The sequence below is a fragment of the Triticum aestivum genome, chromosome 4A (genome assembly GCF_018294505.1).
Source record: "Triticum aestivum cultivar Chinese Spring chromosome 4A, IWGSC CS RefSeq v2.1, whole genome shotgun sequence".
Classification (NCBI taxonomy): Eukaryota; Viridiplantae; Streptophyta; class Magnoliopsida; order Poales; family Poaceae; genus Triticum; species Triticum aestivum.
In genome coordinates, this window is record NC_057803.1 from 507094145 (window position 1) to 507166233 (window position 72089).

A 72089-nucleotide genomic window follows, 5' to 3' on the forward strand; every position below is an offset into this window, starting at 1 on the left:
GGCGGAGCTTCTGGAACTGGCGGAGGGGCGAGGGAGGGTTGGTGGCTGCGGCTATGGCGAACGGCGGCGACGGCTGCGCTCGGGGATCACAGGGAAGAGAGGGAAAGAGAGAGCCAGAGGAGGGGGAGCGGTCCAGAGGGAGAGGAAAGTGAGAGGGGGGGGGGGGTCGAGGAGGCGCGTGGCGTCTCCGGGGCGTCAAGGAGGAAGCAGGAGGTGGCCGAGGCCTCTCGGGCGCGCGCCACGCCTCGCCTCTGTTCGTCCTCCTGGCAGAGGAGGAAGATGACAAGGGGGAGGAGGTGGGCTGGGCCGGCCAGATGGGCTGGCCAGCTGGGCCAGGTAAGTGGCGCCAGGTAGGCTGCGGGTAAGTGGCCCAGGTAGGTTTCCTCTCTCTCCTGTTTTATTGTTCTGTTTGTTTTATTTTTATTTAATTCTTTTGCCACTGTTTTGAATTTAAAAAAATAATTCAAACAATGCCAAAGCTCCTCTGAATATTTTTATTTTGCTAGATGGACTTTTCCAAAAGCTCATAAAATATTTCAGGGATATTTGAAATTATATTCTAATTATATGAATATAATTCAAATTCAAATAGCTAATGAATTAAATTCAAAGTCCCAAAAATAAATCCTTAAAAATGTTCAATATTTTGGTTGGGACCAGAACCCTTACCAAAAATTATCAAACATTTAAGAAGAGCATTTTGGAGCAATGAATGAGATTTGAAGGGTTTTTGCCCTTCTTTTATTTAAGTTTTTGAGGCTTCCAAAATTCCTCAGTTCAGGTTTCAAAAATTTAAACATGATGCTCAGATGGAAGCAGGCATAGGACAGGCCAGAACTAGGGATGTGACACAAACCAACTGTGTGAAGTCATCAACATTGATGAGCCAGCGATATAACCTGCTCAACCTTCAATAGTTGATTGTTTTGTTAACGTGGCGCATGTAGTCTTAAGGGAGAGGGGGGGGGTATTAAATGAAGTTGACATCATTGTGTTTGTTACACAGTATAATGGCAGCTGATGCCAAACATATGTTGCGCCCTCGACACTCGATAGGCTACTCTAGTTGCTGGTTTAGCCGCAAGAAAAATGTGTCAAGGGTGTTGTGGATAAACATGCTCCTTTTAAGTAGCGTTCATTAGAGACTACTACTTCATATGGCTTGCTTGCCTTCTTTGTTGCTTTGTATCTGCGCCTATCAATGACAGGGATCCACAATGACATACAACGATGATTGTTGCCCATGTCCTTCTATGACGGGCAAGGAGGCAACATGTAAACAAATGAATAGTAGCCGATTCCCTTCAACAAATAACTCGACGATGCAAGCACTCTTCAGATCCAAAGGACAACACAATGTAATAATGCGTGCGGATTAAAAAGTTGTGGAAGCGACCGATCATACTCGCTGCAATGTAAACTGGTCTTGAAACATTTTGGCACCATAACATTGCTACCAAAGAAAGAAGAAGCGATTCGAATTGAGCAATTCAGACCAATATGTCTTTTGAATGCGAATTTCAATATCTTGACGAAAGTGGCTGATGCGGCTAGAGCTACGTCGGGTTTTCCCCAAAGAGGAAGGGATGATGCATCATAACGACGGTAGGTATTTCCCTCAGTGATTAGACCAAGGTTATCGAACCAGTAGGAGAACCACGCGACACCACGTAAACAACTCCTGCACACAAAAGAACAAATACTTGCAACCCAACGTAAGAGAGGGGTTGTCAATACCTCACGAGTAAAAAGATAGGTAAAATTGTAGTAGATTGGATAGATAGATCTCGCGGAAACGCGAGATAAAGTAAATAATAATAAATTGCAGCAAGGTATTTTTGTATTTTTGGTTTAATAGATCTGAAAATAAAAGCAGGTAAAAATAGACCGCAAAGGCAAATATAATAAATAAGAGACCTGGGGGCCATAGATTTCACTAGTGGCTTCTCTCGAGAAAATAGCATACAGTGGGTAAACAAATTACTGTTGGGCAATTGATAGAACTTCGAATAATCATGACGATATCCATGCAATGATCATTATATAGGCATCACGTCCAAGATTAGTAGACCGACTCCTGCCTGCATCTACTACTATTACTCCACTCATCGTCCGCTATCCAGCATGTATCTAGTGTATTAAGTTCATGGAGAAACAGAGTGATGCAATAAGAACGATGACATGATGTAGACAAGATCTATTTCTGTAGAAATATACCCCATCTTGTTATCCTTAATAGCAACGATACATACGTGTCGGTTCCCCTTCTGTCACTGGGATCAAGCACCGTAAGATCGAACCCATCACAAAGCACCTCTTCCCATTGAAAGATAAATAGATCAAGTTGGCCAAACAAAACCCAAATATCAGAGAATAAATATGAGGCTATAAGCAATCATGCATATAAGAGATCAAAAGACTCAATAACTTTCATGGATAAAAACATAGATTTGATCATAAACTCAAAGTTCAGCGGATCCCAACAAACACACCGCCAAAAGAGTTACATCAAATAGATCTCCAAGAGACCATTGTATTGAGAATCAAAAGAGAGAGAGAGAGGAAGCCATCTAGCTACTAACTACGGACCCATAGGTCTACAATGAACTACTCACACATCATCGGAGAGGCACCAATGAGGATGATGAACCCCTCCATGATGTTGTCTAGATTGGATCTGGTGGTTCTGGAACTTGTGGCGGCTAGAATTGATTTTCGTCGACTCCCTTAGGGTTTCTGGAATATTGGGGTATTTATAGAGCAAAGAGGCGGTGTGGGAGGCCACCGTGGTGGGCACAACCCACCTGGGCGCGCCTGGGCCCCCATGCGCGCCCTGGTGGGTTGTGCTCCCCTCGGAGCACCCCTCTGGTACTTCTTTGGCCCAACAGGTGTCTTCTGGTCTAGAAAAAATCCACAAAAAGTTTCGCTGCGTTTGGACTCCATTTGATATGGATTTCCTGCGGTGTAAAAAAACAAGCAAAAAAACAACAACTGGCATTGGGCACTATGTCAATAGGTTAGTCCCAAAAATGATATAAAGTTTCTATAAAATGATTGTAAAACATCCAAGAATGATAATATAACAGCATGGAACAAAAAAAATTATAGATACGTTGGAGACCTATCAGCATCCCCAATCTTAATTCATGCTCGTCCTCGATTAGGTAAATGATAAAAACAATTTTTTTGATGAGGAATGCTGCGTAACTTGTTCATCACATATTCTTTTCTTTGTAGCATGGACATTTGGACTTTTATATGGTTCAAAGCAATAGTCTAGTTTTGACATGAGGACTTTAATACTCAAGCATATCAACAAGCAACCATGTCTTTCAAAATATCAACACTAAAGCAAGTTATCCCTAGCCCATTATGCTCAATCATTGATCCATTCATGAAACACACTCGCATATTAGCTACACGCAATGCTCAAGTACGATCATAGTGCCCCCTAGTTGGTGCTTTATAAGAGAAGATGGAGACCCAAGTAAAAATAAAAATTGCATAAAGTAAATAGAAAGGCCCTTCGTGGAGGGAAGTAGGGATTTGTAGAGGTGCCAGAGCTCAAAGCGAAAAAGATAGAGATAAAAGATTTTGGCAGGCATGCTACTTGGGCTCCTAGTTGGATTCGCCCCCTTTCCTTTTACCGGAGGGGGGAAGGGGGAAAGAGAGAGAGGGGGGAGAAGGAAAGGGGGGCGCTGCCCCCTCCCCTAGTCCAATTCGGCCTACTTCCCTGTGGGGGGTGCGCCACCCCTTTGTGGGCTGGCGTGCCTCCCTCCTATGGCCCATATGGCCCATATCTTCCCCCGGGGGGTTCCGGTAACCTCCCGGTACTCCGATATGTACCCGATACACTCCGGAACACTTCCGGTGTCCGAATACTATCATCCAATATATTAATCTTTACCTCTCGACCATTTAGAGACTCCTAGTCATGTCCATGTTCTCATCCGGGACTCCGAACAACATTCGGTCACCAAATCACATAACTCATATAATACAAATCGTCATCGAATGTTGAGCGTGCGGACCCTACGGGTTCGAGAACTATGTAGACATGACCAAGACACCTCTCCGGTCAATAACCAATAGAGAAACCTAGATGCTCATATTGGCTCCCACATATTCTACGAAGATCTTTATCGGTCGAACCGCAATGAAAACATACGTTATTCCCTTTGTCATCGGTATGTTACTTGCCCGAGATTCGATCGTTGGTATCTCCATACCTAGTTCAATCTCATTACCGGCAAGTCTCTTTACTCGTTCCGTAATGCATCATCCCGCAACTAACTCATTAGTCACATTGCTTGCAAGGCTTATTATGATGTGCATTACCAAGAGGGCCTAGAGATACCTCTCCGATACTCGGAGTCACAAATCCTAATCTTGATCTATGCCAACCCAACAAAAACCTTCGGAGATACCTGTAGAGCATATTTATAATCACCTAGTTACGTTGTGACGTTTGATAGCACACAAGGCATTCCTCCGGTATTCGGGAGTTGCATAATCTCATAGTCAAAGGAATATGTATAAGTCAGGAAGAAAGTAATAGCAATAAAACTTAACGATCATTATGCTAAGCTAACGGATGGGTCTTGTCCATCACATCATTCTCCTAATGATGTGATCCCGTTCATCAAATGACAATTCATGTCTATGTTTAGGAAACTTAGCCATCTTTGATTAACGAGATAGTCTAGTAGAGGCTTACTAGGGACACAGTGTTTTGTCTATGTATCCACACACTACTAGAATCAACAGATTTGCCGTCAGCTAGCGGATGGCAAAGGAAGGATTTGCCATCAGCCACCAAAAAGCGGACGGCAAAGAGGCAGCGGACGACAATGGTGGGCTTTGCCATCAGCCATCTCTTTGCCATCTGCTAGCGGACGACAAAGAGGGTGGGTGGCGGACTACCGAGAACGACCTAACGACCACTTTATTTGCCGTCAGCCAGCAGACGGCAAAGAAAGTGGCCATTTTAACGGCCATTCCCCCTCGGCCCACCCCACAAGGTAGGCTCTTTGCCGTCTGCTAGCAGACGACAAAGAGCTATGACCTAAGTGAAATAGGGCCGGCGCCCACGCCCCAACCCTCTCTCCCTCCCCCTCTCTCTCTCCTGCCTCGCCGCCACGCCCCTCCACCCCGCCACCCCGCTCCGCCGCCCCGGCGGCGCCCCGCCCTCGATGCCCCGGCGCCCCACCCCCCGATCCAGTTCTGGATCGGGCACGCCCTGACGCGCCCCACCGCCATCCGCCGTCCCCGGCGCCCATCCCCGGCTCCGCCCCGCCCCGTCACCGCCTCCTCCTCGCCTCGCCCGTCGCCTCCTCGCCCCTCCTTTGCCCCTGCGCGTTGTCGCTCGATCCCTTGGCAGACTTGGCATTCTCAATGGCCGCCGCGAGCTCGGACTCTCGCGTCTTTGAGTCAAGCTCCAAACTCTCATGTTTTTTCACAAGAGCCTGGAACTCTTGCCGCACCTCGCCAACCTGTGCCTCATATTTCTCCCACTCGGTGCGCTCCGTGGCCGCCCTCTTCTCGGCCTCGGACAACGCTTGCTTAAGGGTCGCCACCTCCGTTGTGGCCCCTACAATAGCCACGTTAATCCTGTCATTTTCTTGCAATTGCACCTTTTATATATATATATAAATTTCAAAAGGTATTTCTTACCTTCTTTATCCTCGAGCTGCTTCTTGGCAAGGCCGAGCTCTTGCTCGGACCGCTCGAGGTTCTGCTTCAGCATGTCCACCTCCGCAGTCAGTGCGGCGGACGCCAGCAGTGAAGCCTGCATACGCATATTGCCTTACTTTTGTTAGACTCCTGCGAATTTTATTAGATCCTCTATTTGGGTTTTCTTTTCGAACGCCAAACAGAGCATCAGGGGCTACTGTCTATGCGGTAATATTTTTACATATTTTTACTTACCTCAAAGTCTGTTAGAAGGCTGACACAGGCTTCAGTCAGTCCGCTCTTGGCGGACTGAACCTTCTGGACCACCGCACTCATCACAGTACAGTGCTGGTCGTCGATGGAGGCGCCTTTAAGCACCTCCAGCAGATTGTCCGGCGCCTCCGGTTGGACGGGGGCCACCGACTCAGTGGGCTTGCTCCTCTTGGTAGGAGGTCGCCCGCCGGACTCTGGAACCTTTGAAGATTCCGGAGCGGTGTCCGGCCTAGGGCCGGACTTGGATCCCTTAGGGGTTCTATCCCCTTGGCGCTTGGAGTCTGGAAGGTCGCCTTGCGGCGCCTCCAGGACCACCTCCTCCTGGATTGGAACCTCCTGGGACGCCACCTCGATGTCATCCGTAGGGCGGGGGGAGGTAGCGGTCGGAAGAGAGTTTACATCCGACGAGTCCAGGGAACCGCTCGACGACACGTCGAGCCGATCTTTGGGTGGACTGCATAATCATATTCGACGTAAGGAAAAGCCGTGCAGTGAAGAAATACTAAGACTTACTCTGGTATCCGGATACTTACGATTTCGCCAGGGGCTTGGCCCTGTGCGGCCACTCCTCTTCGCCGTCGTCGGCGTTGGTGGAGTAGTCCAGAAGAAGGGTTTTCCCCTTCTTGGACCCTCCGGCCTCCCCAGTTGGGGCGGCCTTCCTTTTCCTTCCTTCCCCCGCTGGAGGGGGAGAGGTCTCTTCTTCCTCCTCCTCGTCTTCACGGGAGGATTGCGTCTCGGAGTCGTCGGACGACGAATCCGACACCACCACACGCCGGGCACTCTTTCGAGTCCCCGTGGCCTTCTTCGTGGACTTCTTCTCCGGCACCACATAGGGTGCCAGAACCAGTAGCTTCACCAAGCGAGCATCTGCTGGGTCTTCGGGCAAAGGAGCCGGACAGATGATCTGTCCGGACTTCGCCTGCGAATCATGTCAAAGGTAAGGGAGCTTAGATCCCGCATAGAGTCAAACTATGAAAAGCTAATACCCTGTAAAAGGTAAAAACGGCTTACCGCACTAGCGTGACGCTGCGTGCTGAATCCGCGATCCTCGGTAGCGGATGCGGGAGCCTCGGCGCCCTTGAATAGCACCTTCCAGGCATCTTCGTACGTTGTGTCGAAGAGCCTGCTTAGAGTTTGGTGCTGCGCCGGGTCGAACTCCCACAGGTTGAAGGCCCGTTGTTGACACAGGAGGATCCGGTGGATGTGCATAACCTGGACTACGTTAACAAGTTTAAGCTTCTTGTTCACCAGGGTTTGGATGCGTGTTTGCAGTCTAGTCACCTCTCCTTTGTTGCCCCACGACAGGCCCGTCTCTTTTCAGGACGTGAGCCGCGTAGGGGGTCCGGATCGGAACTCGGGGGTTTTGACCCATTCAGGGTCACGCGGCTCGGTGATGTAGAACCACCCCGATTGCCACCCCTTCAGGGTCTCGACGAAGGAGCCCTCGAGCCATAGGACGTTGGGCATTTTGCCCACCATGGCGCCTCCGCACTCCGCTTGGTTGCTGTGCACCACCTTTGGCTTGACATTGAAAGTCTTGAGCCATAGGCCGAAATGGGGGCGGATGCAGAGTGTAACGCCCCAAGACCGATGCTTCAGAAGACTTCCAGCTATTCCGAGTTTTGCCATGTGTTTCTTTTGTGCTTGCTCTTTTATTTTTGCATTGCATCATGTCATCATGACATCATGCCATTTATTTTTTTAAACTCAACTAAATAAATTGTATGGATCTTCGATCCATTTAAATCGAGGGAAGGGTGACTTCTCTTTATAACATACCCTCCCGATATTTAGGGAGCTATAATAAAATATTCCATTGTTTTGGAATCACCTTAACACACTTGCAAAATATCCCAATGCCTTTATTATCTTAATTCTTGGTCTCCAACTCTGCCCATAAATTATTTCATCATTTTCCGGAGCTCCACCAAAAATCCGAACATTTTTGGACCTTCCCAAACCCTCACTTCCGTTCAAACCCATTTGAATTAAATTCAAATGAGTTTGAATTTAAATCTTTCAATCATGCCTCTTTCTATTTTTCTTGGATCAGACTCATTTTTTGTGAGTCCGGGAAAATTGTCCACTTGCGCATAATCTTTCCCTAACCCTCTCTTTCTTTTCCTCTCTCTATTTCTTTTCTGATAGAGATTAGTGAGAGAGAGAGCCCAGCCCAGTTGCCCAGCTAGGCCTCTGGCCACTTCTTTCTCCACTGGGCCGGCCTCCCAAAGCCCACCTAACCCCTCTAACCCTAGGCCCCGACGCTCTCCATCGATCTCTCTCCCTCTCATTCCCTGCCCGCCGCCACGCGCACGCCCGCTGCCAGGAAGGGCTTCGCCCGATCCTCGCGATCCCCATCTCCCTCACGATCTTCCTCCCCTGAGCCCGATCCCCTCGCCGCGACCACGCCCCTGTCGAACCCAGCGCCAGGCTCCCATCTCCTTCCTCTCGCTCACCTCCTCCCTCATCTCCCTCGCAGCCTCTCTTCCTCCCCAGCGCGGCGGCCTCGCCCTTCTCCTCCTGCATCGGGCATCCCCGTCGCCTCTGTGCGCGAGCGCCGCCGCCCTCAACCCTCCTCGCCGAGGCCATGGCCGCCGCTGCGCCTTGCTCCCCGCCGCCTTGATGCCTCCTCTCCGCCGCGAGTCCTTCCCCTCATCGCCTCCTCTGCGCCCCGGTGAACCGCGCCCGTCCGCATCAGCCGGCCTCCACCGCCTCCTCGCCAGCGCTCGGCCTCCTCCCCGAGCTCATGCTCCCTTCGTCCATGGCCACGCATGCGCCTACCTCGCCGGACCCTGCGTTCCGCCCTCGCCGGAGAAACGGACCAGGCCGGGGCTCCTCTGCGCCCCACCTCTCCATCTCCTGCTCGCTCGCGTCCCGAGCTCCGCCACACCTCTGCTCCCGCTTCCCCTTCGTGCACCTGCCGACCACCGTTGCAATGTTGGGACATCTGCCCCAGAGTACCTCAAGTCCGTCTACGACTAGGCGGACTCGCCTAGTAACACAACCATCGCGTTTTGTTTCATCATCGCCAAGGCCGAGTGGACGCCAAGTACCAGGACGTCAAGTTCCTCGCCGGACCCGAACATCCACGAAAAGATGTACCACTACCGCCGCCGAAGACCGTCACGTGTACGACTACTTCCCACGACGACCGTTGCGAGAACGTCTACTTCCATCTACACCGCATCGAACTCGAACCGCCCCAAAACGCACGCTTCAAAGGTATAACCGCCGAGAACGACCACCGTGGAACGAATGCATGTGTGTTGTATGAGATGCCCGCATTTGCACCGTGTCCGAAATTGTCGCGTGCATGTTTCTCCTCGTTGCCATGCCACCATCTTGTGGGAACCCGGTATCCGGGATCACCCCACCTTCTATCGCATGTCACGCTCTCATCACTTTTCCTTTTTGCACCGGTATCTCCATGAGCTATCGGAACCGGAATGTTGTCGTGGCATCATTTTCGTTATCTTTGTCGTGGCACCCTTTTCATTCCGCCATGGTGATCAAATGCTTCATAACATGCTCATGTCAACATTTTCATAAAAACGCTTAAAATTGCATGAACTTGTTCATGTCATCTGCATCATGATAACAACAATTAAAAATATTTAAATTGTTGTTTGTATTAATTTGCTATATGCATATGGGGATTTACCGGATTTGTCATTTGCTATATCCGGCCCCATTTAAATTGTTTAGATAGACAATCCCTTTATGTTTCACCTCTTGCCATGCTTAAACGACATTTAATATTGTTGAGTACCTAACGAGAGAGAACTAAATAAGTCATGTGGTGTTTCGTCAATATGCAACGGAGTTGCATGTTGAGCTCCACTTAATTTGTAGGATTGTTTGTGCATTTTGCCATGCCATGCTTCATTAAACCGGACATGCATCATACTTGGTTGTGCATCATGTCATGTTTATTGTGGTGGTTGTTTACTATGTTGTTTGCTTCTTTCCGGTGTTGCTTCTTCGGGTTGTTTCCGGCAACGTCGCGTTTGTGAGGAACCGTTCGTCTACGTCCGTTTGTCTTCTTCATGGACTCGTTCTTCTTCCTTGCGGGATTTAAGGCAAGATGATCATACCCTCGAAATCACTACTATCTTTGCTATGCTAGTTTGCTCGCTCTTGCTATGCCAATGCTTTGATGCCTACCATTTGCTTGTCAGCCTCCCAATTGCCATGTCAAACCTCTAACTCACCATGTCCTAGCAAACCGTTGTTTGGCTATGTTACCGCTTGCTCAGCCCCTCTTATAGCGTTGCTAGTTGCAGGTGAAGTTGAAGATTTCTCCATGGTGGACAGGATTTTTGGTTGGAATATCACAATATATCTTATAAAATTAATGCATCTATATACTTGGTAAAGGGTGGAAGGCTTGGCCTTTTGCCTGGTGTTTTGTTCCACTCTTGCCGCCCTAGTTTCCGTCATACCGGTGTTATGTTCCCAGATTTTGCGTTCCTTACGCGGTTGGGTTATAATGGGAACCCCTTGACAGTTCGCTTTGAATAAAACTCCTCCAGCAAGGCCCAACATTGACTTTTACCATTTGCCTCACCACCACCTACTTTTCCCTTGGGAGTCGCTCTCTCGAGGGTCATCTTTATTATAGCCCCCCCGGGCCAGTGCTTGTCTAAGTGTTGGTCCGAACCAGAGCCACTTGCAGCGCCACCTCGGGGAAACTCGAGGTCTGGTTTTAGTTGTACGTAGTGTTCATCCGGTGTTGCCCTGAGAACGAGATATGTGCAGCTCCTATCGGGATTGTCGGCGCATCGGGCGGTCTTGCTGGTCTTGTTTTACCATTGTCGAAATGTCTTGTAAACCGAGATTCCGAGTCTGATCGGGTCTTCCTGGGAGAAGGCCTATTCCTTCGTTGATCGCGAGAGCTTGTCATGGGCTAAGTTGGGACACCCCTGCAGGGTTTAATCTTTCGAAAGCCGTGCCTGCGGTTATAGGCAGATGGGAATTTGTTAATGTCCGGTTGTAGATAACTTGACACCAGATCCGAAATAAAACGCATCAACTGCGTGTGTAACCGTGATGGTCTCTTTCCGGCGGAGTCCGGGAAGTGAACACGGTTGTTGGAGTTATGCTTGACGTAAGTAGTCCAGGATCACTTCTTGATCATACTTTTATTGACCGTGCTTTGCCTTCTCTTCTCGCTCTCAGTTGCGTATGTTAGCCACCATATATGCTAGTCGCTTGCTGCAGCTCCACCTCATACCTTTACCTTACCCATAAGCTTAAATAGTCTTGATCGCGAGGGTGTGAGATTGCTGAGTCCCTGTGGCTCACAGATACTTCCAAAACCAGCTTGTAGGTGCCGATGAGTCCGTGCAGATGATGCAACCAAGCTCAGGAGGAGCTCGATGACGACCTTGTGCTTTGTGTTGTTTCGTTCTAGTTGATCAGTAGTGGAGCCCAGTTGGGGTCGATCGGGGACCTTTGTCGCATTTGGGGTTCTTCTTTTATTTTGGTTCCGTAGTCGGACCATGAGTGTATTTGATTGATGTAATGTTTATTTATGTAATGGTGTGAAGTGGCGATTGTAAGCCAACTATGTATCTCTTTCCCTTATGTATTACATGGGTTGTGTGATGATTACCTCACTTGCGACATATGCCTTCAATGCGATTATGTCTCTAAGTCGTGCCTCGACACGTGGGAGCTATAGTCGCATCGAGGGTGTTACACAGAGGAAAGCCTCGCACACGACGATAAACGCCGAGATGTTGAGGACAAAGTTTGGGGCCAGATCGTGGAAATATAGGCCATAGTAGAACATGAGCCCCCGGACAAATGGGTGGAGAGGGAAGCCCAGTCCGCGGAGGAAATGAGGGAGGAACACCACCCTCTCATGGGGCCTAGGGGAGGGGACGAGCTGCCCCTCTTTGGGAAGCCGGTGCGCGATGTCGTCAGACAAGTATCTGGCCTTCCTCAGCTTTTTGATGTGTCCCTCCATAACGGAGGAGACCATCCACTTGCCTCCCGCTCCGGACATGGCTGGAGAAGGTTGAGGTGGGGAGTGCGGACTTGGGCGCTGGAGCTCGAGTGCACGGAAATGGATAGGCAAAGGAGGAAGAAGGCGTAGGTGAAAAGGTGGATCCTTATCTCCTTATATGGGCGGACGCAACTACGCGTCCCCACCCGCCTGGTAAAACTCGCTTATCTCCCCAGCGCCATAATCAATGGCCGGTTGGGTTACCCACGCCTGTATTGATGACAATCCCGGAATAAGGGGACACGATCTCTGCTTTGACAAGATGTGCCAAGGAAACCGCCTCACATAACACGCTGAGGTGGGATAATGAAATGATTCAAATAAAGGCTTGGCCATGGTGTGGTGTCATGCTACGGAATACGTCAGCAGATTAGATTTGTGTAAATATTATTCTCTTTATGGCAATAGGTGGAAACTTATTTTGCAGAGCCGGACACTACCTTTGTGTTCAAAATCTTCTATGAAGAACTTGGAGGAGGAACCCACTGTGCAATGCCGAAGACAATATGCGCGCCGGACTCGTCGTCATTGAAGCCTGGTCCAGGGGCTACTGAGGGAGTCCTGGATTAAGGGGTGTTCGGATAGCCGGACTATACCTTCGGCCGGACTCCTGGACTATGAAGATACAAAATTGAAGACTTCGTCTCGTGTCCGGAGGGGACTTTCCTTGGTGTGGAAGGCAAGCTTGGCGATACGGATATGTAGATCTCCTACCATTGTAACCGACTCTGCATAACCCTAGCCCTCTCCAGTGTCTATATAAACTGGAGGGTTTTAGTCCGTAGGACAACAACAAGAATAACAATCATACCATAGGCTAGCTTCTAGGGTTTAGCCTCCTTGATCTCGTGGTAGATCTACTCTTGTACTACCCATATCATCAATATTAATCAAGCAGGAGTAGGGTTTTACCTCCATCGAGAGGGCCCGAACCTGGGTAAAAACATCATGTCCCTTGTCTCCTGTTACCATCCGCCTAGACGCACAGTTCGGGACCCCCTACCCAAGATCTGCCGGTTTTGACACCGACACTGGCACTGGGCTCTAATAGCATGGAACAATAAAAAATTATGGATACGTTGGAGACGTATCAAGCATCCCCAAGCTTAATTCATGCTTGTCCTCGAGTAGGTAAATGATAAAAACAGAATTTTTGATGTGGAATGCTACCTAACATATTTATCAATGTAATCTTCTTTATTGTGGCAAGAATATTCAGATCCATAAGATTCAAAACAAAAGTTTAATATTGACATGAAAACAATAATACTTCAAGCATACTAACAAAGCAATCATGTCTTCTCAAAATAACATGGCCAAAGCAAAGCTATCCCTACAAAAATCATATAGTCTGGCCATGCTCTATCTTCATCACTCAAAATATTTAAATCATGCACAACCCCGATGACAAGCCAAGCAATTGTTTCATACTTTTGATGTTATCAAACCTTTTCAATCTTCATGCAATACATGAGCGTGAGCCATGGACATAGCACTATAGGTGGAATAGAATGGTGGTTGTGGAGAAGACAAAAAGGAGAAGATAGTCTCACATCAACTAGGGGTGTCAACGGGCTATGGAGATGCCCATCAATAGATATCAATGTGAGTGAGTACGGATTGCCATGCAGCGGATGCACTAGTGCTATAAGTGTATGAAAGCTCAAAAAGAAACTAAGTGGGTGTGCATCCAACTCGCTTGCTCACGAAGACCTAGGGCATTTTGAGGAAGCCCATCATTGGAATATACAAGCCAAGTTCTATAATGAAAGATTCCCACTAGTATATGAAAATGGCAACATAGGAGACTCTCTATCAGAAGATCATGGTGCTACTTTGAAGCACAAGTGTGGTAAAAGTATAGTAGCATTGCCCCTTCTCTCTTTTTCTCTCATTTTTTTTGTTTTTTTGGGCCTTCTCTTTTTTTATGGCCTATGTTTTCTACTTTTTTATTTTTCGCCCGGAGTCTCATCTCGACTTGTGGGGGAATCATACTCTCCATCATCCTTTCCTCACATGGGACAATGCTCTAATAATGATGACCATCCCACTTTTATTTACTTACAACTCAAGAATTACAACTCGATACTTATAACAAAATATAACTCTATATGAATGCCTCCGGCGGTGTACCGGGATGTGCAATGAATCAAGACTGACATGTATGAAATAATTATGAAGGTGGCTTAGCCACAAATACGATGTCAACTACATGATCATGCAAAGCAATATGACAATGATGGAGCGTGTCATAATAAATGAAACGGTGGAAAGTTGCATGGCAATATATCTCGAAATGGCTATGGAAATGCCATAATAGGTATGTATGGTGGCTATTTTGAGGAAGGTATATAGTGGGTGTATGGTATCGGCGAAAGTTGCACGGCACAAGAGAGGCTAGCAATGGTGGAAGGGTGAGAGTGCGTATAATCCATGGACTCAACATTAGTCATAAAGAACTCATATACTTATTGCAAAAATCTATTAGTTATCGAAACGAAGTACTACACGCATGCTCCTAGGGGGATAGATTGGTAGGAAAAGACCATCGCTCGTCCCCGACCGCCACTCATAAGGAAGATAATCAATAAATAAATCATGCTCCGACTTCATCACATAACGGTTCACCATACGTGCATGCTACGGGAATCAAAAACTTTAACACAAGTATCTCTCAAATTCACAACTACTCACTAGCATGACTGTAATATCACCATCTTCATATCTCAAACAATCACGAAGTATCAAACTTCTCATAGTATTCAATGCACTCTATATGGAAGTTTTTATTATACCCATCTTGGATGCCCATCATATTAGGACTAATTTTATAACCAAAGCAAATTACCATGCTGTTCTAAAAGACTCTCAAAATAATATAAGTGAAGCATGAGAGTTCATCTATTTCTTCAAAATAAAACCACCGCCGTGCTATAAAAGGATATAAGTAAAGCACTAGAGAAAATGACAAACTACTCCGAAAGATATAAGTGAAGATCAATGAGTAGTCGAATAATTATGCAACTATGTGAAGACTCTCTAACATCTAAGAATTTCAGATCTTAGTATTTTATTCAAACAGCAAGCAAAACAAAATAAAATAAAATGACGCTCCAAGCAAAACACATATCATGTGGTGAATAAAAATATAGCTCCAAGTAAAGTTACCGATGCACGAAGACGAAAGAGGGGATGCCATCCGGGGCATCCCCAAGCTTAGGCTCTTGATTGTCCTTGAATATTACCTTGGGTTGACTTGGGCATCCCCAAGATTAGGCTCTTGCCACTCCTTATTCCATTGTCCATCAAATCTTTACCCAAAACTTGAAAACTTCACAACACAAAACTTAACAGAAAACTCGTCAGCTCCATCAGTATAAAAAAATAAATCACCAGTTAGTTACAGTTGTGAACTCATTCTAAATTCATATTGGTGTAATATCTACTGTATTCCAACTTCTCTATGGTTCATACCCTCCGATACTACTCATAGATTCATCAAAATAAGGAAACAACACATAGAAAACAGAATCTGTCAAAAACAGAATAGTCTGTACTAATATGTATAAAACATATACTTCTGGAACTCCAAAAATTCTGTAATAAATTGCTGGACGTGAGTAATTTATCTATTGATCAGCTGCAAAAAGAATCAACCTAAAATCACTCTCCAGTAAAAATGGTAGCAAATCTCGTGAGCGCAAAAGTTTCTGTTTTTTACAGCAAGATCGCATAGACTTCACCCAAGTCTTCCCAAAGATTCTACTTGGCACAAAAACTAATTAAAACATAAAAAAACATATATAAAGAGTATATATGAATTATTTATTACTAAACAGGAGCAAAATCAAAGGACAAAAATAAAATTGGGTTGCCTCCCAACAAGCGCTAACGTTTAACGCCCCTAGCTGGGCATGATGATTTCAATGATGCTCACATAAAAGATAAGAATTGAAACATAAAGAGAGCATCATGAAGAATATGACTAGAACATTTAAGTCTAACCCACTTCCTATGCATAGGGATTTTGTGATCAAACAACTTATGGGAACAATAATCAACTAGCATAGGAAGGCAAAACAAGCATAACTTCAAAACTTTAAGCACATAGAGAGGAAACTTGATACTATTGCAATTCCTACAAGCATATGTTCCTCCCTCATAATAATTTTCAGCAGCATCATGAATGAATTCAACAATATAACCATCACATAAAGCATTATTTTCATGATCTACAAGCATAGAATTTTTATTATTCTCCACATGCAAATTTCTTCTCATGAATAGTAGTGGGAGCAAACTCAACAAAATAATTATCATGTGAAGCATAATCCAATTGAAAATTAAAATCATGATGAAAAGTTTCATGGTTATCTTTATTCTTTATAGCATACGTGTCATCATAATAATCATCATAAATAGGAGGCATGCTTTCATCATAATAAATTTGCTCATTAAAACTTGGGGGACTAAACATATGATCTTCATCAAACATAGCATCCCCAAGCTTGTGGCTTTGCATATCATTAGCATCATGGTTATTCAAAGAATTCATACTAACAACATTGCAATCATGGTCATCATTCACATATTTTATGCCAAGCATTTTATGTAATTCTTCTTCTAGTACTTGAGCACAATTCCCCCCCCCCCCATCATTTTCACGAAAGACATTAAAAAGATGAAGCATATGAGGCAACCTTAATTCCATTTTTTGTAGTTTTCTTTTATAAACTAAACTAGTGATAAAATAAGAAACTAAAAGATCTGATTGCAAGATCTAAAGATATACCTTCAAGCACTAACCTCCGCAGCAATGGCACCAGAAACTGCTTGATGTCTACTACACAACCTTCTTTTGTAGATGTTGTTGGGCCTCCAAGTGCAGAGGTTTGTAGTACAGTAGCACATTTCCCTCAAGTGGATTACCTTAGGTTTATCAATCCGTGGGAGGCGTAGGATGAAGATGGACTCTCTCAAACAACCCTGCAACCAAATAACAAAGAGTCTCTTGTGTCCCCAACACACCCAATACAATGGTAAATTGTATAGGTGCACTAGTTCGGCGAAGAGATGGTGATACAAGTGCAATATGGATGGTAGATATAGGTTTTTGTAATATGAAAAATATAAAAACAGCAAGGTAGCAAGTGATAAAAGTGAGCATAAACGGTATTGCAATGCTAGGAAACAAGGCCTAGGGTTCATACTTTCACTAGTGCAAGTTCTCTCAACAATAATAACAAAATTGGATCATATAACTATCCCTCAACATGCAACAAAGAGTCACTCCAAAGTCACTAATAGCGGAGAACAAACGAAGAGATTATGGTAGGGTACGAAACCACCTCAAAGTTATCCTTTCTGATCGATCTATTCAAGAGTCCGTAGTAAAATAACACGAACCTATTCTTTTCGTTCGATCTATCCTAGAGTTCATACTAGAATAACACCTTAATACACAAATAAACCAAAACCCTAATGTCACCTAGATACTCCAATGTCACCTCAAGTATCCGTGGGTATGATTATACGATATGCATCACACAATCCCAGATTCATCTATTCAACCAACACAAAGAACTTCAAAGAGTGCCCCAAAGTTTCTAGCGGAGAGTAAAGACGAAAACGTGTGCCAACCCCTATGCATAAGCTCACAAGGTCACTGAACCCGCAAGTTGATCACCAAAACATACATCAAGTAGATCACGTGAATATCCCATTGTCACCACAGATAAGCACATGCAAGACATACATCAAGTGTTCTCAAATCCTTAAAGACTCAATCCGATAAGATAACTTCAAAGGGAAAACTCAATCCATTACAAGAGATAGAGGGGGAGAAACATCATAAGATCCAACTATAGTAGCAAAGCTCGCGATACATCAAGATCGTGCCAAATCAAGAACACGAGAGAGAGAGAGATCAAACACATAGCTACTGGTACATACCCTCAGCCCCGAGGGTGAACTACTCCCTCCTTGTCATGGAGAGCGCTGGGATGATGAAGATGGCCACTGGTGAGGGATCCCCCCTCCGGCAGGGTGCCGGAACAGGGTCTCGATTGGTTTTTGGTGGCTACAGAGGCTTGAGGCGGCGGAACTCGCGGTCTAGGTTATTTTCTGGAGGTTTGGGTATTTATAGGAATTTTTGGCGTAGGTCTCACGTCAGGGGGGTCTCTGAGCCTACCACGAGATAGGGGGGCACGCGCAGGGGGTAGGGAGCGCCCCCCACCCTCGTGGGTAGCCCGGGACTCTTCTTGCCCAAATCTTTTACTCCAGGGGATTCTTTTGGTCCATAAAAAATCATCAAAAATTGGCACGTCAATTGGACTCTGTTTGGTATTCCTTTTCTGTAAAACTCAAAAACAAGGAAAAAACAAAAACTCGCACTAGGCTCTAGGTTAATAGGTTAGTCCCAAAAATCATATAAAATAGCATATAAATCCATATAAAACATTCTAGATGGATAATATAATAGCATGGAACAATAAAAAATTATAGATACGTTGGAGACATATCAACAAGAAAGTACAGTCAACAAGTGACAAAGAAATGCAATTCTGCTGTCTCTCTATATGTCGCGACATGCATTTGGAAACTCAAGTGGGACCTTTAGCTAACCAATTAAATGTGTCTGTTAACCAATATCAGTATCATATCACAATCATATTTGAACAACTAAGCCCTGTGTTGTTTAGCTTGAAGGGTGGAATCATGCTATTATGACAGAAAGCACCTACGCAGATCATAGTAGAGTAGATAAAGGGGGAAAACCCTAAGCATCAGGAGTAAAATTAGGAAAAGTGGAACTAGCTGGACCAGTGGGTGGCGCACATGCTTTTCGAAACGAATATAGGAACATTAGGTGACCAATTAAACGTTCTCTGTTTTAGTAATATGAGCATCATATCAGATTCGTATTTCAACACCTAAGTTGGAATTATGAGCGGCATGTTGTTTTGCTTGATGGGTTGAGGTCTTGAGGAGCAGTGCTAGCACGACACGAAGCACCTACGATGATGGTAGTGAATATAAAGGGGGGAAACCATAAGCTTTACGAGTATAGTGACCGTGCCATGGCGGATCTAAAGGTGCAAACTAGACAAAGCTACTTCGCAACCAATGTTAGCTTTCAACTAGCCACTACGATTTGGTACGGACAAGAAAAGTATAGTAAACAATTTATGATCTATTTTCCGGGTGAGATCATTTACTTAAGCACATATGGAAGAGTACCACTTCTCTTGCGATGCCGTGTAGGCCCCTGCTGATATGTTGAGGGTGTTGCGGGTGCGATGGCTGTCGGTGATGGGGAAGAAGACTTTAGACAGCAGGCGGTCGGGTTGGGGGATAAATCATGTTTCTGTGGACGAGGCGGTCGTAGGAGCAGCAATGGCAAGGTGGACGACGGCGCCGATGAAGTAAGAGGATGCGATGAAAGGATCCTGGTCCGGCGCCGTGGATGAGAGACGTCCATCTCTTGCAGTGGACGACGGGGTAGCGGCTCCGGCAAGGTGGAGGACGGGGTGGCGGACGGAGGAGGCTGGCCACAGTGGGGAGGTTGTTGTGGCGCCGATGGTGTATGAATAGGGAAATGGAGGGGGAGGGGGGTCTCAAACTTTGGGACGCACTTGTCTGAAATGTGGGAAAGTTACGAACTTATACCCCGTTTAAAATTTTGGACATCACGTCGGTTGGGGATAGGATGGTAATCTCGCATCTCCCAAATATTTGCCGGTAGCAATTTTGGGAGAGGAGAGGGTGTTTTGCTGCCCACGGTTGGCGCCCACGGTGTATGAATGGAGCTGACAGGTAGGGTGGTTGTGTCACTTCTGACGGAAGTTACACATCTGCCCCTATTTAAAATATTTGCCTACATCAATTTCGGGCGAGGAGAGTTTTTTGCCGCCCAGCGTGTATGAATGTGGAAATGGAGGGAGAGACACATGTCTTTCAGACGAGATTGAATCAAATTTGTTTTGCCGCCCACCGTGTCGGAATGGGCTCAGAGGCGGTCGTGTCATGTCTGATTGAAGTTACTAGTCTATCCCTATCGACAGCAGTGTAAATCCGGTCGATAAGGATGTCAAAGTGTCAGGGGTAGACAATAATTTCCATCTCGCAAACACTTGCTTCGGGCAGCCCACAAATGATAGTGGGTGTTTAGCCGCTTCGTTCAAAACTTGGGAGAATTAGCATTCACGTTTACCCTGGGCCCTGGCAACTAAATTCAAATCCAATTTATATTCGATTATGAATATCCACCGATAATTCTACATTTTGTTATTTATTTCTTTAAAACCACAACAAAGATTTATTCCACCTTTATATATGATTATGATTTATAAATGTCGTGATCTTCGAATTCAGTAGGTTGGATACACTTTAAGTCAAGCAGTTATTTCATCCAATACAATATGCTCACACGAAAAACAGTTCACCTTATGTCAAACATACAAGTACTGAGGATTACCTCGCCTAAAAAATTCGGATCATTACAACACATGGACAACTTAGGGGGTCTTACAACATAATCCATTCAGAGACATGACACAACATGCAAGTACAATAATCTATTGACAATTTCAACTGGTATCTAAAGAAAAAATGTGATTACCCTGGGCTTCAGATAGCAGAAACAGCAGGACCTCCTCCATCTTCAAATGCAACATTCTTACTTCCTCCAATTCTTGGGTTGCTTGCATAATGTGTGCAGCTAATTGCATAATTTCCAGCCTCAAGATCAAAATTACCTCATTCGTGGCAGCCACACCATCTCTTTCTGCCTCTAGTAGAGCTTCAAGAACTATAATATCTGTGCTCAGACTACTCTCCGACGGGTTGCCTCTGAACTGCTACCATCTAGTAACATGGATGGCGCACTGCTTCCATAAATAGATTCTGGGGTTGTGCATTGTGTCCTAGTGTGAACGGCATCCTGAAAGGTTTCCGCTGGACATAAGTAAGAGATAGTTATCGCATGATCCAGGCAGTAAGCTTACATGGTAAACGACATATGAATTATTGCCGAGCATGGCAAGCTATATTTAAATGGTTCAAAGTAGCATCAGCCGAAAAGAAATTAAAATGGTAAGATGAAACTAGGGATGTAAGTGGCAAATAAACGACATCCGCCAGTCCATCTAGTTAGTTTTTGCTAGCTCCCTAGTTCATTTCCTCAAAAAACAAAAACTCTTTTGAACTATCATACCACTAGTGGACTTTAATCGGGATTAAACGGGACCCAGTTGACATCCCTAGTTGAAAGGGAGTGTACCACCGCTATATTTAAGTTGCCAAGGCATCTAAGCAGTTCAAATAATCTGAGAAAGCACTTAACAGTGTGGCCTCATATAAACTACGAAGACAGTCTTGTGATGAAGTTCAGAGGAAAAGTTAAGGACTCAAATGAACTAGGCATGCATTTCTTTACGATAGTACAGCAGGCACTGCTGACATATTGGCCAACTCAGGTATAGCCTAACAAGTAACAAACAAGCATTCGAATCAAGCAATACAGCAAAGCAGACAACTGAACTATTTGTAATTCTGTAGGATTACAGGTTGAGGGCACAAGCCAAGAAAGCAGCCCACACGCATTACATTTCACATGTACTAAAACACACTGGCTTACCATATGTTGCTGTGAAGCCTCGCTGCTGTTGCAATGTTCTTTGAAGATATCGTCAGCATCCCGTGGTTGCAAATCTAGTTGTTGTAGTTTATTCTGCACCCTCTATTTAGGTAAAATTAATTTTAATCGCATGCACTGGTTCGAATTGATCATCAATGGTTCATCTAAACTAATGAAAGAAGGGTGTGTGCTTACACGACAATATATCTGCTTCACTCTATTTTTATGCTTGTTCGAGGTGCCAGCCCCAAAAGAACAAATATTTGCTTGATGGGGTTGGCAGCTCCATAATTAATAGAAGCATCAAATTAGTCATGCAACTTGGGAAGATCAAGAACACACAAAAAAGTAATGAACAGAGGCTCGGAGCAGTGATGTAATAGCTAGCATCAGAAAATGTAGGGTAAAACGAACAAAAAGCAGCGGAACCACATGCTAGTTTGCTGATGTGTAATTAAGCATAGAGAACATGAAGCAGTCTGATGGAACCAACAGGTGGCATCAGAACAACACCATTATCATAAATATAGCATGCAAGAAGTAAAATAGTAGGCAGTGATATCTAGGAAGTACAGTAATACTTAGGACAAAACTAAAGCATATTAACTATATGTGCACTGGTATGTAATTTAGCACATGTAACATGTTCACTGCCAGAAGTATGGCCCTACAGGTGCAAGCAGAATAACGCGTCTGATGAAAAATTGAATGATGCCCTGAAGAAATTCAAAGGTGCGGTGCTTATGCTAAGAAAGTGAACGTAGGCGCCGGCCGTTGGATAATAGTACCTGATTCTCGGCGGCGTATGGGTATCGTTGTCATACTTGATAGCTAAGGATCATCGATGGTGCTCGTGTTGCGGTTGAGTTTGGGCCGGCTGTCACCGTCGCTGAAGCGGCTCTGGTGGTTCTGTTGCGGCGCCTGTCGACATACAAGAAAGCTCATCTGTGGTAAGTGAACAGTTGCACGATAAAGAAGAGAAAAACCGAAGGAGTACAAATTGAAATAACCTGATGAGGCTGCGACATCAGTAAAGCAGGGCCGGTGGAGTTCAATATGGTGTCCGTGGAGCGGGTCCGGTGCAGTGGACGAAGGCTTCGACGGGCGCGGTGTACAGTGCTTTCGGTGAGGTGGATCTGTTGCGGTGGACGAGGGCTTGTATGTAGGGCCAACGATGGGGCATACGAGGGAGTCAGTGAAGGGCCTACACCGTGGTGGATGAGGGTGCCGGTTAAGCAGATCCGGTGCGGTGGACCATGATGGCGGTCAAGGAGATCTGGAGCGGTGGACAAGCCAGCCGGTGAAGCGGCTCCGGTGAAGTGGTGAGTTGGCAGTTGGGGGTTCCAAGGTGCGGAAGGTAGATCCTGTGGGGTGTGAGGTCCACCGTTGCGGCGGAGGACTAGATTCGGTGGCTTGCCATGGTTGGGGGGTCTGGGAGGGGAAGGGGAGGGGCTCTGGGGAAGAATGTTGGGGGCAAAGAGAGGAAAACAATGGAGTTACCAAAGCAGCCCTTTTCCGTTCATGTGGGAGGGGTAAAACAGGAATATCACAGGGCTAAACTTTTGGGCGTGAGATATTTCGATGTGAGTGGGAAGTTTGAAAGCTTTTGACGCCTGAAATTATAAGTGTTCTGCTCTTGTACGTCCGACTATGATATCATGGCCGAGAATTTATTTGTTTTGCACGCAAAAAAAGTTAAAGTTTTTAAAATCAATGTCTCCAACTCGAAACTTAGATTGTCCATTCAATTCAAATATGGATCATTGAGCTAGTACAAGTAAATACCATCATACAGTCCAATTCAAATGAAATTCCAAATGTGTTTCTCCTAAATATGATGACAAAAGCAAAAATGTGTATGTGTATGAATAAAGTGGATGATTATAAAGTTTGAACATGCCTGCATGTGTATATCTCTAGGTTTGATATATGAATTTGAAATTACGAAATCCCGGCTTAAAAAATGTACCTCCGTTTAAATGACTTACAAAAGCTAATGATGGAGTCGAATTCCAAAATTCCAATCTTAGGTTTGTAATTCTGGTACATCAAGGTATATCACGCATGTTCAAAAGTATCGTTATCTCATAGTCCAAACTGTGAAACAAATTGATCAACCATGAGTGCACACACTATTGACCATATATATCTCAATTACGCTAAAGTCCCTCAAATATAGACACCTAACTCATTATCTGAAGCCAACCCCCCCCCCCCGTCCCCACCCCGCCCCCCCCACACACACGCCGTTCTCTCCCCCAGACACGAACACACGAGCACATTAACACCCCCTCTCTTCTAAAGTCCGGACCCCAATATAGGTCTCTTATCACTTTGTCTCTCGGGCATGCACACATCTCTTCCCCCACTCTCCAGGTCTCCCGGCATCTCTCTTTCCCAAGCACACGCACTATGTAGAGTGTATCTTTCTCATACACACAAAACGTCGCCCCCAAACGTCTATCTCCCTAGTTATGTGGTTCTCGCACACTCACCTCACACACCACCCCCACTGCAAACAAGCACACTTTGTCTCCTTGTGCACCACTCTCCTCTTTCTATCTCTCCCACATGCGGACCCGCCCCAGCTCCTTCCCTGTATACATATATGTCGTGACTCTTTCCATAGCTCCCTAATGTATCATCGTTCTCAATCTCGCACGTTGTTCTCTACACCATCTATTCTAGATCTCTCATGAAGTCCCTATCACACACACACGATGACTGGCTTCCCTTGCGTCTCCGTACATAGGCCAATTTCGAACAACATCAACATTGTCTCCCTATCTATACGCCACTTATGGACACAAACAACCCCTCTCTCCCCCTCTTTTCCTCTCTCTCTCTCTCCATCGCTAGCTCTCTCTCTCTCCCTCTCTCTCTCTCTCTTGCTCTCACACCCCTCTCCCACACACACTCGATGTCTCTTCCAAATAGTCTGCTCCCCGCCCGCACCCATGCTATCCCGCTACTACACATGCCTTTGTCTCTCTTTGACACACATGTCACACCATTCCCCATTCCCTTATACTAGGTTTACATCATTAGTGGTCTCTCTACTCCACATACACACACTCCCTCTCACACACAAATGCGTGCACAAACACACACAGACACGCACAAACACCCATCTAGCTATCTGGATCCTTCTTTTAAGACACACACCCTTGCATATTCTCTACAACTCTAGATATGTATATACCCCCCTCTCAAGCTCAGATGCATACCAAAATTCTCCATCACTCTAACTCACACATCTCTCCCCATGTCCGCATGTGTATCTCACACACTCACTCTCTGATTATGTCTATGTGTCTCCACGTTACACAACACAAAGCCCCATGTACATGTCTCTCTCTATCCTCCACACACATAGACATAAAGAATCTATTATCATTGCCTCAGTCTCTAGACATATCACACACGCACTCTCTCTCTCTCTCTCAAACACGCTCAACAAGGGTTTCCCCGTGAATAATTTACCATCTATTCATCAACAGTCGTGGCAGTACGGCGAACATGAGATGTGAAAAAGAATAAATCTACACGTGCGTAGACCACCTAGTATGACTACTAGGACTAGAGCAAGCCGAAAGTGCGCCGCCGTCACCCCCTCTTATCGGCGACGAGAAAACCTTTGTTTTACATAGTCGAGAAGTCATTGTGCCAAGGCCCCACATGCTGAGCCGTGGAATAGAATGTAGATCCTAGTTTACGGAAACAAGTATCGATAATACATTTGTATCTCCATACTTATATTTCTTCTCTTATAAAAAACAGAGTTGGTGATGATGGTATGCGTGCCATCTTGCAATAGACCGTACGATCTATATCTAAAGGATGGAAATTAAACTAAAAGATACCCGCACCTCTCTCCACATTTGCAGACAAGGCCTTCCCTCGTTCATCCTTATCTCCAACAACCTCATTGTTGAGCAATTAAAAAAGGAAGCCTCTGGAACAAACTGGCCTGGTGGCCGCTGCCGGCGTCGTCCATCCCCTTGCCTCCGCTCAGTCCGACCACCAATCACCACCACGCCCCACTCCTCTTCACCTTATCTCCTCTTTCATGAGATATCATTAGTTTTTACACATGGGATTACTCCTGCATGGGTCAATCACAACAAGTGTTTTATAAAAAATGCATCTTGATGTTCCGTGCAATGCACGGACATCTTGCTAGTACTCCTACAGAAGACTAAGTTGGTGATGATGGTGTGTCTGCCATCCGTCATTTCTGACCATTAGATCTACATCTAACGACTGTGAGGTAAGTTGTTGCCTTTTCTCACCAACATCCCACTTATCTACCAATTTGCAGAAAAACCCATAATTAGTATCTTAAAACCAACCACACCCCTCCCTCACCTCACCAAAACAGCCCAAGGAATATTTTCTGATTGAAACATAATATATCTCTAGTGATATATGTATATCAAAATTAGAGTGTTTTGTATCAAGTTTGTGAATAAGTATTATTCTAATTATGATCCGTTGCAACGCACGTGAACATTGCTAGTATTTCCAACCATTCAAAAAATGCTAGTATTTCCATAGTTTCGAGTTTTCCATCAAGATATTAGTCACTCATGGTTGATATTTACTTTCAATCACGTACACATAGGCACTATGTAACTAGCCTTGCTTATTGGCTTCCAAAGCTTAACTTTCACTCCTACTTACAATATGTAGAGTATTTAACAAAAAACTACCACTTTCAACCAGCCCTAGGAAGAAACTATTGTAAAAAAATTAGCAAAAACATACCCAAAATTTCTTAATCCGTGCCAAAAACTACTACCTAGTGCCGATTAGGCTCGTTTAAACCCGTTTATGACAGGGTTGGCCCACACGTCCGTGCTGACGAGGCAGCTTAAACCAACACATTTTGTTTGACCGTTGACACGAGGGACCCACATCTGACCTTCTATCCTGTTATTCCCCCTCAAATCATTATTTTTCCTGAACATTACTTCAAACAGTACTGATGCGTGTTCGTCGGTGGCGCCGGTGATGAGGAGTTGGCCGCCGCTCCGCCGGACGGGCCGGACACCGCGCTGGCCTCCACACGGGTTGGCAGGCTCGCCCGAGCGTGACTCACGCGCGAGCAAGCCGCCGCGCTGGCCTTCACTCGAGCCAGATGGCGGGCCTTAGCGCGGCGCGCGCGAGCAAGCCGCCGCACCGCCGTGGCAATCTAGCTAGCAAACCTTGCAGAAAAGCAGCTGGACGGAGCTATCTTGGCTAGCTAGCGGCCGCGAGCGCCGGACGGAGCTGGCATCCGGGCTGCCGCAAGATGGGCTCCGCACCGCCGGCGGTTTTGACCTCGCCTTCTGCTGTCGGCAGTAGCTGCGTCCCATGGCCGAGGATGACTAGGTGGACGGGCCGGAGGTACGAGGTCACTTGGGGATTTTTGTGCAAACTGACATGTAGGTCCCACAAGTCATAATGCCTAACTTGCCGTTCAAATAGAGGGCGTTGATTAAGGGGCGACATGGGTTGAAACATGCCTATAACGACACTTTGTAGAGTAGTCATTTCTTGGTAGGGCTGGTTGGTAAGGGCCATGTACAATGGTTGATAAGGTAGTCTTATCTTAAGTCTGCCACGTATGCAAGTGGTAGTAGTTTCTTGGCATTATTAGTGGTTTCTTGCATTATTAGGGTTCTTAAGGAATAATGTACTACTAGCGACAAAAGGCGATTCTAGGTTGCGTTGTACTCCAACGAGTACTACTAGTGGTCGTGGGTGTGTATACCTCGTTTTGTGGGTTCGATCCCGGCCGAACGCATGATGACCTTTTTTTAAATAGTAACTTTGCTACGAGCCAATATTGTACACGGGTAGTTTGAGTTTTGAAGTCGAACGGACGTGTCGCACCACAATCTGGGTGCACTGGATAGCCCAGCCACGTGAATAGGTTTTCCTTCCCATCATCTCGTGGCTCATGTGCTCACCCTAGCCGCACCTCGCTTGCAGCTTCCTCATCAGCTAGTAGCATATTTAAACTAGCGCCTCCCAATTAAGCCCGAGGAGCCGGAAAAGCCTGGCGCGCATTGGGAACTGTGCAATATGGCTCTGTACGTAAAGTGCTAGTACTCTACTACTCTGTAGCTTGTGGCGTTGCACGCATGGACTTCACTCCATTATCGGCTCCATAAAGAAATTCCTCTCGATGTGATTTTTTTTGTTTTTAAACGGAGGCAAAAGCTTTGCCTCATCTCATTCATAAAGAAGGAACTACTAACAAAGTTCGACGAGATCCATTACACCTCCACAAATGGAAGCGAAAAGCCTAGTCTCGTGTATCAAATAACTCAAATGTTCTGCCCCCGCAGTAACCGTCGCTGATAAACAGGCTGCTAGTGTGTGCGTGAGAGGAGCGGCTGAGAAGGCCAGCTACGCGCTTGAATAGAGCACCGAGAGTACCCACTACACAGGTGTACTTTCCCTGCATTGATAGTACAACGATGGTTCTAGAGAACAGTACTACCCTCCACTTCCAACTGTAGCTCCTTGGCCCTGAGATTAAGAGTTCAAAACTGGTGCACTATACTAGAAGTACAGTACATCGCACTACTAGTTGAGAAAGTAGTACTAGTACTGCTACAGTACGAGTACGTAGTAAATAATAGCCTCACCCCTTCGCTAAGGAACGATCAAGGAGCTACAGTTGGAAGGGACGAGGCCCTGCGGTTACTACGCTCTTATCTCCTCCTCGCCAGTTCCCCTCCCCCGAAGAGAAGGCAGTTCGTCGCTGCTCCCATGGATTCGCCAGGCGGTTCTCCTCCTCGTCGGGGCTGGGAGACCTTGGACGACGATCCTCTGGGAGAAATCTCACGCCGCTCCGACGTCCTCACCGCCGCAAGACTCGGTGCTTCCTGCACCAACTTTTTCAAGACGGTGCTTAAACAGGCTTGGGAAAAGGCCATGCTTGTTGGTCTTCCATGCGTCCTCGAGGAGAAGGTTCTTCTATGGGACAATCCTTCGAACAGTCCACCGCTCCCTGGCCATGGTTGCACGTTGACTCCGCTAGAGTTGCCGACGTTGAGAGGTAGTCGGATTTTGTCCGATGAGCAGGTCAGTCATGGAGTTTCATCATGTAGTACTTAGTTATTCCATTTCCATCCCGTAATTTCTCCGCTGCCCACCGTCTTATATATAGGTCTGGGTCGGTGCCAACGAAGATTGGCTTGCATACCTCCGGCCGGATACCACCATCATTTTGCACAACATCCACAGCAGTGCGGCCGTTCCCGTAGACCCCTTCTCAACCATTGGGATCGGCCTTCCGGACTGGCTGGGCTTGAATACGTATGATGATGCCTACATGAGATTGAAGAAGATAGCAATTGCGGACCCGCCGACAAAGCGACGCGGCTACGACGATTACTATCTCATCGCGGTGTTCGACATAAGGATTGCCATCAATGCAAGAGGCAGTAACGGCAGAGGCTGGCGCATGTTGGCCGCGGCAGATTTGTACCCCTACACGTTCGAAGACGTCGTGCGCCATCTAGGCCGCATCTTCGCGGTGACAAGCCAGGGGACTTGTTTCATCTGGTTGCCATCCTACGGTACGGGAGATTACAAACGGAATGCACAAACCATCATTTGCATCCCTAACGGTACTCCATTATTTTGCAGGGACCAGTCATCCCCCGATCAAAATAAGATCGCCGATCCTGGATGTGCATTTGCATCCGCGATTCGGTCTAACCTGGAACCTTGTAGCTGACTTTGGCATATTGGGATCAACTATCTTAGCAGTCGTTACCCATGGTACCACTGATGTGCAACATGGTCACACAATCTACCACGATCGGACCGTCACCATCTACCCAGGTATTCCATTTAGTATTATATTTTTTAACCCTCTCGCCTTCTCTTTCGTTGTTGTACTACTTACTAGTACTAGTAGGAGTACTTTTTACCTTGGAGGACGCGTATAGCTAGCTAGGCCCTTGAAGACTTGAACCCACTAGCTGCCACCATTTTTGTTTTTCCATGTCTTACTATCTCATCCATGTAGCCAAGAGTGGCTATATATAATAAGCCGGTTATTTTACTTCCTCTATACCGGAGTAGTACTATTTGCTGCACAGTATTACTGACCGCCATATTTGAGCACAACATTATTATGCATGGACCTTGACTGTGTACGTCACCATGTGTCCAGATCTGAGATGCCGCGTGTACCAGATGAACGGCGCCGAGTTCGACCCCCGTGATGCTACGTGGGTGCCGAGGAACACTCTTGGAGAGTACTCGCTTTTCATTGGGGACAGCTACCCCATTGTGAAGCGGATGCCACCTTCCGTGCACGACACCGAAGGCCTGCCGTTCATGAAGCATGGTTGTGTCTTTAGTGCGCACCGCCGGATGAACGACATGCTGGGACACGCTATCCCTGATTTATGCCGCTTCAGCTTGGATGAGTCTCCATCGTGTGGAACCGGACTAGAAAGCTGCGACAATGATTCCCGTTGCCCACTGCTATGGATCGTGGCATCCATGAAGAACACCTGGGACTGGAACCTGGAGGAGGACATGTAGCCCATCTATAACGTGTAAGTGGGGTATGGTAAATTGTGAACGGTAGCGCTGTGAATATATGTAGACTAGTCGTGCACAAATTTATCACATGAATTGGAGATGAACTTGTGTGGCATACTGGCATTTGTCCTTTAGAATTTATTACTAGTAAATGTGTTATGTGTACGTGCAACTTGTGTGGTTGTTGCACGGGATCCAACATGCTCTTTGAGAAAAAAAGGTGGCACAGCTTTGGATATAGGTGACGTGGCGGCATCATACAGTAGCATCGTTCGCTATAGTTGTAATACTCCTACTAGGATGACAACTCCTATAAAACCTTGCGCTTGGCTCTTTGCCTCTTCGGGAGGTTCAATAGTTCGTACTCGTGTGAACCTTGCACTTGGCTCTTCACCTCTTCGGAAGGTCCAACAATGATGATACTACAGTACAATATGCTTCTAGCAATCTGACACCGATTAAACTGTTGCACGTCCACCGCGAGGGCGAGGGCGAGCGAGAGGGAGAGGGAGAGGGCGCTGTAGTCAAAACCATCTCCTCGTCCTACGAGCCACCGCGTGTGTGGGCGAGGGAGAGGCGTAGTAAGCAACCTTCTCCTCGTTCGGCAAGTTGACGGGACACATCAAAGTAGTACTAGTACTAGTCCTTTCCGGTGCTCCACCTTGTACAGGTGCTAAGCCTTCCATGTAGGCAAAAAATCTGATGTGGCAAGTTATTTAAGAGGAGAGAGACGAGTGTGGTGACCCCAGGAAGGAACAATGCTAAGCGCGTGAACCTAGGCAAAACATTTAAAGGAAGGAACCCCACCAATACATGAAGAGCTTTAGTTGCTAAATCATTAAATGAAGCAAGCTTGGCAACCATAAGCTAAGCACCTATGCATTGGGGAGTATAGTTGCTAAGCTATTTAATGTGCTTAGCACCTCATCTAAGCACCCATGCATTGGCAGCAGCCTAATATGGCTTAATTTGAAACGAGAAAAACACACTGGCGGTCAACGTATGTAACAATACACTCTTTACGGTCACTATATATAGTTTTGCGGTGATTATACGATCACTAGCTCATCGTAGAGCACCGTATTGCACCCTACTGACCGGCCACATAGTCGACGTGGCACTTTGTTGACTGGTTAAATTGTCACCTGGTTTCTGGGTCCCACCTGTCAGTTGGCAGAGCAAAGAAATCAGTTAAACAAAACTTTACGCAGGCGCGACAGGAGTCCAACCCTTGCGCGCGAACCACCCTGGCTGTGTATGTGAGTGCATGCACGTGTACTCCCTCGATCTTCCAACAAAGAGTGTACATCGGCTAAAAAAAGAGTGTACATCTACACTTCCAATGCATTTAGCCTTTAATCTAAAATCGATATTGATTGACTAATGCACCAACTTGTGCTCTAGCTATAGGCTACATGTCTATCCTTAATTACAGCATGCAACAACCTTGATTTAATCTTCTTCTCTCAATGGTCGCATGCACACATAAGTCTGCTACTTTTGGGCGTTAATTATGCCCTGGTCAATGTGTAAATCTCTAAATGTACAATCTTTCACGGACGTAGGGAGTAGGTTGAGCACTTGAGCGTGAGCGTGTGTGTTGCGTCGTGTGCTGTGTGCCGCATGGGTGCGTGAGTGTTGCGTGCGTCCATGTGTACGTGTGAGTGTTGCATGTTGCATGCATGCATGCATGAGGCTTTTACTCCCTCCCATTGACATGTTCATATTTCAAGCTTCCTCTGTTCCCTCCATATGGTTATACTCCCTCTGTTCCCAAATACGGAGTAAAAGCCTCCCTCTATTCTGAAATACGGAGTATTTGTCTTTCTAGAGATTTCAACAAGTGACTACGTACAGAGCAAAATGAGTGAATCTACACTCTAAAATATGTCTACATACATCCGTATGTTGTATTCCATTTCAATGTCTAAAAAGACAATATTTAGGAACGGAGGGAGTAGCAAATAAACATTAAGTTCTCTTGTTTTCCCCTCCTTGGTCACCGTGCACAACCAAAGATGACTTATTCACCTGGATGGAGGGAGTAGATGGTCAAAGTTTGACACAAAATTAATGCATTGGTAAACATAATTTTTTGAGGAAAACGAGTGCATTAATTGAGTGTTTTTGCAAACTACAAAAATTATTCCACCACTCATCATCTACCTTGGTTGATGAGATTTTTGAATTGAGCCCTATAAACCGGAAAGGAGGTAGTACTAGTACTCCTACATTATTGGCGCGGGTGCCTTGGCCAATGTTTCATCTTGTTGGATAGGATGATGAGCGTACAGGCATAGGGATACTCTAGATAGGAAGTCTTCGCAATCCATTATTCCCCATCTCGGTCAGAGAGAACTATTCAACTAGTCTTCACAGTGAAGTGACAATACACGCTGCAGCAGATGGGACACTTAATTAATAAGCTGAACCAGCGTGTTGGTGCTACTAAATCAGCCTTACCCAGTACTGCCATCATGTTTGCCAGTGGAGCACGCTTCCGCAAATACGACTACACACCTCTCTTCTCCATTAACTGACATATGGGCCCTCTTGAGGTAGACCCACATGTCATCGGTGTAACTACTTACACTCTGAAGGACGGTATACGCTGGTAGTAGTACTAGTAGAATTGAGATTTAATGCACTTTCTTCCACGTCTTTCACTCTTCTTCCTCCTCTCTTCCCCATCGTCAGCCGCACACCATTTCCCCCCGCTCACTACTCGCCCGCCTGCGCCATCTTCCTTGGTAGCTCGCGCGTACCATATCCCCCCGGTCACTGCTCGGCCACACACGGCATCTTCTTTGCTCGCCCGCACGAATCCAATTCCCTGCTGGCTCGTAGGCACCGAAAACCCTAGTCACTCGGCGCCCTAAAAAACCCTATGGCAGAACCGACTAACACACAGAGCCGCGATTGGAATTCCCTCCCCGATGTTCTCTTGGAGCAGATCTGTAATCGGATGGACCTGCTCAGCACTGTCCATCTGGCCGCATGCTCATTGTCTTTGTATCGTCTACTCGTCTGCAACCGGCCGACTCTTTTCAAGACACCCTGCTTGCTGATGCCCGATCATCGTAGGTGGCCCAGACATCGACTTGACGATCCTACGGAGGTTGCCGTGGTGCCCCTCGACATGCTACCACTACCCGTCCACATGTCCTTCATGTGCGACCACTACTGGGCGGGCATGAAGTCCAACTGGATCGTCCTCATCCACCAATCCAGAAGTCCGTGGCATCTCGTGGATATCTACACCCAGCGAGAGATCACCCTTCCATCGTTGGATACCGCCGCCATCGAGCCTCGCGGCCCGCCGGACACTCCTGCCTACTACGCACGAGACGCGTCGAGCTTTTGGCTCGACCTCTGTTTGCTGAAGGTTGTAATCTGCGAAGTGCCCACACCATCAGAAGACTACATGGATTACAAGCTCATTGCCGTGTTCAACATGGGATTAGTCTATCTGGAATCCGGTCGCCATACATGGTTATGTCTCATCGTCAATCCTATTCAGCCAACATTTCTGTCTGATGCTATAGTGCATGATGGCATCGTTCATGCGATCGACGCACAGATTGGCTGCCTATACTGGTGGAATCTATTGTCGTGTAATTGTTCTATCTCATCTCATCTTTACCTTATGAATACGACTGCCTGTTCATTGTTACAAATTTAGAATATATAGTATGTCTATAACCACATCATTGCTATATGTTCCTCTCATTTCCTAGATTTTTATGACCACACATGTTATTGTTAGAGTTGATATGAGAACAATTGGCATCTAATGATTGTTAGAATAGATATTATGAGTATAACCTCATGATTGCTATATGTTACTCTCATTTCCAGGATTTTTATAACAACGCATGTTATTGCTTAGAGTTGATATGATAACTGTAGTAAGTGCTATGGTAGAATATGAGTAGGCCCTGTCATATCTGTTTTCCTCTCATTGTTACATGATGTTTGAACCATGATATATTGCTAGAATATGAAAGCCATTGGCTTATTTTTTTAACTTGGGGTATGATTATGACCACGACATTGCAATTCTCTGTCTATGATATGTGTCACTGTTATAATAATCTTAATTCCACACATACTCTGAACATGATTGTTTATTTTTGTCCTTTTGGTCTCCAATTTGAATTGTTGCAGCAGATGCAAATGCGCTGGCCTTCATGATTCCAGGACCTGGAATCATACCAGCCGATGGGTGGTGGTTTATCGCTCGTTCAGCTGACGATGGTCATTTGATGCTCATTTGCACGTACCAAATTGACCAAACCATTTCATCAAACCACATGCAGTACAATGCCTGGGGCGTTCGTGACATTGATGGCTATGGCTGCTTCGTGTTCGAGAAAGATCCCAGCTCCGTTGGGCCAGACGTATTCAACTGGAGGCGGGTTTACAGCCTCAACAACCACTCATGTTCCTCGAGCTCAATTATCTGATCATCCAACCAATCATCGATCATATCACCGGCGATGATTACCATGCTATGCAACTTCCATTCGCCAGGGGGAACTGTGTTTACACATCATACCATGGGTTTCATGAATCACCATATCTAGAGATTCGTCAACACAGCTTGTTGCCAGATAATCTTCATTGTGTGAAAGACATCAAGCTTCCATGCGATGGATGGCTTTTGCAAACCCGACATGCGGCGATGTGGTTCATGCCAACAGCAAATATGCACAACTTGATTCGTACTGATATCTAGACTGAGCCATGTATCTTGCTGCTGTAGCATGACCCTCTTTTGTTGGATATTATGTACTGTTGTTAGCTTGAAGCACTCCTCTGGTTTGAAGGATAGATACCTTTCTGGGATCAAGTGCATCCTAACTCACCTATGTAGGATGTACTGAAAATGATGATGGAGATGCTGTGCAGAAGCCATATATATCAATTAGGCTTCAAGTGTGTACTTGTTGGTGAAAGTGTTGTCCAATGGGAATTAAATTTTGTATTACTCATGTAGCCCACAAAGTCTGTCGCACAGCCTTGTAACTTCTTACCCCATTTCTAAATTTGCACTAGTCCTCTATACTGTATATTGTGCTACTCGTACTACTACCTCCCTCCTGGTTTACTGGTCCCCTTCGTAATTTGTGTCAAATTTTGACCATAAATTTCACTGACTAAATGTTAATGCATGTCACAAAAATTATATCATTTTATTCATATTTGAACATAGTTTCCAATGGAATAATTTTTGGTGACATGCATTGACATTTTGTTAGTTAAACCTATGGTTAAAATGTGACACTAAATAAGACTAGTAAGTAGTACAGTAACAATACTAGTATAGGTCGGTCAAATTATTCATCATGTCCTCACATTGAATTGACGTGACAACACGTTGCACGTGAGGTGACACAAGAATCCCCGCGGCGTGTTCGAGTATTGTGGACTCCAGATTTGGAGTACTACCACTTATCTATCGAAATCTTTCATCATTCACTTAAAACAGTCAATTGATCATACATTGAGTACCATATAACTGGAATTAACCGATGCAACTCCAAGAAGGATTGGCCGGTGCTGCCGGCTAGCGTCAAGTACGATCCCATGGATCAGGAGCTGATCGAGCACCTTGAGGCCAAAGTGAGTGTTGACAGTGCGAGATGTCACCCTCTCATTGATTTGTTCTTACCAACCATCGACAGCGAGCACGACATATGCTACACCCATCCTGAGAAACTTCCAGGTAAGACACTGATCGGCCGTCTACTTGTACAAACATATTCCTTTGTTTATTGCTCTTTTTATTTTTAGACGCAGACCTAGTGAAGCAATTACAATTTGACAGTTAATAAAATGTGAAACAAGTGACTGCAACATGCCAAAGATGTTATGAAAATGCCAACTACATACACAAAAACTTGTATTCGACAATACTGTAGGTATCACACTGAGTGGCCTAACCAAGCATTTCTTCCAGCGCAATTCCAGGGCGTTCAAAAGGGGCACGTGGACACGTCGCAAGATACAGTCGGAGTGCGGCATGCATGCGATGTGGCACTAGACCGGCAATACCTTGCCGGTGATGGTCAATGGCCGGCAGACGGGCATCAAAAAGGTTATGGTGCTGCACACCAACAAGAACTTCGACCATTCCGCAAAAAAAAAGAACTTCGATCAGCAGTGGACCAATTGGGTGATGCACCAGTACCACTTTGAGGACCTGGAGCAAGAGAAGGAGCGGGAGCTGGTCCTCTGCAAGATTTTCTACCAGACGAACACTAGGGCCAGGACTAAAAAGATAAGTTAGTTTGGTATTGGTACTTGTACTACCTTGTCGTCCGCAAGTTGGTATTGCTGTTAACGATCTTTTGGTATGAACTTGGCATTTGCTTCCAACCATCATGCCGAGGGTCGACATGGATATAAAGCTGAATCATTTGTTTCGAAACGAATTTTCAGGCACCTGGTTTTTATTTGATGGGTACAATAAGCACCTGCCGTTCGAATTCCCAGTTCTCCAAATTTTTCGAAACAAGTGCATGCACTTATTATCACGATGAAAAAACAATATACCTATTGTATCCCAGTTATCAGTTTGTACTTGCAGAATTCTCTCATTTATTGAGCAGGTATATTGTTTTTTCAGGTCGAGCAAGTTTCAACTGGGTTGTTGACTGCCCAGGCTTGGTTTTGTTTTTAACAGGCCTAGCCCATGACGACAATGGGGCACAAAGATCCATCAGGTATCTGTAGGCCTCTGGCCCGCTAGTGTTAGTTATATTTTGTCTTACAACATCCGCGAGCAGTTTTTTACTGAATCAAACACACAACACAATTCTATTTCCCTCTTGAAACGCCATGTCCTACTTAAGTTTTCTAATCTCTTCCTATAGTTTTACTAGTTCATATACACGTATCATTATATTAAAAATACATAAAGTTCCCTTTTCATATTTACATCCTTATTTTTGTTGTTGTTTTCCCTCCCAGCGCTGATTTTTTTACCATTGTTTTCGCTTAAACCAACTCAATTGTCCCACGTCTTGTTTGCTTACAAAAACAAAACGATTTTTTTGGCAAATCAATAAGTTCTTAAAAAAATGTTGATCATTTCGGGATTACAACAGTTCGGACTCCACCAAAATATGCAAAATAAGGTTGAGCTTTTTGACCGTGGTCCTGGGCAAAAAATGGGTTGTAATAAATTACTTAAGAATTAGCAAATGGGCTGCAAATTGTCAAAAAATAGCAAATGGGCGCTACGTTGTCTGCCACAGATTTGGAGGCTGACTTGTGGGCCTACTAAGTTCATGCGTACACAATGTTTCTTAAAAAAAGAAAGTTAGTCAACAATCGACTCTACCAGCGTCAGACCGTTAGATGTCAATCAAACGACAATCATGCTTCTTCAGTCTCTGATCTTCCTGCTCCAGCCGCCCAAACCAGCGCCGGAGGAACCGCCTGCTCCTGCCTCCCGTGGCCGGCTGTGCTGCCGGGCAGGCCTCATGGCCCCACCATACTCGCATCCCTGGCTTGGCTATCCCTCTACTCACCCACACCTCCTATTATTTTCCGGTGACGGCAGCCAAACCAGTCAACCCTCGAACTCCCCACCGCGTGGGCGGCCATTCCCTTCATAGGCCTCACCGTCATCCACCGCCCTGGTGCTCTCGGCGCAGCATGGTCAATGAACGACATCCATCAGAAGTGGACTGTACATGGAGAGGCTGACAGCTGGGTCCACGGCCGCACACAATGAAATGCCTCCTTATTACACACAAAATAATGATTCCTCCACCTGACATCTGGGATCAACCGAAAGGGCCTCTGTATTTTGCGGAAAAAATGTTCCCACCGCTGACAGCTCGGACCCACTGCTACCTCTTGTGCACTGCGTTGGTTTTCCCTTGAAGAGGAAAGGGTGATGCAACAAAGTAGCGTAAGTATTTCCCTCGGTTTTTGAGAACCAAGGTATCAATCCAGTAGGAGGCCATGCACGAGTCCCTCGCACCTACACAAACAAATAAATCCTCACAACCAACGCAATAAAGGGGTTGTCAATCCCTTCACGGTCACTTACGAGAGTGAGATCTGATAGATATGATAAGATAATATTTCTGGTATTTTTATGATAAAGATGCAAAGTAAAATAAAAGGGAATAAAAATAAGTGTTGGAAGATTAATATGATGGAAGATAGACCCGGGGGCCATAGGTTTCACTAGTGGCTTCTCTCGAGAGCATAAGTATTACGGTGGGTGAACAAATTACTGTTGAGCAATTGACAGAATTGAGCATAATTATGAGAATATCTAGGTATGATCATGTATATAGGCATCACGTCCGCGACAAGTAGACCGACTCCTGCCTGCATCTACTACTAGTACTCCACACATCGACCGCTATCTAGCATACATCTAGAGTATTAAGTTCATAAGAACAGAGTAACGCTTTAAGTAAGATGACATGATGTAGAGGGATAAACTCATGCAATATGATATAAACCCCATCTTGTTATCCTCGATGGCAACAATACAATACGTGCCTTGCTGCCCCTACTGTCACTGGGAAAGGACACCGCAAGATTGAAACCAAAGCTAAGCACTTCTCCCATTGCAAGAAAGATCAATCTAGTAGGCCAAACCAAACTAATAATTCGAAGAGACTTGCAAAGATAACCAATCATACATAAAAGAATTCAGAGAAGATTCAAATATTGTTCATAGATAAACTTGATCATAAACCCACAATTCATCGGTTTCAACAAACACACCGCAAAATAAGATTACATCGAATAGATCTCCACGAGAATTGTGGAGCATTTTGTATTGAGATCCAAAGAGAGAGAAGAAGCCATATAGCTAATAACTATGGACCCGAAGGTTTGAGGTAAACTACTCACACATCATCAGAGAGGCTATGGTGTTGATGTAGAAGCCCTCCGTGATCGATGCCCCCTCCGGCGGAGCTCCGGAAAAGGCCCCAAGATCGGATCTCACGGGTACAGAAGGTTGCGGTGGTGGAATTAGGTTTTTGGCTCCTCTCTGGTAGTTTGGGGGTACGTAGGTATATATAGGAGGAAGAAGTACGTCGGTGGAGCAACTTGGGGCCCACGAGGGTGGAGGGTGCGCCCAGGGGGGTAGGCGCGCCCCCTACCTCATGCCTTCCTGGTTGATGTCTTGACGTAGGTTCCAAGTCCTCTGGATCACGTTCATTCCGAAAATCACGTTCCCGAAGCTTTCATTCCGTTTGGACTCCGTTTGATATTCTTTTTCTACGAAACTCTAAAATAGGCAAAAAACAGCAATTCTGTGCTGGGCCTCCGGTTAATAGGTTAGTCCCAAAAATAGTATAAAAGTGTATAATAAAGCCCATTAATGTCCAAACAGAATATAATATAGCATGGAACAATAAAAAATTATAGATACGTTGGAGACGTATGAAGCATCCCCAAGCTTAATTCCTGCTCGTCCTCGAGTAGGTAAATGATAAAAACAGAATTTTTGATGTGGAATGCTACTTGGCATAATTTCAATGTAATTCTCTTAATGGTGGTATGAATGTTCAGATCCGAAAGATTCAAGATAAAAGTTTAATATTGACATAAAAGTAATAATACTTCAAGCATACTAACTAAGCAATTATGTCCTCTCAAAATAACATGGCCAAAGAAAGTTCATCCCTACAAAATCATATAGTTTAGTCATGCTCCATTTTCGTCACACAAGAATTATCTCATCATGCACAACCCCGATGACAAGCCAAGCAATTGTTTCATACTTTAGTAATCTCAAACTTTTTCAACCTTCATGCAATACATGAGCGTGAGCCATGGATATAGCACTATGAGTGGAATAGAATATAATGATGGGGGTTATGTGGAGAAGACAAAAAGGAGAAAGTATCACATCAATGCGGCTAATCAATGAGCTATGGAGATGCCCATCGATTGATGTTAATGCAAGGAGTAGGGATTTCCATGCAACAGATGCACTAGAGCTATAAATGCATGAAAGCTCAACAAAAGAAACTAAGTGGGTGTGCATCCAACTTGCTTTCTCACGAAGACCTAGGGCATTTGAGCAAGCCCATTGTTGGAATATACAAGCCAAGTTCTATAATGAAAAATTCCCACTAGTATATGAAAGTGACAAAACAAGAGACTCTCTATCAAGAAGATCATGGTGCTACTTTGAAGCATAAGTGTGGAAAAAGGATAGTAGCATTGTCCCTTTTTATTCTCTTTTTTTTGGGCCTTCCCTTTTTTATTTGGCCTTTCTCTTTTTCTTTTTCTTTTTTTATTGGGACAATGCTCTATGAATGATGATCATCACACTTCTATTTATTTACAACTCAATGATTACAACTCGATACTAGAACAAAGTATGACTCTATATGAATGCCTCCGGCCGTATACCGGGATAGCAATGAATCAAGAGTGACATGTATGAAAAAATTATGAAGGTGGCTTTGCCACAAATACGATGTCAACTACATGATCATGCAAAGCAATATGACAATGATGAACGTGTCATGATAAACGGAACGGTGGAAAGTTGCATGGCAATATATCTCGGAATGGCTATGGAAATTCCATAATAGGTAGGTATGGTGGCTGTTTTGAGGAAGATATAAGGAGGTTTATGTTTGAAAGAGCGTATCATATCACGGGGTTTGGATGCACCGGCTAAGTTTGCACCAACTCTCAATGTGAGAAAGGGCAATGCACGGTACCGAAGAGGCTAGCAATGATGGAAGGGTAGGAGTGCGTATAATCCATGGACTCAACATTAGTCATAAAGAACTCACATACTTATTGCAAAAATCTACAAGTCATCAAAAACAAAGCACTACACGCATGCTCCTAGGGGGATAGATTGGTAGGAAAAGACCACCGCTCGTCCTCGAGCGCCACTCATAAGGAGGACAATCAAAGAACACCTCATGTTTCAAATTTGTTACATAACATTTACCATACGTGAATGACTTGCAAACTTTAACACAAGTATTTCTCAAATTCACAACTACTCAACTAGCACAACTTTAATATCACTACCTCCATATCTCAAAACAATCATCAAGCATCAAACTTCTCTTAGCATTCAGCACATTCATAAGAAAGTTTTTTACTAGTCTTGAATACCTAACATATTAGGATCAATTTTCCAATTTAAGCAAATTACTATGCTGTTTAAGACTCTCAAAATAATATAAGTGAATCATGAGAGAATAATAGTTTCTATAAAACAAAACCACCTCCGTGCTCTAAAAGATATAAGTGAAGCACTAGAGCAAAAACTATGTAGCTCAAAAGATATAAGTGAAGCACATAGAGTATTCTAATAAATTCTGAATCATGTGTGTCTCTCTCAAAAGGTGTGTACAGCAAATATGATTGTGGTAAACTAACAAACAAAGACTCAAATAAATACAAGACGCTCCATGTAAAACACATATCATGTGGTGAATAAAAATATAGCTCCTAGTAAAGTTGCCGATGGAAGTAGACGAAAGAGGAGATGCCTTCCGGGGCATCCCCAAGCTTTGGCTTTTTGGTGTCCTTAGATTATCTTGGGGTGGCATGGGCATCCCCAAGCTTAGGCTCTTTCCACTCCTTGTTCCATGATCCATCAAATCTTTTATCCAAAACTTGAAAACTTCACAACACAAAACTTAACGGAAAATCTCGTGAGCTCCGTTAGCGAAAGAAAACAAAACACCACTTCAAGGTACTGTAATGAACTCATTCTTTATTTATATTGGTGTTAAACCTACTGTATTCCAACTTATCTATGGTTTATAAACTATTTTACTAACCATAGATTCATCAAAATAAGCAAACAACACACGAAAAACAGAATCTGTCAAAAACAGAACAGTCTGTAATAATCTGTAACTAACGCAAACTTCTGGAACTCCAAAAATTCAGCCAAAATAGGACGACCTAGATAATTTGTTTATTTATCAGCAACAATTGGAATCAATATTTTATCACGTCCTGGTTATTTTCTAACAATTATTTTCGTGAACAGAAAGTTTCTGGAATTTTCAGCAAGATCAAATAACTATCATCCAAGAAGATTATATAGGTTTAACTTGGCACAAACACTACACATCTAACTAGAGGCTAGATCAAATATTTATTCCTAAACAGAAGCAAAAAGCAAAAAAAAACTAAAAAGAAAATTGGGTTGCCTCCCAACAAGCGCTATCGTTTAACGCCCCTAGCTAGGCATGATAGCACGATAGATCTAGGTATTGCCATCTTTGGTAGGCAATTCCTCAATGAGACATCTATCATCCTTAGGAGTTTCTTCCTTTTTATTAATTATCAAACTTCTAGGCACAATACTGAAAAATTCATTTGTAGCAAATGGTTCCTTAATGATAGCAAAAAGATTGGGATGAATACTTATAGATTTGAGATCCGCAGTTTCCTTACTAGAGGATTCACCCTTATTTTTAGGAACATACATAAGTTTGGAAATTTTAGTTGAAGGACTTGGAGTATTCTTTACGGAAGAAAAAGCGGTTCCCAAGTTGGTAATGATACCCTCAAGTTTATCGATTCTAGTGGAATCCTGATTTATTCTTTCATTCACTATAGGTTCCTTCTCCTTAATATTTTTCAAAGTGACTACTACTTTAGATCCATATTGGGTAATTTGGTTGTGGATCTTTTTATCCAAATTTTTAATTAACTCTACGGTAGCAACTTTATTTTCAATAATTTCAAGCCTTTGTATTACATGCTCCAAAGTTAACATAGTTCCATTAATCAAAAGAGGTGGTGAGCCAAACAAATCTATCATAGCATTATAAGAATCAAAGGTATAGCTACCCACAATTCATCAGTCTCAACAAACACACCGCAAAAGAAGATTACATCGAATAGATCTCCATGAGAATCATGGAGAACTTTGTATTGAGATCCAAAGAGAGAGAAGAAGCCATCTAGCTAATAACTATGGACCCAAAGGTCTGAGATAAACTACTCACACATCATTGGAGAGGCTATGGTGTTGATGTAGAAGCCCTCCGTGATTGATGCCCCCTCCGGCGGAGCTCCGGAAAAGGCCCCAAGATGGGATCTCACGGGTACAGAAGGTTGCGGCGGTGGAATTAGGTTTTTGGCTCCGTCTCTGGTAGTTTGGGCGTACGTAGGTATATATAGGAGCAACATGGGGCCCATGAGGGTGGAGGGCGCTACCAGGGGAGTAGGCGCGCCCCCTACCTCGTGCCTTCCTGGTTGATGTCTTGACGTAGGGTCCAAGTCCTCTGGATCACGTTCGTTCCGAAAATCACGTCCCCGAAGGTTTCATTCCGTTTGGACTCCGTTTGATATTCCTTTTCTATGAAACTCTGAAATAGGCAAAAGACAACAATTCTGGGATGGGCCCCCGGTTAATAGGTTAGTCCCAAAATTAATATAGAAGTGTATAATAAAGCCCATTAATGTCCAAAACAGAATATAATATAGCATGGAACAATCAAAAATTATAGATACGTTGGAGACGTATCTTCGCACGCAAGGAAGTGCTTCCTTATTGCGCACAAAAAAATGAATACTCCCCTGCTAGCTGGGATCCACCATATGGGAGGCTGACTTGTGGGCCTACTAAGATGACGGGGACGGAGGGCTTTGTCAACTTAGTCAATATGAACGATTCTAGCTCCAGTGACTGTATGATGTCCATCCAACGGCCGTAGTGCTTCTTCAACCTCTGGTCTTCTTGCTCCAGCCGCCCAAACAAGCGTCGGCTGTGCCGCCTGCTCCTGCCTCCCGTGTCCGGCTGTGCTGCCACCGCTGGCCATGCCATCCCTCTATACTCACCCACACCTCCTGTTATTCTCCGGCGACGGCAGCCTCACACCACAGCCGAAGCAGTCAACCCATGTACTCCCCTCCGAGTGGGCATCCATTGTCGCGTCTTCCCCGGCTTCGCGTCGTCCCTTTCCTAGGCCTCGCCGTCGTCCACCGCCCTGGTGCTCTCGGCCCGGCGTGGTCAATGTGGTCAACGAACGACTTCCATTGGAAGAGTACTGTACGTGGAGAGGCTGACAGCTGGGTCCACGGCCGCAGCAAGGAAATTCCTCCTTATTACGCATAAAATAATGATTCCTCCACCTGACAGCATGGACCCACCGGGCGGGCCACCATATTTCACAAAAAAAACATCCCCCTGACTACTGGGACCCACCAGCTACATCTTCGCACGCAAGGAAGTGCTTGACATTCAGGACCCACCTGGTCGAAGCATACGTAGCGTTGTCATTCTGGTCGTGAACATGTACGTGCATACGATTGGCCTATCTACGGGCTGCAGCGATGAACCGTGGCCGTGTAAGTTAGGGCACATGTTGTAGTAGAGGCGCGCACGTAGCATGTACACGTACGTACAACGGCCAGGTTGCAAGAAAGTAAATACAACCGCGTACGTACGTACGGGTGGGGTCTCGAACGCCTACTCGCGCATATGTACGGCCAGGGCTCGTGTACATGGCTGAGTCAGAACGGAGAAACTGCATCGTCTTTGTGTTCATGGGGAGGTGATGGAATGCGTCGTGTTCATCGGGAGGCAACGGAACGTGTGCTGTTCATCGGGAGCCAACCGGCTTGGATGGAACGACCGATGGAAACGAGGCCTGGCGTACCGCAGATTGGAGGAAACGGCCTTGTGTTCGACCGGCCACGGTCTAAACGGGATCCTATTCATCGGGAGGGGTCTGGCGTATCACAAAATGGAGGAAACGGACCTCCTACGGTCGAAATGGGGTCCTGTTGATTGGGAGGGGTGTGGCGTACCAGAAAACGGAGGAAATGGACTTGTGTTGGAGCGCTACAGTCAAAACGGGGGTCCTGTTCATCGGGAGGGGTGTGGCGTACCGCAAAACGGGACTCCACGGGATACTGTTCATCCACCGTCGACCTCCTCCAGCCTCCACCTGCGACTGTTCATCCACGGGCTCCTATTCATCCAGCCTCCACCGCTCGCTCCTCCACCGGCTACTGTTCAACCAGGCCTCTCCATGGGGTCCTGTTCAACCACCCCTCCACGGGCTACTGTTCATCCAGCCCTCCACCAGCTGCTGTTCAACCAGCCCTCCATGGGGTCTTGTTCATCCAGCCCTCCACGGGGTCATGTTCATCCACCGCTCGATTGATCGGGGTCCTATTCATCTAGTGACAACGGCCTCTACTACCACGGGGTCTTGTTCATCCAAACCCCCACCGGAAACTGTTCATCCAACCCCCCCCCCCCAACAAAGCTCCCTATTCATCTAGAGGCAGCATCGACGACTTCAGTTAGCAGCAGTAGCGAAGGAATCACTCGGGTTCAGTTAACAGCAAGGGATCGATCGATCCCTCAGGTTCAGTAACGTGTAGCCTACAGTGCAATCGCTCGGGTTCAGTTAGAGCCCAACGCCTCGCTCGGGTTCAGTTAGAGCCCAACGCCTCGCACACACGTACGTACGTACGAGAGAAACGCGCATCGCTTGGCCCCCGACCACCCACCGTAAGAGGGAACTCCTCGATATTTTCCTCGCCCTCGGTTCTACCATGGTTTTTTCCGTCATGGACGGCCCAAAGAATGTTATGCAGCTGCGTCTCCGGCCCGCCCAGGACAAAAAGCCCATTTTCTGGCATAACTTTTTGCCATAGAAGTAGAAGCCCACCACATCTATGATGATACCGGGTTTTGTCACAATTATCGTCATAGAAGTGTCATAAGTATGACAAAAAAAAATTGTTCGGCCCAAAATGTCACATATGTGTCTTTTTTTGTACTGTATGCAAGGATGATGAGGGGAGACGATACAATTGTGGTAATCATACGTAACTACATAGGAAGATCAACCGTCGTGTGTCTGAGAAAGGGAGAGACATAACTAGTAAGGTAAGTCTACCGGTGCGTGGGGAAAAAGATTTATAGTCGACCTAGCTATATGTAGGGAGATCGGTACATATACATGCATGCATGTGTTAGAAGCAAATAAGGTTCGGAGAGACAGACAGGGGGAGAGGGGTGCGGCTAGGAGGTGGTGCGAGAGGCCTACTATGTCGAGGGGGGAGGAGTGTGCGAGTATGAGATCGATGAAAAGAGGGGTGGGAGTGTGCACCTGCGTGGAACCGTATTGGACATAGGGGGGCATGGATGATGAGAAGAGAAGAGGGGAAGTATGTGTTTGTGGTAGGCACACTTGGCTAGAGAGGTATATCGACTGGTGTATGCCGGAAAGAAGGAGCCGGGGGGCCTACACACACCGCGGGTGAACGACCTAAAGAGAAATAACGAACATGCGCAATGGAGGGGACACTAAGGGAGGGTAAGAGGGGGGTGGGCATGTGCATGCATGATAGAAAGTTAGCGCTAGCTAGCTACAAAGAGAAGAGGATCGTGAAGGTGTAAAAGAAGAACCGAGATCATAATTCATTATAAAAAAGTGGATACGGGTACTTGAAGAAGATATCATAAAGTAGAACATTGATTATAATTTGGGCTAATGTGTGGCTTTTGCAGCTCAGGGCTAAATACTTGTCATAATGTAGGGGGCGGGGCACTATACTTTGTGTGATAAACACGGTGTACGTATGGAACATGGTTTAGATTATGAATATTTAGTTAGTACATCAAATGTACTATTATTTGGAATCAACATCAAGTGTATTCAAAAAATTGAATTCGAGTTCATATAGTACACATAGTTCATATCTATCTCTATATTAATCATGTGGTGTGTTGTTAAGGTAATCCACGAATGATGGTTGAAGTTGGTAACAATCATGATTCTAGATTCTTATTCAAATAGAGAAACAAATTCAAATTTAGTTTGAATTGCAGCGGTAGTATAGACATTTCGAATGCACTAAAATGTTGGTATGAGTAGGTTACATGCATTTTATAGCCAGCATATTTTTTTAATTGGACGTAACATGGATTCATAGCTTTGAATAACATTTGTATAGTAAAACGGGACAAGAATCTCTCTTTGTGTGGTGTGAATAGTTTTATTGTTTTTGTTTTTTTCGTTGAGGGAAGTGTGAATTGATTTGGTACGTACAAGTACAATATTACATGTTAGGCTTGTCCCTAAAATTCAACCCGCGCCTTGTTATATCCTGAAAATTCAGATATCGTGCTCCCAAAACTCGCGCCTTCACAACCCGCCCCTTGCTATCCCGAAATTACAACACGCGTGAAAATTCCCTCCAACTGCCAAATCCCGACATACGAAATCCCCCTTCTAACCCTGAGCCGAAAGGGCCGCTAGTTCAAATTGGTGGGGGTAATTTTGTAACACACCCTACATTTTGGACAAGCGCGTCCCTAAGTCATGGTTCCCCCTCCCATCGCCTCCTTTTCGCCATTCAAAATCCTAGGCCGCCATAACCTCTCCGCTCCAACCGTGAAACCCCACCCTCCTCCGTCTGCCACCTCACCGCTGCCCAGCCGGAGCCTCTTCCCCGACGATGTCGTCCACCGCAACAGCTCGACGTCCCTCATCCACCTCCCCGGATGAGGATCCGTCGTCCATCTTGTCGTCCCACCGGTTCAGCTGCCCCGCCCTCCACCTCCAAGGAGCTTCTTCGACGATCGCCTCATCTATCGCGGCTGCTCCATCCCCACAACGTCGCCTTAACCTGCTCCATCGGAACCGCGGCATCCTCATCGACTCCTTGGATGAAGCCAAGGCCTACTCGGCGCCATCAAAGAGGTTGTACACTCATCGCATCGCACCATCTCCTTAACTCGACCTCCCGGCCCCGACAGTGCTCCATCCAGCACCCCCATGGAGCGGCTAACTCAAAGTTGGCACCGCAGGCGACATCTCCATTGCGGCTCTCCCCTAGTGTGAGGCCCCTTCGGCGACAGCGCACATACCAGCCGGATCTGCTGCTGCTGCTGCTTCAGCTCTCGCTCGCTCGCGCAGCTGCTGCTGCTTCGGTTCTCTCGCTCGCGCTACTGCTGCTGCTCTCCCTCTCGCTCGTGCTGCTGCTTTGGTCCGATTTAGCTACACTTCAGTCGACTGAATCGACTTTCGGGTCAGTCGATTTTCAGGGGGTGGGGGCTCGCTAGAGTTAAGGAAGAACCACCTGCAGCAGGGAGGGGGGCTCGCCAGAGAGGTACCCCAGTATCTACCTTAGGGTTCAGGGTGGAGGCGGTGGTCACCGGCAGTGGGGGGCGCGGTGGTGGGGCGTGGTGGTGGGGCGGTGGCGTGGGGATCGCCGGAGAAAAAGCTCGGAGCAGGGGGGGGGCTAGAGGGCTGGCCAGGGCGGCGGCAGACTCATGGTGGGGAGTTGTTTCAGGGCGGTGAGGCGGCGGTGGGGAGGTATTTCCGGGCGGCGCGGGGGCGGCGGTTCGGCCGATGGTGGCTGGCGGCTCAGGAGGGTGCAGGTTGAAGATGAACTGCAGGCCCTCCCTAAACTACATGTGAAGTGCCTCTCTGCTACCATTGCATTCAATTTCGACAGTAACATTCAGATTCCATAGTAAATTTCAGTTTCGATAGTTAAGTTCAGAGTCAACAGTTTTTACCTCATCTGTTGTAGTCAGGTAGTTTTTGGTGATGTAAATTTTACGAGCATAATTGGTTTGGTGCCAAAAATAGGAATGTCAATGTTTGACATTGTGCCAAATATTGGCTACTACTTGGTTGGTTACCGAGTTGTCTTGCCTATCTCACATAAAGTTGCCAATATTTGGCAAGTCTTGGTATTGCCAATATTTGGCAATTCCAACATTTGGCTAGCCAAATATTGGCAGCAATCCAATCATGCTCTACAACTATCACTTTTTGGTAATGTATTTTACATCACCTATAGGAGATGCTATTAGAATCCCACTTAATATTAACGATGTCTGCCTTGTGCTGCTTCAGCCTCGATGTCTTACGGCTCACCGGAGCTGCTCCAATGACGGAACGATCCATCACAATAGAGCAGTGCCCTGGACGCCGTCTACAGATTCCTATCTTCCTCCACACCTCCGATAGCCACCTCTGCCTCAACTTCTTAAGTGACCAACCCAATGATGCCGAGGTCCACACGGCTACGACAAAGAGGTTGTACACTTGTCGCATCACTTATTACTCTACATTCATGTCGATTCATTAGGGCTATTTTGGTTCAACAGAAAAACATAGCAATAGGAAAATTTCCTATGGCACTCTACTATTCAATTATTCATGCATTTTATTGAAAGGAATGGAGCAAAACATCCACCTGGACCTACTTTTCAAAATCATATGCATGAAAACAAGACCAAGTGCATTAGTGGCAGAATAACATTCTAACTATACACGCTTTCATATGGTTTCACTTTATTTTGGCCATGTTTCTTTGCATTCCTCTGCTCCTCCAATTCCTGTGAACCAAACACCCAAGTTGACAGAAATCTTGTGTTCACAAATGCCCTATTTCCCATGTGCATTCCTATCCTATTCCGGTGTTTTTCCTATCCCTATGTTTTTAGAATCATGCAAGCCAAATGAGCCTTTATAGAATTACTTCAGTTACAGGTAGTGTCGAAGAAAACTTTGTGTGGTTTGTCCTGCTCCTGCCGCGACGTTGTCCACCTCACCTGAGCTACTTCGGGCTAGTGCGGCGGCTGGTGGAGGCCTGTCCAAGGCTCGAGGTCATCAAGCGCTATGTCTGCATCGAAGGTGCCCGTAGGGCCCTTGCCCGTGCAAAGGTGCACTGGGGTAAGCTAGACGATGAGAAGCTTGTGAGGGACGGGCCACCGCTGGGGAAGGAGCATCGCAAGCCCGAGAACTACTATAAGGATGTTCTTGCGGGTGCCCGCCTTGTGGCGGATGAATGTACCAAGGATGTGATTTTTGAATGAACTCGCTCGTGTTTATCATGTGCGTTGAAAACTTGTTCATATGCGCTAAGCAATGCTTGTTGAATTTAAAATATTACTTTCTGTGCGGCCATTTATCAAAAATTGAGAGATGGCTAGTCGTCGGCTTCTGCCCCCATGCCACTAGTGCTGGGGTGTTCGGGATAAACCTGAGCGCTCTTTTTCCCATATTTGGGTCCTTCGAGGGAGGCGCTCAGCACAACGAACCAGGCAATCGGACTATAATGCTTGAACACTCTCACTTAGCCATAGAACTCTATAATTTTAAATTTCGGCGAAGCCCCTAGTTCGGAAGACCGAGTTCGGGGCGCTATCCACGCCTTGGCCGGACAAAGCCGGCTCCTCGCTCTAAGCGGCATAAGTCTTTAGGGACTCAAAAAACCTCTCGAACAGGGACCGGTCTCTCGCCTCATCATGACAGTCAATTTTAGCTTTCTCCATTGAGGTGCTTAGCCCAGCTCAACTGGGGCACAATCGCAGTGGTTCTCCTAGTGCTACCTTAGCCGATATAGCGGAACGTAAGGCACCAAAACATAGGAGCCGGGCAAACCCAACTATTGACCCAAATCATGATTCGGAGCCGATGCATATAGTGCTATAAGTCCGGGGTGCCGCACTTGTGAAAGTGTACGGACTTCTCACGCCATATTTATGGGTGCTGAAGCCCCTGGCGTATTTTGCCGTACCACAGTGTACGGGTGCAACATGTCATAAACATATGTATGAAAAGAGGATAATGCAAAAAATAGACAGAAAGCTATGCATTGTTTATAGAAAGGCTGCTATCAAAGCAAAACGATACAAGTAGTGCGATGAGCAAAAGATATTGGACTATTTAACATGTCCTGGCCAGGGGCAGGACGCGGAATTGTATTCAAAACAGGTATACTGCTCATAACAGAGACCACCTGGGAGTTTCATAATGCGACATGGCTTGTCTGCTTCCCTGGATCTTGCATCGTTCGTGCGGCAGTTGAATTGCCGAACAGGTCGTCCGAAGTATGGAGTCCTGAAAGTAAGAAGAAATTAAAAAAAGGAATTCGGCAGCCCCTAGTATGTTTTAGGCCGTATTTTGGGCTTGCCGTTATTGTGCCCCTTCCCCTGCGCCCATGGTATTTCAAGAGCGTAGTTATGTACGCGAAGCACTGGTTTCGCTATGTCGCGAGGGCTGGGGTTGGGGCCGCATTGCTACGCCTGCTCTGAACGTGCTAGGTGGTCTTGTTGTAGGTTACTCCGGGCGCGCTTGGCAGTGTCTGGCTTTTTAACGGCCGGACTGGAGAATTGCCTAAGAAGGCTGCTTTGTACTTCCGCTGTGAGGGCTGCCGTGTGCTCATCCATTCGGAGGGAGCGCTTGGTGTTTCCGTTGACCGTAATTACTCCTCGAGGGCCTGGCATCTTGAGCTTGAGATATGCGTAGTGCGGCACCGCATTGAACTTTGCAAATGCGGTTCGCCCGAGCAGGGCGTGATAGCCACTACGAAACGGGACTATATCGAAGATTAACTCTTCGCTTCGGAAATTGTCTGGAGATCCGAAGACCACTTCAAGTGTTACTGAGCCTGTACAGTTGGCCTCTACACCTGGTATAACGCCTTTAAAGGTCGTTTTTGTGGGCTTAATCCTCGAGGGATCTATGCCCATTTTCCGCACTGTATCCTGGTAAAGCAGGTTCAGGCTGCTTCCGCCATCCATGAGGACTCTTGTGATATTAAATCCGTCGATAATTGGGTCAAGAACCAATGCGGCGAAGCCGCCGTGACGGATGCTAGTGGGGTGGTCCCTTCGATCGAAAGTGATTGGGTAGGAGGACCATGGGTTGAACTTTGGGGCGACTGGCTCCATCGCGTATACATCCTGTAGCGCACGCTTCCGCTCCCTCTTGGGAATGTGGGTTGCGTATATCATGTTCACCGTCCGCACTTGTGGGGGAAAACCCTTCTGTCCATTGTTGTTCGGCGGCCTGGGCTCCTCCTCATCATCGCTATGCAACCCCTTGTCTTTATTTTCGGCTCTTAGCTTGCCTGCCTGCTTGAACACCCAACAATCCCTGTTGGTGTGATTGGCTGGCCTTTCGGGGGTGCCATGTATCTGGCACAAGCGGTCGAGTATTCGGTCCAAACTGGACGGGCCCTGAGTATTCTTTTTGAATGGCTTTTTCCACTGACCGGATTTATAGCCTCTGAATCCGGCATTAACTGTCGTGTCTTCATTGCTGTCGTTGCTAACGCGGCGCTTTTGCTTGTTCCGACATGTCCTGCCACTTTTGTCCTTGGTATCCAAATTACCAGGGTTCTTTGCTAAGTTGTTACTGCGAGCTAGCCAGCTGTCTTCTCCTGCGCAAAAGCGGGTCATGAGTGTCATGAGGGCTGCCATGGATTTCGGCTTTTCCTGTCCCAGGTGCCGGGCAAGCCACTCATCGCGGATATTATGCTTGAAGGCTGCTAGTGCCTCTGCGTCCGGACAGTCGACTATCTGGTTTTTCTTTGTTAGGAACCGTGTCCAGAATTGCCTGGCCGATTCCTCTGGCTGCTGAATTAAGTGGCTTAAGTCATCGGCATCCAGTGGTCGCACATACGTGCCCTGGAAGTTGTCGAGGAATGCGGCTTCTAGGTCCTCCAAAGAACCGATTGAGTCTGCTGGCAAGCTGTTAAGCCAATGCCGGGCCGGTCCCTTAAGTTTGAGCGGGAGGTATTTGATGGCGTGTAGATCATTGCCGCGGGCCATGTGGATATGAAGGAGGTAATCCTCAATCCATACCGCAGGATCTGTTGTCCCATCATATGATTCGATGTTTACGGGTTTGAAACCCTCTGGGATTTTATGATCCATTACTTCATCTATGAAGCATAGTGGGTGTGCGGCGCCTCTATACTGGGCTATATCACGACGCAGCTCGAAGGAGCTATGTCTGTTGTGTTCGGCCCGGCCGGATTTTTTGTATCCGGAATGAAGATCACCGTCACGTGCCGTGGGGCGCCCGCGCGAGCCGTAGATCGATCTTGTTTGCCTTGCCTTGTCCTCCAGTACGTCTCGCAGGTCTGGCGCATTTTCCCGTGCCTTAGTTGAACAGCGCCGGGGCATGGCTTGGGTGGAGGGCCGAGAGGCCTCTCTGTCGCGGCCACGAGGTGGCCGGTCGGCCATGTTGTGCACTGGTGATGTAGGTGCTTCCTCCTCTGATCGGGGTAGCGGCCTACGCTTTGGGTAACTCTTGGAGGGGCGTTCGAGTTCATACTCTTCGGCCGCAAGGACTTCAGTCCATCTGTCAGCTAGCAAATCTTGATCAACTCTAAGTTGTTGCTGCTTTTTCTTGAGGCTGCTTGCCATGGCTAAAAGCCTGCGTTTGAAACGCTCTTGTTCGGCGGGGTCCGATGGTATGACAAATTCATCGTCGTCGAGGCTTGCCTCATCTTCGGAGGGAGGCATATAGTTATCATCCTCAACTTCTCGGTCTGCCGCTCTCTCATGAGGGCTGGCTTCTCCATCTTCCTGTGCCGAATCTTGCTGGAGGGGGTGTTCTTCGGCACTATGCGGGGTAGTATTATCTCCCGTGCCAGAATCACCGTTTTTGCTTTATCGGGATTTAGAGCGGCGCCGCTGGCGCCGGCGCTTTGGCTGTTTCTTGGAGGTGTCATCCCCCGCTGTTTCATCGCCATCTCCGTCTTTTGGAGTATCCACCATGTATATGTCATATGACGAGGTGGCCTTCCAGCACCCTACAGGTGCTGGTTCCTGTTCGTCTCCTGCATCGTCGTCCATACCGTCGATGTCTTCGGAGTCGAAGTCAAGCATGTCGGTTAAATCGTCGATAGTGGCTACAAAGTGGGTGGTGGGTGGGCTTTGAATTTCTTCATCGTCCGCATCCCATCCTTGCTGACTGTAGTCCGACCATGTCTCTCCTGATAAAGAGAGAGACTTTAGTGAGTTCAGGATGTCGCTGAAAGGCGAGTGCTGAAAGATGTCCGCGGCGGTAAACTCCATTATCGGCGCCCAATCGGATTCGATCGGCAGGGGCGCGGGGGGTTCGGAGTCCGGAGAGGAATCCGGATCCTCGGAGTCACGGGTCATGCAGAGTGTGGGGCTGGCGTTCAGCTCGATCGCCTTTGAGATCGCAGCCCCCGAGGTGACGTCCAACAGCTTATCCTCGATTGGCGCAATAGTCTCCGAATTAAGGATCGGAACCGATCCGTGTGCGGTCTCCAGGGCACTGTTCGGCAGCAGAGCTAGATCATGCCCCTCGAGACAGTGCGACGCGCTTGGCTGTGGCTCGAATCCGTCGAAGATCAAATCCCCCCGGATGTCTGCCGTGTAGTTTAAGCTTCCAAACCTGACCTGATGGCTAGGGGCGTAGCTTTCGATCTGCTCCAGGTGGCCAAGCGAGTTGGCCCGCAGTGCGAAGCCGCCGAAGACGAAGATCTGTCTGGGGAGAAAAGTCTCACCCTGGACCGCATCGTCGTTGATGATCAAAGGAGCCATCGGGCCTAAAAGTGATGACACAGAGGAACTCTCAATGAAAGCACCAATGTCGGTGTCAAAACCTGCGGATCTCGGGTAGGGGGTCCCGAACTGTGCGTCTAGGCCGGATGGTAACAGGAGACAAGGGACACGAAGTTTTACCCAGGTTTGGGCCCTCTCGATGGAGGTAAAACCCTACTTCCTGCTTGATTAATATTGATGATATGGGTAGTACAAGAGTAGATCTACCACGAGATCAAGGAGGCTAAACCCTAGAAGCTAGCCTATGGTATGATTGTTGTATGATGAAGTTGTTGTCCTACGGACTAAAACCCTCCGGTTTATATAGACACCGGATAGGGTTAGGGTTACACAAAGTCGGTTACAATGGTAGGAGATCTTGAATATCCGCATCGCCAAGCTTGCCTTCCACGCCAAGGAAAGTCCCATCCGGACACGGGACGAAGTCTTCAATCTTGTATCTTCATAGTCCGGGAGTCCGGCTGAAGGTATAGTCTGGCTACCCGAACACCCCCTAATCCAGGACTCCCTCACGAGGCGTACGTCGTCTGAAAATCTATGTCTAGCACTTCTTCTATCTCCGTTCGAGCGAGAGAGACAGAGAGAGGTTCGTCCGGCGGTCGTGCTGTCGGAGGCTACTCGACGTTTGTCGCCGGACCAGGTTTCTCCCAACAATTGGCATAAGAGCAAGATCGATCCACGGTGAGTCCGAAGTGAGCGTGATGGCGCAGAGGCCATGGTGGCACGCTGAGGAAACCACAGAAGCGCGGCACGGCGAGGCGGCATGGAGGCGCTGCACGTCGGTGTTGAGGCGCGCGGTGGCGTCGTTCCCCATGTCGGACGCGTGCCGGCGGTGGCGGCGTTCGTCAGTGGCTGTGCGGTGGAGCTCTGGGCCGTGTGTCGGCCTGAGGAGATGTGCGGTGCTGCGGCTATCACCGGCATGCGTTGCCGTAGCCGGAGGAGATGGCGTATGTCGCCGCTACCGAAGACGAGGAAGACCACGCATGTCGCCGCAACGTCGGGCGTGTGTTGCCGGCGAAGAAGAAGATCGGCGTGTGTCGCCGAGGAAGAGGGTGGAGGCCGCTGCAGCAGCCATGGCAACGGCGACGACGGGAGCTGCACCAACACGGGCAACGACAAATCAAGATTAGGGGAAGATTGTTAGGCTAATCATGATTAAGTCAGTTGATTAGGTCGTGTGTGTCATGCACGTAGGTTGGTTAGACTCCAAAGTTGTTAGCTACGTGCATGCATCGGGATGGATGTGGTTGCATGTGGTTGAGATATTCTAAGAGGTGGGCGTCCGTGTGTGTGCATGGATAGAGTTTGTTAGACTCCAGACTCCAGGGTAGTTAGCTACATATGCGTTCAGGCTGCGGAGTGGCCGGTGAGTTTGGCTATTTAAGCCATGTAATCTAGTTCATTGTAGAGAAGGGGGTATTGTGCTCGGTTAAGAGAAAAAGAAAGGCCGTGCGTGCGGCCGTTGCGCCGTTCGTCGGCGTGGCGCCGTTCGTGTGGCGAGGTGTACGTCGTCTGAAAATCTATGTCTAGCACTTCTTCTTCTATCTCCGTTCGAGCAAGAGAGACAGAGAGAGATTCGTCCGACGGTCGTGCTGCCGGAGGCTACTCGGCGTTCATCGCCGGACTAGGTTTCTCCCAACACACCCCACCTTGGGACCAACTCCCAGCTAACCCGAGCTCCCGAGCCCTCCGGCCTCGAGCTCCACCATGCCTCCTGCTTCCCCGAGCACAGGCGGGACTCCTAGGTCCCGTCATCAGCCATGAGGCCCGTCCCTGAGGTCCTATAGCCCCATGGGGCCCCGACCTCCAGATCGAGATGGTCTCGATCCTGGATCGCCAGGCCGGACTCCCTCGCCCTCTCCCCTGCTCTCCTTCCCTTTCTTCCGCATCTCTCCGTCCCGTGTTTCACCCTCTCTCTCTGTCTCGTTGAAATAGAGAACTCCCGCAGGTTCCCGCCACCAACGGCCGCCATGGATGCCTCCCGAGCTTTAGTTCACCATGCGGCCGCCAGGAACTGGTGTCCCGCGACCAGATCCGTCAAGCTCCGCCCCTCGCCAGGCCTCGCTCACCGCCGTCGTGCCAAGTCCGCCTTCGTCCTGTGCTTCGCCGGCTCGAACCTGCTACTGCCTGCTTTGCTCGATTGAGCAGCACCACCGCCGGATATCCTCGTCGTTGGGAACCGCCTCCTCGACCCCGCCTATCCTGCCCGTTGACCGCGCCGCCGAAGCCCTGCATTGCGCCAAGCGCCGCTGGCGCCCCCAAGTTCCACCGCGCAGCTGCATCCTCTGCTTTCCCTGCTTGCTGCGTCCTGAAGCCGCGCGCCTGCATCGATGGGGTCAGCACTCCTGAGCGCGTTGACCACGCCCTGTCTCTCGCTTCGATATGCCTGCGAGGCCCAGCGCCAAGGCCCAGCCCCGCCGCCCAAAGCCGGCCTCCTCTGCTTCCGACTGGGCCGAGCCCATGGGTGAGCAGCCCCTCCAGCCCCTTCTCTCTGTTGGGCCAGCAGATTCGGCCCGACTCATGTTTTTTCCCGCGAAGCGATTTACTGATTATCCAGAGATGTGCAGATTTGCAGAAAAGTCCTTCATGTTCATGCATTAATAACTCTTGAACCGTGCATCAGATTAAAATGATTTAAATATGTAAAATGCTTAGAATTTCATCTAGTTTCATAATATGCTAATTTCATCCATGTTAAAAATGTTTCAACTTGCTGTTTGCATTAATTTGTATAAATGTCATGCTAAATTGTTTTATTTCATAACTAAATAACCGTAGCTCCGAATTTAATAAATTTTATATGTAAATGGGGTAAAAAAATGCATAGATTAACATGATGCACTTTGCATGTTTAACAACTCTAAAATATGGTTTAGGGCAGAACAGTACCAAATTCGAAATATGCATATGGGGATTTTCTGGAATTGTTGTTAGTTATTTCCGGCCTCATTTGAACTTGCCTAAATAGTTAGTTTACTTATGCTTCATCCCTTGCCATGTTAAACAACATTTAATATTGATGTGTAGCATAAACAAGAATGAACTAAATATTTGAATGTGGTGTTTCGTCAATATGCAACCCGTTGCATATTGATCTCCACTTAATTTGTAGTGTTGTTTGTTGCACTTTGCCATGCCATGAATCATTAAACTGGACATGCATCATACTTGGTTGAGCATCATGTCATGTTTATGTGTTGTGTGTTTACCGTGTTGTTTGCTTCTTTCTGGTGTTGCTTCTTCTTGATAGTTCCGGTAACATTGCGATTGTGAGGATTCGTTCGACTATGTGGGTTCGTCTTCTTCATGGACTCGATCTTCTTTCTAGCGGGATTTTAGGCAAGATGACTGTCACCTTGGATCTCACTACTATCTTTTCTATGCTAGTTGTCTCGATGCTATCGCTATGTCGCGCTACCTACCACTTGTTTATCAAGCCTCTCAAATTGCCATGATAGCCTCTAACCTTTTCACCCTTCCTAGCAAACCGTTGTTTGGCTATGTTACCGCTTTGTTCAACCCCTCTTATAGCGTTGCTAGTTGCAGGTGCAGTTGCAGGTTGTTCCATGTTGGTACATGGATATCATGGATATCATGGGATATCACAATATCTCTTATTTAATTAATGCACATATATACTTGGTAAAGGGTGAAAGGCTCGGCCTTACGCCTGGTGTTTTGTTCCACTCTTGCTGCCCTAGTTTCCGTCATACCGGTGTTATGTTCCTTGATTTTGCGTCCCTAACATGGTGAGGGTTTATGGGCCCCTCTTGATAGTTCGCTTTGAATAAAACTCTTCCAGCAAGGCCCAACATTGGTTTTAACATTTGCCATAATAATATTGAACTAAATAATTAATTGGCATAGGGCGTCATGAACCCAAGGATTCTTTTCTACATATAGGGGGGCCAGTGCTGATGGTGTTGGTCCCAAACTAGAGCACCGTGCGGGACCGCCCCTAGGCAACTTGGGGTATCTGGATCCTGTATGCTTAGCTTAACCGGATGTGGCCTGAGACGAGATACGCGCGGCTACTATCAGGGTGTCGGCATGCCGGGAGGTTTTGCTGGATTAGTTTTACCATTGTCGAAATGCCTTGTGCACAGGGATTCCGAGTCTGATCGGAGGGTCTCGCGATGGAGGATTGTCTCCGCGGATCGTGAGCTTGTCATGGGCTAAGTTGGGACACCCCTGTAGGGTTTAAACTTTCGAGAGTCGTGCCCACGGTTATGTGGCAGATGGAAATTTGTTAATATCCAGTTGTAGTGAACTTGAAGTAAACTCAATTAAAATACACCAACCGCATGCGTAACCGTGACTATCTCTTTTCGAGGAAGTTCGAGAGGAGAACACGGTTGGGTTATGTTTGAACGTAAGTAGTTCAGGATCACTTATTGATCATTACTAGTTTGCGACCGTTTGCGTAGTTTCTCATCTTACTCTTGTACTCGTAAGTTGTCCACCATACATTGCTTAGCTGCTGCTACAACCTCACCACTTACCCCTTTCCTACCCATTAAGCTTTGCTAGTCTTGATACCCATGGTAATGGGATTGCTGAGTTCTCGTGGCTCACAGATTACTACAACAACAGTTGCAGGTACAGGTAATGCGATGATCATGACGTGAGAGCGATGTTTACTTGTTTTGGAGTTCTTCTCCTGCTTCTTCCCCGTTTGAGGGATAGCTTCCTGGTCGGCAACCTGGGCTAGCAGGGTAGATGACGTTTGAGTTTCTGTTTGTGTTTCATCCATAGTAGGATGTTGTTCTTATGTATAATGTTTGATGTATTCATGTGGCATTTGTATGCCTTGTATGTATCCCCAACTATTATGTCAGGGTACGATGTAATGATATCCACCTTGCAAAAGCATGTCAATATGCGGTTCTATCCTCGGTGGTACCTTCGAGTTCCTTTAGGATAGAGTCGCATATTGGGCGTGACAAGTTGGTATCGGAGCCTCAACCGACCATAGGAGCCCCCTTGATTGTCCGTAGTTGGCCATTGTTGAGTCTAGAAGAAAACTTTTTTGGAGTCTAGTTATATCGGAGAGTAGGAATTCTTTTTACTCCTCAGTCCCTTTGTTGCTTTGGTGAGAAATCTCGACGTGCGTGTTTTGAATTAATCCTCTTCCCCTTCAATTTTTTAGGATCACGCAGTTAGTTTTCGTACGTTGCGATGTCAGCTCTTCTCATCCGGTGCTTTTCTCGTCAAGTTGATTCGAACCTCGTTGTCTTTGGTGAGATCAATCCTCAGTTCTTTCTCAACAACGTTGTTTCCCCGTTGAAGTTGTCTTTCTTTTTCCCACACGCCCACCCTTTTTCTTCTTGGAGCCGGAGTCCGTAATCGAGTATCCATCCTACTCGTGTGAAGCCTCTGCATTCTTTCCTCAATTATTTCAACTGATGCTTTTCTCTCCAAGTTATTCGTTGGTTCCCCGTTCAAAGTTGCCTTTGTTTTTCCCGCCCTCCGAACCCTTTTTCTTCCCAGAGCCTGAGCCTCTATTCAAGCATCAATTTCATTCTTGCGGAGCCTCTTCAGTCTTTCCTCAATTGTCTCAACCGGTGAATTCTCGTCAACTTCATTATTCTTCATCTCGTTTTCTTTCTGGTGGATTCAATTCAAGTTTTTAGTTGTTGATAATATTCTTTTCCTCGACTCAAGTGCTTCCCCTTGCTCGTTCGCCTCTCGCCAGTTTATCGTTCCGGAGTTCCAAAGACATCACAGAAGATTCGTGCTTGCATTCAATTATTTCGAGGTTGTAACCTCATTCAAGTCTTTCAGTTGTTTCCGTGCGTCATCTCTCTCTCAACCGATCCTTTCCAACGGTGTTTCTTTTCAGTGGGCCCTAACCCACAAGTCTTTTCCTAGGATCTTACCGGACTCTTCTAATTTTCCCAGAGTTATTCACAAATTCTTTTCGAAGTGTGATGTAAGGATGGATTCCATCAGTCACATGCCTTCTCCGAGATCGCTTCCAATTTCTTTTTCAACTTTGGTTCAACTTTTCCTCTTGTTCATTCTCCCGGAGTATATCAACAATTTTGGTGGTGTTCCTCGTCGTCATTCTCAACATTTGAAGAACGCAGAAGAGTTTCTCTTAAATCTTGTCCGTTCTCTCGAAGATTCTTGGTTCTACTTCATGTTATCCTGTCAAATTATTTCGTTTGTCAGAAATTCTTTTCTTACCCATCCGGAGTATTTCAGGAGTTGTTTTCCATTTCGATTATCCGGAGGCCTCCATTTCAGAATATTTTTTTTCGTTCCAAGTTTTCAACTTTGTTCGTTCCCATATTTGTACCGGTGCTTCGTTCAAGCATTCTTTAATCAGTTCGCGATCTCTTCGTTCTCTTGCATCTTGATTCACTCAAGTATCTTCGTTCGTTCTCTAATTCTTTCCGGCGATTCGTTCTCTCCTCTTCGTTCGTTTTCATTGCCACGATGGTTCGTTTAAGATTTTCACTTCCATTCTTATCATATCAATTCATTCGTTCTTTCCAGTCCTACCGGTGGGTCAGGAAGACCTTCCCAAGTTTTGCGCTATATCTCCCCTTAATCTTTTCCAACGCGAATAAGTTGTATGCAATCCATTGCTTCTCATCAATTTAATTGATGAAGGATAAGCATAACATAATTCTTATTCTTCTTTCATCAAGTTGATAAATTCCTTCCTTCAGAGATTTTTCATGATGAATAATCTCTTGGTTCTAAGTTGTTCATAATTTTTTTCCGGAGTTCCAAGTTTTTCTAGCTTGTCTCGTTGCTAAGCTCAATCTAAATCATTTCAAGGCTTCACCTTGTGTTTTCAACTTCTCTGTCTTTCTATCATCCTTTTATTACTGGAGTTGTTCATGGAAGCTACACGGTGGTTCATAAGGGTTTAATTCATTCTTCAAGCATTCGTCAAGATTCTTGTTGGAAGAGCTCAAGTATTCTTCATCTTGCATTCTGAAGTGCAATTCTTTCTATCTTATCTTTTGAGGTGGTGTTATGTCATTCTTGACAATTTGAGTTCGTGTTTCATGATTCACAAGTTTTCAAGAGTGATATATTTTAAACCCATCATTTTCAATTTGTTCACGAGATCTTTTCAACACAACAATTTCTTCGTTGGTGTTATCTTGGTATAGATTTCAATTATTCTTCGTTGGTGTTATCTTGGTATAGATTTCAATTAAAGCCTTCCCTAAGGAATGTTGCTAATTGTGGTGCCTACCGATAATCCAAGTTTCCTCCTATTCTCTCGGCAAAAGGAGTTTTCATCTCCTTGTTGATCTCAATCCAATCAACTATTTCTGTTAGTGGCAGGTTGTCACCTCATAATTTTGAGATGTCTTCCATAAGCCCACAGCAAGCTTATCCTTTCATTGTTGATAATCAAACAACTCCGTTCTAGCATTTCCGGTAAGCGTGCTCTTTCAAGTCTTGTTTTACTCCGTTCATTCCATTCTTTCATTTCTTCTGGAGGCATTGTGATGTTGCTCTCTTCACCCATCACCTCATTTTGTCAAGATCATGTTATTTTCTTGCTTATCCATTTAACCGGAGTGTTGTGTTCTCATTCAAGTTCCTTCATCTTAAGAAGTTTTGCTCCTCTTCTCAACTAGAGTGCTATCCAATTTCTTTTTCGCCTTGTATATCTCGTTTCAACCAAAGTGGTTTCGAATTCTTTCTTGCCCTTGTGCCATTCTTCATGTCTTTGCAACCTTCTAAGGTTTGTTAGTTTCACTCGTTTGTCAAAGAAGCAACTTTGTTTTACCTCTTACTCTTCCGCTTCTCTCCAGTGCCATCCCTAGATCTCAGGGCGAGATGTCTTGTAAGTGGAGGAGAGTTGTAACGACCCGAGACCGACGCTCTAGACGCCTTCCATTTATTTCTGTTGTCGCCGTGTGTTTTATTTGTTTGTTGCATTGATCATGTCATCATTTGCATTGCATCGGCACTCCATTGCCGTCATGTTTTTTAAAAATTGCATCTCCTCCTAGTTGCCGCTTCTTCCTTGTCCCTGCTGACCTTCTCCCAGACCAACCGGTGTCGGGCCGCCCTCCTTTCCTCTCATCTCAACCTAGCCTGCTGCTAGCCCACTAGGCCTACCATAAATCCCCATCCAACTCGGGTCGTCCAATCGCGATCCAATGATCAAACTTGCTCCAAACCCCCCTCTAGTCCATATGCTATTTATAGAAGATGACACCCTAACCAAATCTGCCCCAACCCTAATTTCGAGGAGAGTTGTCCCATCCCCCGATTCCCTCCGCCGCCGCCATTGCGTTTCCTCGGGATCCCCTCGTTCGTTCCCGAGCCAACCCAGCACCGCCACCTACCTCCATCAATCCCCTCCACTACCACCGAAGCCTGCAGCCCCTTCCTCCCACCTTGGGATCATCTCCCGGCCAACCCGAGCTCCTCCCGCGCCTGAGCCCTCCGGCCTCGAGCTCCACCACGCCTCCTGCTTCCCCGAGCACACGCCGGACTCCTAGGTCCCATCGTCAGCCATGAGCCCCGTACCTGAGCTCCTACAGCCCCATGGCGCCCCAACCTCTAAATCGAGATGGTCTCAATCCCAAGTCGCCAGGCCGGACTCCCTCGCCCTCTCCCATACTCTCCTTCCCTTTCTTCCCCATCTATCCCTCATGTATTTCACCTTCTCTCTCTCTGTCTCATTGAAACAGAGAACTCCCGTAGGTTCCTGCCGACAACGGACACCATGGATGCCTCCCGAGCTTTAGTTCGCCATGCGGCCGCCATGAACTAGTGTCCCGCGACCGGATCCGTCAAGCTCTGCCCCTCACTAGGCCTCGCTCGCTCGCCGCCATCGCGCCAAGTCCGCCTTCGTCCTATGCTTCACCCGCTTGAACCTGCTACTGCCTGCTTTGCTCAATCGAGCAGTGCCACCGCTGGAGTTCCTAGTTGCTGGGAACCGCCTCCTCGACCCTGCCTCTCCTGCCTGGTAACCGCGCCGCCAGAGCCCTGCATTGCGCCAAGCACTGCCGGTGCCACCAAGTTCCACTGCGCAGCTGCATCCTCTGCTTCCCCTGCTCGCTGCGACCTAAAGCCGCACGCCTGCATCGATGGGGTTAGCGCTCCCGAGCGCGTTGACCACGCCCTGTCTCTCGCTTTGATGTGCCTGCGGGGCCCAGTGCTAAGGCCCAGCCCTACCGCCCAAAGCCGGCCTCCTCTGCTTCCGACTGGGCAGAGCCCATGGGTGAGCAGCCCCTTCTCACCGGAGCTGCTCCAACAATGGAACGATCCATCACAACAGAGCAGTGCGCTGGACGCTGTCTACAGATTCCTCAGATCTTCCTCCACACCTCCGACAGCCACCTCTGCCTCAACTTCTTCAGCGACCAACCCAATGATGCTGAGGTCGACACAGCTACGACAAAGAGGTTGTACACTTGTCGCATCACTTATTACTCAACATTCATGTTGATCCATTGTGGCTATTTTGGTTCAACGGAAAAACATAGCAATAGGAAATTTTCCTAGGGCACTCTACTATTCAATTATTCATGCATTTTGTTGAAAGGAATGGGGCAAAACATCCATGTGGACCTACTTTTCAAAATCCTATGAATGAAAACAATACCAAGTCCATTAGTGGCAGAATAACATTCTAACTGTACACGCTTTCATATGGTTTCACTTTATTTTGGCCATGTTTCTTTGCATTCCTCTGCTCCTCCAATTCATGTGAACCAAACAACCAAGTTGACAGAAATCTTGTGTTCACAAATGCTCTATTTCCCATGTGCATTCCTATCCTATTCCGGTGTCTTCCCTATCCCTGCGTTTTTAGAATCATGCATGCCAAATGAGCCCTTACAGAATTACTTCAGTTACAGGTAGGTGTCGAAGAAAACTTTGTGTGGTTTGTCATGCTCCTGCCGCGACATCGTGCACCTCACCTGAGCTGCTCCATCGATAGAAGCATCCACCAAACTAGACATCACGACTCCTGACCGTCTTTCACCACCTCAGATCTCCTTCCCTACCGCCGGCACCCACCGCAACGGCATCACCATCGTCGACTCAGCAGATGAACCTGAGGAGTACACGGGTCCACAAGGGAGGTCACACTCTTTTGTTTCTGCTTATGTTATGCATTGCTTAATATTACCTGCTACTTTATCATCCTATTCACCTCTTAGACTCCAAGTCAGGTCCAAATTGATGTTCAAACTTGAGTTATAAATTAGTTGTGGGGCACATATCGAGGCAGCAATGAATAGTATCTCTGTCTGATATCTAGTTCACCTAGGGTATGCCTATGTTGTTCATCTTGGGTGGGAAACAAACAGTAAAGAAATCATCATCTGTTTTTTATTAAATTAAAGCAATCATCAACCTGCTATCATTATTTTTGGATCCATCCACTGGTTGTTACCATTACTCTAGATTTTTGCATGCTCTCCTTACATAATCTCACTATATTTTTTTGTATGCATGTTAGATATTGTACAATCATGCTGAAGATGTAGAGGAAAAGAGAAGGGTTTTGCGCGGCAATACAATGTCATGCAGACATCACGCCATGGTGGGTTCAATGGCAAACCCTCCCCCCTGTCCAGATTGTAATCCAGAGGAAGATATCTGTTCTGAGGCGGATTCAGACGCAGCTGATCACTCCTATTTACCCCCAAGGTGATTGCTCTAACTGGGCATGGTGATGTTAGTCATATCATGCATATGTTGCCTTGCAGTGCCTACTTTCGACATCATATATGGCATCTGCTTAGTCTAGACATGTTCTGTAATGCCACCTATTTAGTTTTAATATCATATATGGGAATTATGCAGTCTCATGTCTTTTAGCCAGCCATAATATATCTGAAATGTGCAATGCCATCCTGTTTAACTAGGCATCATATATTTGGGTGATATCTTGCCCATCCTTTTCTTCATTACATTTCCATTTTTCGACAATGTTTGTACATTAAACTACTCTTCCTGCGAATCAGCCATTTGAGTGGGTGATGGAAAAATCTAGAGTGAAAACAAGGCTTTCAGAGCAGACAGTGCTACCTGTCAAAGAAGATCTCTTGCTGGGTCCCGATAGCTCCTCAGAGATGGATTTAGAGACAGATGACCAGTCCTATTCCCCCACCGAGTTGTATGCTCTAACTTGGCACGGTTATACTACTCATATCATGCATATGGTGTCTTGCATTGCATAGTTTAGACATCATATACACAATATTCAACACCATGTTCTTAGTTCAGACATCATATCTGCGAATGCCCTCTGCTTAGCATATAAATCACATATGTGAATTAAATCATGCGGTCCTGATTAGTTAGATAACATGTATGTGAATTATTTCATGTGATCCTGTTTAGTTAGTCATCATATCTTTGAATTATGCCATGCTATCCAGTTTATATATACATCATATATGTGAAATTATGTCGTGACATCCATTTTAGTTAAACAATATACATGTCAACTATTTAATGCCCTCTTTTTTCCACACTATCTATTGCATATGTCCATCTGTCTCTCATACAATGTCTGTACATTCAACTAGGTTTCCTGTTTATCAGCCATTTGAATTGGAGCGGGTGATGGCAGTATCTAGTGGAGTAAAAATACGGTCTTAAAATAAAATAGTGCTACCTCTTGGTGGATATAGCACCCCGGTTGTACATGCACAAGAACCAGCCCTACCACACATAACCCAGACTCTCGCAGATTTTACCCGTACTGCGATGGACAGAGAACCAGCTTCACCCAATCTAACCCCAACCCCAACAAATAGTAACCCAGTTCCTGTTGACACAGCACCATCTCCACCACAGAGCTCCCAAACAAGAGCAGTTAGTAAGGCAGCTCCAGTGCCCAAAGCGCCAATACTACCATGGCGAACCCCAACTCCACCAGTTAGTACACCTATTCCTATGGAGGAAGCACAACCAGCCATTCATAGTTTAGCATCTATCGCATTTGATGTTGTTAAATCCTATGTGCGTACCTTCCCATCATGGAAATATTATACTAAAGATGAAGGAAAATGCCAGTTGCAGGTGTTTGTCCAGGACTTATGTGTAAGTAATGTTATTCATGGTAATTACTTTGCTTTGTCCCATACATTCTACCTCCATGATGGTTATAATACATCAAATTTTCCCATTTTTCTCTATAGAGAAGGACCGATTTGGGAACTCTGGATGAGGTAACCTGTGCTAATACCTCTGCTATCTTCAAGGAATGCTTGGTGGCAGTATCAGAATTACCTGAAGAAAACATACTTCACTGGCAAAGAAACTCATCAAATTCCCTTACGTTCTCCTGAGACACATTTACTGGATGATGACTGGGAACGCCTTGTTCTGGATTGGTCCCGAACCAAGAATGTGGTAAGGTCTATGAGCTCATTTTATTTTTAAGTACTATATGCTTGCGTCTTACTGTACTCTGTTCATGTAGAACAAGTGCTTAAACCTGAAGAACAACTCTTCTCATTTAAGATTCCATTGCTATCGTGCATACTGCTTTTCTCTTATATCAATGTATTTACTCATACAAACTTATTTTTAAATTAAACGATCCAATAGAAACTCCAATGGCACAATAGGTATGTTTACGCATGTTTCTTTAACAGGTTTGCTCTTATAAATAGCTTTGTTGATTTCAATTTCAATTGTGTATACCGTTGACTTCTCATATCATGCACATTACTAGCATCACAACAGAGCCAATAGTGTTGTTATACATGTAGACCCGTGGTACCCATCTGAAATCTTGTTGTGCCGTGTAGTTTCCCATGCTTTGTATTCTTTCAGTGCTGCTTTCTCTTGAACTGATATGATTTGAACCGTGTCTCTATTTTGATTTGGGAAGACAATACAATGACCATAGGACATAGATATATGTTTATTTGATGCTTTTATAATGTACTACTTGGCAATAGAAGACTTGGTAGTTTAATCTTGTCTACCTTACTAATGAACTGGTTCACCGAAATGAGTTTCATATACTAGTACATGCTAAACCTGTTATATGTCTGCTTGTTTCTTCCTTTAGAATGCTGACAGAATATTGGGGAAGAGTGCCTTATTAAGCAATGGTAAAGGAAGAAATGCAGATAAGGTTCAGGATAGTGAGACATCCTTGTTGGTCTCCAACAAAGCTGATAAAACAGCTAAGAAAAACTACCTTGAAGACAGTGAGACAACCGCAAAGTCCAGTCTTGGTTTACTGTTCGAGTTACTGGCCACTACCACTTGCACAAGTTATTCAAACTCACGGTGTGAATCAGTTTGGTTTCTTGAGTCTCAACTACAAGCTGAAAGACATCGATCAGCTGTGCTGTGACAAGAAGCGGAAGGACTGCGGAAGTCCCTGGAGCATCCAGATGCATACTTTCTGGTGCAACAGCAAGCGTTGGAGGATTTTAGCGCCAAACATGACAAAGTGAATAAGCTTGCTAAGCTTATTGCTAGCATGGTGGATACCCAGGATAATGTTTCTTGAGCTCCTCTGAAGTTGTTTCAGTTATGGACTTGTTTTGCTGCCGTGTTTATTTGCACCGGTGGCCAATTTTGACGGCCAATGTATGTAATATGCTGCTTTGTTCCCTATATTTGCACTGGTGGCGAACTTTGATGCCCAGTGGATGTAATATGTGTAATAGGCTAGCGTTAGTTGCTTGCTTATTTATTTCCTTATTATCTTGTTTAGTTGTTTGCTTGTAGTCCTGCGTTTTTCTAGTGGCCACAATAACCTATTTTTGGTAACTAGGACATAATAATCATGGCAACACACGGACTGTTGTAACCACGGGCCTCCTGCGGGTCGTAGGATCCATGGGCCTTCTATGGGCCGTAGGATCCATGGGCCTTCTACGGGCTGTTGGATCCATGGACTTTCTATGGGCTGTATGATCCATGGGCCTTCTACGGGCTATAGGATCCATTGGTCTTCTATGGGTCGTAGGATCCATGGGCCTTCTATAGGGCGTATAATAATTTCGCCAAACATGGGCCGTACTATTCGTGGACCATAACAAGCCGTTAATAGGCCATATTTGATAACGCTATGAAAACAGCCCAACGGGTTAATGGGACACAAACAGGCCGAATGTAACCACGAGCTGAATTTGGCCCATAAACGGAACAGGCCAGTAACAGACCGTAACTAACCGAATTCTAGAAATTAGCCCAACAATAAATGGGCCCTTAGAAGGTCGAAAGTTAACACGGGCTGGAAACGGCTGACGGAATAATGGGTCGTTGATGGGTATAAAGTGATACACTGTTCATTATGGGCCAGTTTCATCTCAGGCCTTTAATGGGCCCAGAGTTACAAAGGGCCTCATATGGACCGAAAGACATCATGGGCCATATATGGGCCGGAAGTTACAATGGGCTGGAATCATATTGGACGGCCTAGATGAAGCTACTGGCTTAATTCCGATAGGCCATAACGAGCCGGGAGTTAGCGGGCCGTAAATGGGCTATATACGAACAAGTCGTTAACAGGCTTTCTGTGGGCCGGCCCATTACCTTTTGACCAAGTCAAACGGGCCAGCCTTTTCATCGGAATGGGCCTCTGTTGGGCCATGCCACGTGTCGACGTATCATAGGCGCCTCCTGTCCAATGAGTGGATGACATCTGTCCCAACGGTGAGCCAACACGTGTTTCCTCTGGCCAATGAGAATTTTACACGTGGAAAATCCCCATTGGTCCAGACTATTAACGGGTTATCGGATCCAAAACCGGACCTGATAGCTTAACAGCGACCTATTACGGTGGATGCCACGTGTCGGTTACCCTTGACGAAAACACTTCCATGACGCGCCATTTATCGTCATGCAAGCGGACACTTCCGTGATGATAATTTTTGTAATGTCATGGAACACTTTTACGACAGCACAGGTATGACTATCTTGATTCTGTCATAAAATCGTCATCGATGTACATGCATGACAGAAAACGTGACCTACTATGACAAACACGTGTCATCACGAAAGTGTATTTTGTTAGTGAGGAGAACCACGCAACACCACGTAAACAGCTCCTACACACAAAAGATCAAATACTTGCAACCCGACGTAAAAGAGAGGGGTTGTAAATCCTTCACGGGTAAAAAGATAGGTAAAATTGTAGTAGATTGGATAGATCGATCTCGTAGGAACGCGAGATAAAATAAATAATAATAAATTGCAGCAATGTATTTTTGTATTTTTGGTTTAATAGATCTGAAAATAAAAGCAAATAAAAATAGATCGCAAAGGCAAATATAATAAAGAAGAGTCCCGGGGGCCGTAGATTTCACTAGTGGCTTCTCTCGAGAAAAATACCACACAGCGGGTAAACAAATTACTGTTGGGCAATTGATAGAACTTTAAATAATCATGACGATATCCAGGCAATGATCATTATATAGGCATCACGTCCAAGATTAGTAGACCGACTCCTCCCTGCATCTACTACTATTACTCCACACATCGACCGCTATCCAGCATGCATCTAGTGTATTAAGTTCATGGGGAAACATAGCAATGCAATAAGAACTTTGACATGATGTAGACAAGATCTATTTATGTAGAAATAGAACCCATCTTGTTATCCTTAATAGCAACGATACATACGTGTCAGTTCCCCTTCTGTCACTGGGATCAAGCACCGTAAGATTGAACCCATCAAAAAGCACCTCTTCCCATTGCAAGATAAATAGATCAAGTTGGCCAAACAAAACCCAAATATCGGAGAAGAAATACAAGGCTATAAGCAATCATGCATATAAGAGATCAGAATACTCAAATAACTTTCATGGATAAAAACATAGATCTGGTCATAAACTCAAAGTTCATCGGATCCCAAAAAACACACCTCAAAAAGAGTTACATCAAATAGATCTCCAAGAGACCATTGTATTGAGAATCAAAAGAGAGAGAGGAAGCCATCTAGCTACTAACTACGGACCCGTAGGTCTACAATGAACTACTCACGCATCATCGGAGAGGCACCAATGAGGATGATGAACCCCTCCATGATGTTGTCTAGATTGGATCTGGTGGTTCTGGAACTTGTGGCGGCTAGAATTGATTTTCGTCGACTCCCTTAGGGTTTCTGGAATATTGGGGTATTTATAGAGCAAAGAGGCGGTGTGGGAGGCCACCGTGGTGGGCACAACCCACCTGGGCGCGCCTGGGCCCCCATGCGCGCCCTGGTGGGTTGTGCTCCCCTCGGAGCACCCCTCTGGTACTTCTTTGGCCCAACAGGTGTCTTCTGGTCCAGAAAAAATCCACAAAAAGTTTCGCTGCGTTTGGACTCCATTTGATATTGATTTCCTGCGGTGTAAAAAAACAAGCAGAAAACAACAACTGGCACCGGGCACTATGTCAATAGTTTAGTCCAAAAATGATATAAAGTTGTTATAAAATGATTTTAAAACATCCAAGAATGATAATATAACAGCATGGAACAATCAAATATTATAGATACATTGGAGACGTATCAGTGGCTACTAATAGATTGATATGGATTGCCCTATCGATGGTGCATCCTAGTCAGACCGCTTTCATGCCCGACAGACACATCCTCGAAGGGGTTGTTGTCTTGCACGAAACTTTACATGAAATCCACTCGAAGAAAATAGATGGGGTTATGTTCAAGGTGGATTTCAAGGAGGCATAGGATAAGGTCAAATGGCCATTCCTTGAGCAAGCCATGCACATGAAGGGTTTTAATGGGGCATGGAGGGATCAGGTGGAGTCCTTTGTCCAAAAAGGTAGTGTCGGTGTTAAGGTGAATGATGACATTGGTCATTATTTCCAGACGCATAATGGTCTGCGACAAGGTGACCTGATGTCCCCTATGCTCTTCAACATTGTAGCAGACATGTTGACGGTACTCATAGGTCGGGCTAAGGAGAAAGGCCTGGTATGTGGACTTGTCCCTAATTTGGTGGATGGGGGTGTTTCCATCCTACAATATGATGACGACATGGTCATATCACTACTGCAGGATGCTGCTAACGCAGCACTACGATCAGAGACCCTTCGATGAAACTGTGTGTGATGCAATAATCACAAACGATGGTGTAAAAAAACCGTCAAAAAGGTGCAAAATGTTTACGGTGACGGATGCATCAAACACGGTTCAGATTTTGATTGCATGTGCGATGCAGGGCATACAGTTTAGTTCAATGAACTGTTTGCGATGAGGAAGAAGAACGAAAACGGGCAGCCAGATGAAGGCATGTGCGATATACAGCATACAGTTCACTCGGATTAACTGTTTGCGATGAGGCGGAACAACAGAAATGGGTAGCTACGTAAAGGTGTGTGCGATTGAGGGCATACGCTTCAGAAGGATTAACGATTTGTGATTAGGCAACAAAATAGAAACGGTCAGCCAAATCAAAGTGTCTGCGATTGATCGCATACACTTCACACGGATGAACTGTTTGCGATTAGCCACAACAAACAGAAACAGTTAGATAGATCAACGTGTGTGCGCTAGACGGGCACACATTATAATTAAAAGAAGCGTGCATGATGGTAATAACGAGCGCGCACAGTTCTGGAAACAAGACGTGTGCTAACATTGCCTATTGCGGTGCACTCTATCGTCCTAACGCCACGCAAGCGTC